This window comes from Wyeomyia smithii, chromosome 1, assembly GCF_029784165.1.
Source record: "Wyeomyia smithii strain HCP4-BCI-WySm-NY-G18 chromosome 1, ASM2978416v1, whole genome shotgun sequence".
Lineage (NCBI taxonomy): Eukaryota > Metazoa > Arthropoda > Insecta > Diptera > Culicidae > Wyeomyia > Wyeomyia smithii.
Genome location: NC_073694.1, coordinates 131,162,058 through 131,218,319, shown reverse-complemented (window position 1 = coordinate 131,218,319; position 56,262 = coordinate 131,162,058). Strand labels below are relative to the sequence as shown.

General features: G+C 38.7%; 2 protein-coding genes across 3 annotated transcripts; one reads left to right on the top strand and one right to left on the bottom strand.

Moving 5' to 3' along the window:
- Window positions 1–619: 619 nt before the first annotated feature.
- LOC129717747 (chorion peroxidase-like) lies at window positions 620–8,290 on the bottom strand. Of its 2 annotated transcripts, none has more exons than XM_055667871.1 (4): window positions 7,895–8,290; window positions 7,221–7,839; window positions 2,223–2,383; window positions 620–2,162 (listed from the first exon to the last, which is right to left on the bottom strand). In XM_055667871.1, the coding sequence occupies exons 1-4, from the start codon at window positions 8,055–8,057 to the stop codon at window positions 748–750; spliced, it is 2,358 nt and encodes a 785-aa protein (XP_055523846.1). In that variant the 5' UTR covers window positions 8,058–8,290; the 3' UTR covers window positions 620–747. The 2 variants fall into 2 exon arrangements, with proteins under 2 accessions (XP_055523846.1, XP_055523847.1); XM_055667872.1 differs by having other exon boundaries at window positions 7,221–7,641; window positions 7,704–8,025.
- Window positions 8,291–11,574: 3,284 nt separating this feature from the next.
- Window positions 11,575–41,775, top strand: LOC129731996 (chorion peroxidase-like). Its single transcript, XM_055692446.1, has 7 exons — window positions 11,575–11,762; window positions 20,465–20,825; window positions 39,592–40,344; window positions 40,425–40,676; window positions 40,730–41,030; window positions 41,093–41,407; window positions 41,466–41,775. The coding sequence occupies exons 1-6, from the start codon at window positions 11,654–11,656 to the stop codon at window positions 41,174–41,176; spliced, it is 1,860 nt and encodes a 619-aa protein (XP_055548421.1). The 5' UTR covers window positions 11,575–11,653; the 3' UTR covers window positions 41,177–41,407; window positions 41,466–41,775.
- The last annotated feature ends 14,487 nt before the right edge of the window (window positions 41,776–56,262 follow it).

Here is a 56,262-nt window from a genome sequence, read left to right as displayed (position 1 = left end):
GTACCAAGTAACAAGTACCAAGTAACGCCGATATGTTGCGTTCTGGTTATTCCATTCTAAAAAAAAGCAGGACAAAAGCGGAGATTTCAGTTCTTCTGTCTCAAGTGATTTGATGTTCTACCAAGCGTTATTGTTCCGCTAATAGAGATTCCGTTGAAAATAACTATGCTGAAAACTACACATCGTGAGTAGGCAATGGTAATAATAGTGTTATGAGACACGTTGTATCAAATAACAGCTCTGGCGCATGGAATGGAAAAATCAATTGTTCAATAATGAGCCAAAGGGTCAACAAACGTCGGCTGATTATACCTATGTTGTTCACGGAATGTTGTAATTAGTGCGAGAAATTGTGATTCACGAGTAGGTATGTTTAGTCAATCTTAAATCACTGGAAATAATTTATATGCCAGTATGACAATCACTAAACAATCTGTATCTTAAGAATCGAAGATGGAAATGTTTGAATATTTCAATTCGAATATGGAAAATACTCGATATCATATAATGTATGAAACAAAAAAATGAAGATGCCATCTAGTTTAACCATATTGTGCGAGTGAACTCATTGAATAATTCCCAAATTTCTTTTTTGTTCAAAATCAATTAACATGCCAAATAAGATAATAATTTTTATTGTATTGTTACAATCAAACACGAAGAAATAAATTACTATTACAAACAAATGAGTAAAAAACCTGGCGAAAAAATTTACTCACAAAAAAATATTAACATTCCACTTTAAAACTAATTCCGCCACGCCTCAAAGTCTAAGTTGTGATACTGATTGCACGGCACTGGTAAATTGTGTGACCCAGACTTCAAAAAGGCATGCGGAGCCTGATAAAAATCTCTACGCTTGTCAAGGTTGGCGCAAATCACACTAGCCAAAGTGATCCGCTGGAATTGTCTCAACTGATGGGAGGTGAAAGCGTCTGGTTTAATGTCTGGACTGTTGGTATAATAATAACGATCACTGTACTTGAGGCGAGCAAACTGTTCCGCAATCAAATGTGCAAACGTTTCTCCTAGCAGGCCATCTGGCAACGCAACTTCTAAAAGACCTCCGATCCAAAGGTCAATGTCATCGGGAGACTCGTAAACTTTGGCAAATTCATTGCCAATTGGACCCATTTCCTGGAAGCTTTTTATTTTTGACAAGCCAGCCCAGACGCGGTATTCATTATAGGGACGAAGGGCATAATCGCGTCCTCGCTGAATATTAAGCGAAGGTAAATCAGAACCAATAGGGGCTCGTCCTGCAAACAGTAAACCGGCCAATCCAGTGGTAACAAACTCATCCAATTGCTGTTGCGCCTGATTGCCGAGGGAAAACATGTAATCGTCGAAGCTGGTAGGATTAAGTAGTCTCGAAGGATCGTTGAATGCAGTGTGGATAGGAATGTCTTCCGCTCGAGTATTGCGGTGTTGGATATGCAGATTGCCGTCAATAGTTGAATGGCCAAAACGGAAAGCCGCTCCGCCTACCTCGGTTAATGCGGCTGGTTTTAACTTGTCATTGTATAGCTCGCTGTGACCATGAACTTCGTCCAACAATCCGTATTGTCTCGCTTTTCTTACCCCAATTATTATCGGGAGATATTCGTTGTAAACGATGTGCTGGAACTCAGCAATCACGATTTTACGTGTTTCTTGGTATAAGATTTCATCATTCCAGTGTGAATTCACTTGGCTTAGAATGTTGGCTATACGATTATGCTCTCTCAAAAATAATGTATGCACGTGAACTAGTGAAATGATTTCATTAGCTCGATCTTCTCCCGCTTCGAAGCAAACTTTTGCCCACGGTTCGCATATACCAGGATTTTGGCTGAATGGTAACATTTCTATTCCCACTGGAAAAGAGTTCCTGAGTTGTCCCTTGTGGAATGTCCGTAGAGAAGCTGCTAGTTCATCATCTGAACCATAAACTTGTGATGCGTCAATAAAGTGTGTAACCGTGTTGACCTGTTTAGCATATCCCATACGACAGTTACCTTCACTAGCTAAGGCAAGTCGAACAAAGTTTAGACAGCGTACTCCGAACTTCGAGTAAAACGGATCATGCGGGCTTACATCGATCGGCATGCAAGCGAAATGAAGCTCATCTCCCGGCAGGGTCTGCGACCCGTCAGTTGTACAACATTCAATCTCCTTATTTCCTAAAAAAAAAACATAATCTGATATTTGTTCACCCCGGGATATTTTTTTTTTGTAAATACCTATTTTAATACTGGCGCTTTTAACGAAATCATGGACTAGAAACTGGCCGAACTCCGCCAATAGGAGGTTCAAATGCGGTTCCGGTCGATCAACATCTTGTATTATGGTAGCGGAAATTGTCCTTGGACTGGCCAGTTTGTTGCCGTTAACCGAGTGTGTCCTGGAACGATTGAAATATTTATTCACCATTTCGTTGACGTAGGACTACCAGTTTTTGTAGAATGTTAATAGGAAATTTGGATCCGTTGTTGTGCTACAGTATTTAAATAAAATTATTTTGTTTATGTTGAGAAAAAATGTTATAAATAAATAAATGAAAAAAATGAATTTTCGCTGACGGTAAATTTTTTTATTGGCTTCTATCTTGATTGGATATTTTATTTTATGACCGTGTTAAGCGGTTTTTCTAAGGTCTTCAGTAAACAGTTTAGAAGCTGTTTACGAATGTAAACGATTTTGCAGAATCAAGTCTCGATTGGGAGAGATAATGGTAATGGTAATATCCAGCGTATGCGAGAGTCAAGATTTCGGGCTGCTTGAAACCGGCACGAGAGAGAAATATTAACTACACATATTGAACTCTACAGGCGCAGTCACTCATATTTGAGAAGCGCACAATTGCTCTCGTATCTACTCTACTCGAGAATACACATTTCTATCTGGTTTTATGAAAAATTTCAACACTCTGGACGTCTATTTAACATAATCGAAAAAATAATCTTGCCTTCAAAGAATTCCCGTCACTAAATGCTACTAGTTCAACCGTGCTAGTAAGTTTGATTTATTTATTATGTTTAAACACGGAACGGAGTCAACCAAACACCTGTTCTAAAAATTTATACCTGAATGATACCTGTATTAAAGTGATAAAACTTTGCCACTCCTTAACGTTGGAACTAAAACGTATGATTTCGGGTAACCTCAAGCTTATTTTGAGCGGTTGATTTGTTGTCCACCAGTGGAATGTGTTAGTAAATTAACTGATTATTACTATTGACGGCAGAAAAGGTTATAAAACGTCACTTTTCAAATTACCAAAGTAATGGTTTTTGAAGAATATTTGTTGAAATTTAGGAAAAAAAGTGTGGTCGAACAGCTATTGCAAAAACATTAAATTTGTCACATCTCAACCAAAAAATTTGTTCGCAAAATTATAAAAATCTGATTCATTGATTTTTCAACATTATTCTCATTCATCCATACGACTATAACAAATTTGTTATGACAAAAAAAAAACAATTAAAAATTACTGCTACAGTATGAGTGCTGTAAAACAAAATAGAATAGATAAACCAGTCATGGTAAATGCATCAGGGTGACGAATGGCACAATGTTAAAGTCACTAAAACTAAATAAATAAATAAATGGTAAATGCATCAGTTATGGCTATATAGCATAAAAGTTATTGTACAAGGCATGTCACAACTTCACTTTTATATAAACTACATTGGTTCAAGACAAAACTGGTACATTCTTAAGGTAATGTCATGACTGGTACACCTCCTCTAATTATGAAAACATTTATACCTACCGCATACGATTTCATAGCCAGTCATTGATGTTAAGAGCTTCCAAATTTCAAATTCAACATAAAATTAAGTTTCATCTTCCTTACAAAATATTATGATATTCTGGGATGGGTTAGTATTGAATTTCAGAAATTTCAGTCTTCGAATATAGTTCAACATTACTAATATTTTCACTCGTCGGTCGAAGAAGTAACAAGCTTTTTTAAATTTCAGATATAAAAAATCACAGGAGGGTTGTGTGCAAAGCCACGACCGCAAGGATGAAGTAGAATACTTTTACAAGAAAATGTGGCTGCTTGCGTGTCAGTCATTTTTTAATTTGTTGTTCAATTCAATATCGGATAAGATACCGATCACATCTTGGCGTTATCACGGACAGTGCGAATAAAGTATTCCTTGTGATAAAATAAACAGTGAAAAGCTGATTTAACACTCAAAACTAGACGGCTCATGTGTTGTCAAAATGAGTCAACTTTTCATTGAATGCATTTAGGGTTTTTAATCCTGGTTCGAACCATGCCAAAATTGATCCTGGTTCGAACTATTACGAAAAATCCCGAATAATCTTATTAAATTCAGTTATTTAAGATTTGAACGATTGCATAATATGCTTTCGATATCTGTCTTAACATATGATTTTTTTACATATTGAAAATTACAGCCTTAAGTTAATTTATTTACAATTAAAACAGCGTTGATTTTGGCTTTGGTTGTTCATATACGACCTGGTTCGTCGTCATTATTATATAGTATCCAAAGCAATTATATTCGAGCAAGAACAGTTTTGAAACATTTAGACATGAATATTATTCCATTCCTGTAACATTTTTTCAATTGAAAGGTTAGTAAAAATAAATTTTAAACAAAAATATGACAGTATCCTGCTTCGAACTACCGATGATCGGGGTTCGAACTAGCAAGCTTCCTTATATCACCGCTAGAGTCGCTGCGCATTTTTTATATTTCAGTCAAAGCAGTCCAAATATTTAAAAACTTTTTGGTAAATTAGTATGCTATTAGGGGTTATCCATATCCGTTCAGTATTTGTTTGAGTCTTTGAAAGAATATTGCATATTTGGAGGAGTAAAAAAACTTTTGCTCGATTCAATCAGTAGTTCGAACCAGGATCATATAAATGGGTCAAACCACAATCAGCATGGTTCGAACCTGGATCATTATTTCTCTGTCATTTAATATCGAAGAGTAAATCATTCAGGCATTGAAATACAGTTTTGAGTACTACAATATATTCGTTATAAGTGTGTTTTCATATTAGAAGTCAATCTTGATACATAACTGCCATCATTTATTAGAAACGCTGAGATCAACCCAAGTGTATCATGAAAAACGCTGAAACTAGTTCGAACCAGGATCAAACACCCTACTAGTGCCCGCTGTCGCACAGAGACTGCATTTCACTAAAGTGCCTCACTGCATCAGCTGCTATCGATGCTGAGATCCGCTGCAACTAGTGCACTATCCATTGCCGTGTCACAGCTGTGGCCGCTATCCGCCTGGTATCTACTGTACTGCTACTGCTGCTGCTAAGGGAAGACTGCTGTTGCCGCTGTCTAGAACTATTATGAGCGGCTTCGACTGAAACAGGCTTTTATATAGGGATGAAAAACCTATCGATAGTAGTAGGAAATCATCGATAACTATCGATAGCCATTTCAGTCGATATTTCCCATCCTTACTCTTATACAGACAAATAGCAAATTTGAAATGGCAAGGTCTATGATTCTGTCGACCGTGCTTGGGAAGCAATCATATTAACGACTAATCAGATCAGTCAAATTTCGCGCTTCAACAAGGATTGACCATTCTCAATAATATAATTGCTTGTCATGATTTGGACTTGATAATTTTTGAATTTTGATTATGCGAAAAATTAATTTTTATGCCGATAATGAAAGCTTTACGGATGTCGTGCTCATGACTGAAGGAAAAGATAATTCAGTACGTTCTGAGACACGAAGATGAAGCCAAATATGTATCTGTTCCAAATTTCTTGACAGTGTAAATTGATTTAACCCTCTAGTGCCCAAATTAATTTCTAAACGGACTTCGATAAAATCATTATAAACCATTATAAACACTTTTTAAGTATTTATTAAAGCTTTACGGAACTTCAACTGAAGCCCGCCAAATGGCGGCATTGGGCACTAGAGGGTTAAGAGAAAATATTAACCCTCTCTTTACCATGGTTACTCTAGAGCACCATGGGCTCAGATGCGAAAAGTCCTTCGAAATGTTTACCAATGCTACTCAAAATGCATGAATATATTCTTTAACAATATACTGATTGTTCAAGAACATATTTATGCATTTTAAGTAGGATTGGTAAATATTTCTTAAGACTTTTTGCATCCAAACCGATGGTGCTCTAGAGTAACCATGGTAGAGAGAGGGTTAACTCTTCAATTAGGTTTTTATTTCATCCTGAAAAGGACAATTTGTTGTTTAATACAATGTCTGATAAGATGCCGATCACTTCTTTGCGTTATCACTGGCAGTGCAAATAAAGTATTCCTTGGAGGAAAATAAACACTGGAAAGCTTTCCAGAACGTTCCTTTTATTGGATGCATTTGCTAGTGTGCCTGCTATCGCTCAGAGACAGCATTTCACTAAAATGCCACACTGCATCAGCTGGCCCTGCTTATATAGATGCTCAGACCAACATCAACCGCTGCGGTATCCCCGTTGCCACAGTAGTGAACGCTTCCGTTGCCATTGGTATCCGCTGCCCTGCATCACCTGGTCCTGCTATCGATGCTGAGACGCGCTCCGTTGCCATACCACAGCCGTACTGTGCCATACCACAGCTGTGGCCGTTGTCCGCTGCACTGCTACTGCTGCTGTATCCACTGCTGCTGCTAAGGGAGGAATGCTGTTGTTGCAGTCTAGAATTATAATGAGCGGCTTCGGGTGAAACAGGCCCTTATATAGGCCAAATAGCACATTTCAAATGGCAAGGTCTATGATTCTGTCGACCGTGCTTGGAAAGCAATCATACAATGACCAATCAGAGGCCGAAGTTTTCGTTTTGACTAGGCTTGACTATTTTCAATAGTACAAAAGTTTGAAAAATGAAATTACAATCATCTGCATTTGGGAAGAATCTTAGAAGATTTTCCAATCCATTGCTGCAAGAACGAAGGAAATCCATCGAATACTAGCCGATTTATTAGCATTTGAAATTGGACATATTTTTCCCTTTTTTCGGTTTTAGATTTTCATTTCACATCCCTATGTAGCCGAACTTCCTGAGAGAAGTATTCTACTTCAAAACAAACACAAATCAAATTGCTTATATTTAGTAAAAGATCAGTTCTGCAGTTTTTTTTTTTTTTTGATACTATAACAGGACTCTGCGAAGTTAAGTCGAATAAACAAGAGCGATTTTCTATGCACAAAATAGGCGTCTATCTATAAATTTAGTAAGGTACTTGTTCATACACACTCACCTTGGTGCCCAAACACCATCCTCGTAAGCTGGTGGAAGAACTTTCTTGAACGGTTGACCTGCAGCTCCCCATGACGTTCGCTCCGGGTGAAGGTTATTGCAAGTACCATCGATAGAACGGTACCGAGAACGAGGATTGCATTCAACCGCCGGAATACAACGCTTTTTATGAAGCTTGGGCATTGCTTCGAATCTATCTAGCTGACGATCCGCAAGTGACATGTTGGTCATTTCAGCAAACTGTTTGCTAATGAACACACTTTTATATATGTCATGCTGATCTCTTTCCTCGTGCGACGCATGCTGCCCCGGCTGTAGTAACTGATGGAAGGATGAATACGGCTTCTGTTGTTCACTAGCGATTTTACCGGGAACTTTCGATCCTCCAGTTTTTTCAGCATACATCTGACGACCATCATGTACTGCATTCAAAAAAACGTTTCCAAAATCTTTACGGTGGATTGAACGCTTCACTGAAACTTGCCTGAGACGATTTTCGTTAAGTAAGCAACACACGCCAGCCGTTCTAAATGCCGTTAAACATTGTCGACTGTTAACCTTTCCATTGGCTTCTATAAGACACCTTCCGGCTACAACACATTCTTCGTTTTTTCCGCAATCTGTTGAAGCCAGATTGATGAATCAAGTGAAAAATAGGCCTGATTTATTACATACCACTAAAACTTAAACTGGATTCGGATGATACTATGTCTTCGTACTCATTTGGAGGCAAATCGTGGAATACGAGTTGCGATAGTACTTTATCACTAGGTACACATTGGCATGGAATGTAACCGAGAGCAGTATAGAGGCTTACTAGTAAAAGTTTGTTGAACATGTCTATGTCCTTATAGTGCACTTTTGATGGATGATGGATGAAACACACTGGTACGATCAAAATAGTACCAACTTTGAAGCCAGCGAACTTATGATATGTACATGGGAAAACTTTGTTTTACTATCAGATGACAGGTACTCTATTTTGCATTCTAACCTATACTAGTTCTACTGTATATTAATTAAATCAAATTATCCATTGCTGTGGAGAGTCATTTTGGATCATTGACCGGATATGTTGGAACGCATCAACAGTTCCATTGTTTCAGGCAAATCAATAGTCGCTTTGTATGTATTTTATAAACGCAACGGGGGACTTTCTGTTAAATTATTGTTTTCACTCTCGAATGAAAACGTTGCCTGTAATTGTTTGTATGAAATTCAAGGGAAATTTATTCAACATTTGTTTTAACGTAACTTAAACTGAATGTCGGTGGTTGGCTTTGTAAAGTATTTTAAAATTTATATTCGTTAGTAGTGCCTTAAAACCTTTGATCTGACGTCACATAATAATTTTTTTATACTCCACCAATCAATTCAGAATTTAACACCTTATTGATCTACAAACTTAACCGAAGATTAAATGATACAACGGGCTAATTTATTTTCAGAGTCAATGTGATTCTATAATTTTTTGCGACATAATTAGATAAGGCTTAGTATCTCAATATTCTTAATGAAACGTTGTACTTTATTTTTGACTAAATATTCATAAAGACCAAAACCATTTCCGACCGAGCCCACACAATTGGGTAGGTAAAAAATGACGGATAACAAAACCTAAATTGAAGCAATTCCTATATAAAAACACTTGCTTGCTACGGTTTTTTATTTTTCGTAGCAGTTGCGATGTTGACACTAGCGTTGTGAGCAATAAAACATTGAATAGGACGTTAAAAAGCGAGAGAGAAGGTTTTGTTTAAGTCACCTTCTACCTACGCAACTATATGGGCCCGATCGGAAAGGGATAAAGACCTATTGTGTAATCTATAGTGATAATAAAGATAATGTGTCCTCCGGACCCTTCAAAAACCTAAATTAACCTTTCTCGGACAAATTCTGGTTTGCAGTCTGTTAAATCTGAATAAAATTATAATAAACTGATAATATTTTTGTGTTGGATATGGAAGCAGTGAAGCGTAAAAAACAACAGTATTTTTTCAAATACATACTCATAGATATATTGGCAAGTATTGTCATTAAATGCTATACTTGCTTTATTTTTACTTTTGTGGCTAACGGACCGTTCACCGGTCTAGGGCCGAACGAATTAGAGATGTCCAGCTTCTTCTGTCTTGGGCAGCCGTTCTCCAGTCTCCTCGTACACCAGTAGTTCATGCATCTTCTTCCACCGCGCGCATCCACCGCGTGCGAGGCCTACGGAGTCGACGGCCTCTTCCTGGTTTTCTACTGAAGATAGTTATGACGGCTCTCTCGTCAGGCATTCTGGCTACATTTCCTGCCCACTGAAGCCTGTCCCGCTTTATTACCTTCACTATATCAGCATGTTTGTATACCTGGTACAACTCGTGATTCATGGGTCTGCGCCACACTCCATCTTCCAGTTTACCGTCAAGTATCGATCGTAGAACTTTACGCTCAAAAAGTCCGAGCACTCGTCGATCAGCTTCCTTCAGCGTCCATGCTTCATGTCCGTGAAGGGCCACCGGGAGTATCAGCGTCCTATACATCGCTAGTTTTGTGCGAGTTTGCAAACTACGGGACCGGGTAATGCTTTCCGGTGCCCGGAAATTTTCGGTGAAAAAAAAAATTTATTCTATTTAGGTCATAGAACGCAGCAAGTTGTTCATTCTTCTTGATTTTCTTCGCTGCTTTTATTAAAAGTCAACCCATATGGCCTTGCTCGCCTTTTTAACCTGTAATTTATGCTTTACTTGATCACATGGTTCTTATAAGTTAGAAAGACATTGATTGTTACATTTTTTTTGCTATTTCAATTTTGCTCCTGCTATCACTTCGAAACTAGTGAACAACTGATAGACTCGCACAACTTGTTCTGAGTTTGTGCCTAATTGAATGCCATCGGCATACACGCTCAATCAGTTTGAGAATTGTAGAACGAGCCGTTTGTGTTACTAAATTACTACACTCCAAATTTTTCAATTAGAAAAAATATATTTAAAAAAATAGGAAAACAAATTGCAAAGTTTAGTTTGTACTGTGCTGATTTAGTCAAACACATTCCAACATGCATAAAAGTCTTTATGATAATTTTTTCACTAGAATAACGCTCTCGAAAAAACTGGCAACTTTTGTACTATCCCATATGATATCGGTACGGTTTGGAATCAAAATAATGGTAAAATGTTTGAATGGTACTTTTCATAAATTTCCGGTATGTGTGGTGTGTGCACTAGAATGAGTAAAACCGCAACAACAACAAATCGTTTCAAGTCGGCTGTGCTAGAGAAATAAGGTGATGACTGGTTGCTCGGTATGGTTTAAAGAATTTTTATTATTCATCTGTTTTTCAATAGTGTCCTAATCAATTACTGGTTTTGTTATAAAAACTCTGATTGATTTATGCCAAAACCTCAATAATCAATGTTGATATTTAAAATGATTGACATCAAAATTTCTCGCGAGCGGATGCAAGTAGAAATTTAGCCGTCAAGAGCAATATGATTTAAAATAACTATTAGAATCATATTGCATCTTTGGAATTATTCCCGAAAAGGATGAAATTGATCAAAAATAAACATAACTTCAAAGTAATATTTGTTTAACTGAATATAACATTTATTATAACATTTCTCCATTATGGTTGCCACCTTATATGAATATCTAGCCCGGAGATTTTCAAAGTAGTAAGGGGGGGTTATGTGCATTGACATGCTTGTTGTTTCTCTTAGAATAGATGATCTACACTATTCACTTACTAACAATTCCTAACAGCCAATCGAGTTCGGTGATTCTGGTGAGAAAGTTAAAATATTTCAATGAAATTTAGTAAATTATCAAGATTCGTCGTAAATTCGACATGCCGAAATTGTTTCGCTGAATTCCTGAATTTTCCGGCAATGGGTAGGACTTGAAAAATAAATTGTCCAAATTTATGACTTATGTAGATTCCAGAGCGAGTTGAAAAAGATTTCGCTGGCTTAGAGACATTTCACTTTCACCCGGAAATTCCTTCCAGAAATTCACGTTCACTCCGGGTGAAACCCGGAGAGGTGGCTTTCAATCAGAAGTTTTGGAATATTGTCAAGTTTCAACAAAAAAACATTTCGAAAGAAAATGACTAGTTAAAAAAAATATTAGTACTAATTTGAATTGCACTGTAATGTTAATTTTCAATTATTTAAATATTTTTTTACGATGTAAATAAATATTTAGTAATTATTCAGCAAAACTCTGGTTGTTCGAACATCGATTCGCGCTTTCTTTTTCGATGAAAATTTGACAGTTCTAGTGAGCCCTAATCATTACTAGTAACACCGATATGTTACGCTCTGGTAACTCCATTCTCCAACAAAGGCAGAACAATAGTGGATGTTTCAATTTCAACAATAGTGGATGTTTCAATTTCACAATCTCAAGTGATTTAATGTTCTACCAATCATTATTGTTCCGCTAATGGAGAACCAGTTAAAAATAACGACACCGAAAGCCGCACATCGAGAGTCGGCAATGATAATAGTAGTGTTATTATGCACGTTGTATCATAAAACAGCGCTGGCGCATGGTATGGAAAAAATCAATTGTTCAATAATAAACTTTTAACGAGGCTGTGGGTAATAGGTTAACAAACGTCGGTTGATATATGTTGTTTTCGGAATGCTGTAGTTAGTACGAGGGTTTGTGGTTAACGCGAGGTGTTCGACATCGGACCAGGTAGGGTCCCGAAAAGCGATCGGACCAAACCTTCAATGTTCGATTTTTTTTTCGGACCGAACCGGAAGGATTTTCCTACGTTCTTTTCGAGTTAAAAACCTAAATTAATCCACCTAGCGGTCAGACCCAGCCTTTCTCATTCAAACTTATATCAAATTGTTATGAAGTTTGTTATTTGTAAGCTTGAGAGATGACTCGTTCATATGACACTATTTATGTTCAAATAAGTCGTGTAATCTTTGAGATAATAGAATTTCGTTGTTTTATGAACAATTTAATACATAACGGTTGCTTAGTTCGTTTATAATCAAATGAAATGGGAACGTATAGGGCAGCCAATCTTTGAAACCACGTGTTCAATCATAATTCATCAGTTAACCCTTAACTAGCCCGTTCATCTGATAATACTATTGATCAAATCGGTTGTGTACTTTCTAAGATAATGAAGTTTCGTGATTTTCACAATTCGGTACATTACAGACAAAGTTACAGTTCGATTACAGTAAAATTCAATAGGGTGTTATGAGTCACCTAGACCTTTCGTTTGACACTAATTTCGTGAAAATCGGTTCAGCCATCTCTGAGAAAAGTGAGTGAGTTTATGTATTCTTCGGAATATGTTTCTTTTCATAGCTAGATTTCACATTTTCAAACATAACAGGCAAAGTAATAGTCCGATTGCAAAAAAATCAATAGGGTCTTATGGGGTAACTAGACCTTTCATATAACACTGATTTTGTGGAAATCGGTCCAGCCATCTCTAAGAAACATGAGTGAAATAAAACAGTCTTCAGAAGACGTTTCTTTTCATAACTTTTGAACCACATATCCAATCTATACAAAAATCAAAAGTTAAGGGTTTTTAAGATAGCCCGTTTATTCGATACCAATTTTTTTGAAATTGGTTGTGTGGTTTCTGAGATATTGATGTTTCGTGATTTTTACATTTTAAAACATAATCTCTAAACTAAAAATCCGATTGCAATGAAATTCTATAGGGTCTTATGGGGCAACTAGGCCTCTCATTTGCAATGAATTTAATGAAGATCGGTCCAGCCATCTCTGAGAAAATCGAGTGAGATTGGGAGAGCATTACACACACACACACATACATACGCACACACACACCTACAGAAAATGCTCAGCTCGTCAAACTAAGTCGATTGATATACGAGATTCGACCCTTTAGAGCACTTTTATATCTTCGGTTTTGCAAGTGATTGCTATACCTTTCTAGGAGAAAGGCAAAAAAGTAACACAGAGAAATACTTAATGTTTTTCCTTTGTTTAAAAGTAGGTTTATCTATGAAAAAAATTATTTTTTCGATAAGAATACCTTTTACAGGTCAAGTATGTTTTGTGTAAATCTAAGGAATTTAGATGGATTTCGGAGGAATTGCGTGCAGTAGAAAAAGAAGTCGAATTTAAGGATTTCGGAGATATTGCGTGCAGTAGAAAAAGAAGTCGATTTTTCAAAAACTTAATTTGAACACACAAAATCGATTTTCAATTGTCCATGAGCAATTCTATAAAAACAGCCAATTTTTGATCTTGCTGAATCTTTTCACAGATGTTCCTATGGGTTAAAGATGTTATTTTATGCTACTAGTATTTTATTTAAATTACGATAAGTTTTCGAAAGGGGTTATGTAAAAATGGTATTGATCATTACAAATATTTAAGCCGCTTTTTTAAATCTTATTTTTTATTAATCAATAAACAAAAGATAAGGTAAACATTGATGGTTGTCTAATCATGGTGAAATGATGAAAAAAAGCTAAAATTAAAAAACTGAAAATTGTTTTTAGAGCTTTTTTGATAAGAATGATGTCTTCGGCAAAGAATTAGACAGTAATTTTGTTCTTACAGAAAAAATATACACGATTACAAAAAAAAAACATAAAAATGTTATTATAAACTAAATATCTCAAAAAGCCTTTCATTTTTGCCTTTCTCCTAGAAAGGTATAGCAATCACTGGAAAAACCAAAGGTATAAAAGTGGTCCCAATGGCCGAATGTCATATACCACTCGACCCCTTTCGACGAACTGAGCATTTTCTGTATGTATGTATGTATGTATGTATGTATGTGTGTGTGTGTGTGTGTGTATGTATGTGCAACTTTTTTTTCTCACTCACTTTTCCCAGAGAAGGCTGGACCGATTTTCATAAAATTATTTGTAAATGAAAGGTCTAGTTGCGCCATAGGTTGCTATTGAATTTCATTGTAATCGGATTTTTAGTTTAGAGGTTATGTATCAAAATGTAAAAATCACGAAACATCAATATCTCAGAAACCACACAACCGCTTTCAATAAAACTGGTTTCAAATGATTGGGCTGTCTCTAGAACCCTTAACTTTCGAATTTCGTAATGATTGAACATATGGTTCAAAAGTTATGTAAAGAAAAGTTATCCTGATGTTGTTTAAACTCACTCATTTTTCTCAGAGATGGCTGAACCGATTTTCACAAAATTAGTGTCAAATGAAAGGTCTAGTTGCCACATAAGTTGCTATTAAATTTCATTGCAATCGGATTGTAACTTTGTCCGTTGTTCATGAAAATGTGAAATCACATAATGAAAGTAAACATATTGACTTCCTCCTAACGATCACTGGCTAAATAAAAGGTAGAAAAGTGATCCAAATGGCCGAATGTCATATACTACTCGACTCAGTTAGACGAATCGAGCATTTTCTGCATATAAGCATGTATAGGTGTATATGTTTGTGTGTGGGTGTGTACGTGTGTATGTGCACCTTTTTTCGCACTCACTATTCTCAGAGATGGTCTGACCGAACAGATTTCAATGAAATTAATTGCAAATGAAAGGTCTAGTTGCCCTATAAGACCCTATTGAATTTTATTGTAATCTGATTATTACTTTGCCTGTTATGTTTAAAAATGTGAAATCCAGCTATGAAAAGAAACATATTCCAAGACAACTTACTTGGACTCACTCATATTTCTCAGAGATGGTTGACCCGATTTCAACAGAATAAGTATCAAATAAAAGGTCTACCTACCTCATAACACCCTATTGAATTTTGCAGTAATCGGACTGTAACTTCGTCTGTAATGTATCGAAATGTGAAAATCACGAAACTTCATTATCTTAGAAACTACACAACCGATTTGAACAATATTGATATCAGATGAACGGGCTAGTTAAGGGTTAACTGATGAATTATGATTGAACACGTGGTTTCAAAGCTTGGCTGCCCCATACGTTACCTTTTCATTTGATTGTAATCAAACTTAAGCGTTATGTTTTAATTTGTAAAACAACGAAAGTCTATTATCTCAAGTATTACACGACTTATTTGAACATAACTAGTGTCATACAAATGAGTCATCTCTCAAACTTACAAATAACAAACTTCATAACAATATGATATGCTGTTTAAAAGTTTTAGAAAGAAATAAAAGTTCAAAGACTATTCAACACTTTACCTGCTTCGATCAATATATATGGCCTCAACATGATTTAAATGTGGTATCGTATTATCTGAACGTTCCCGGCATCGCTCGTGATTAAATTGTTAGAAATTAAGAGTCAATGCTTTTATTTCGCTATTTCTTAAGTACTAAAATTACGTCAAATTTCATATTTTATACTTTAATTACAACATCAATATTTTAGAACCCAAAGAGTGGATAAACATTTATTGGATTTAAGCATTCATGTAAATCTATTTTTACAAATAATAAGTTTGAATGAGAAAGGCTGAGTCTGACCGCTAGGTGGATTAATTTAGGTTTTTTAACATAACGTTTATTTGACAAGGCACAATATAAAAAATGTTTAACGAAGCCAGAAAATTCTTATTTCTAGGGGAAAAACTTGCATTTGTCGTATGCGTAATGCACTGGCAGCTTAGCAAATAATGTATAAGTTATGATCCCGGATTATTCGGTATGTTTATGAATTAAAAAAAAAGCTACATGTTGGTGAGCTGAAGGCCCAAACTGAACTGATTTATTATGTGATTCGAAAATGATCGACAACAAAGGTCATTAACGCGCATTCTGTCAATACTGCAGTTTCGGTACCATTGCATCGATGAGCAAAGTGAACAGAATGCTATGCGTCCATGTAATTGAATTTTATTTATTTGCGTTCTTAACTTATATTCCTATTTATATTATACCTGGTCTTTACCACATTATTATACCATTCACATGAATCAAAAATGCCTTCACCTTAGAGAACATGCAAATCATTTCATCGAGTTGATTGTTGCCCATCCCTGTCTTATGTATTAATTTATTTTTTGTCAATGGATGGTACCGCGTGTATATTTCTTCATACTACGTTGAATGTCTAATTACACTGGCGTATAACACAGTGCAACAATTTTTTTGCCTTGGCTTCTATGTATGATTGTTTGATCAAGTTTGATGCAAAAATAAATTTCCCGGAGTTTGAACATATTTCAATTTAAGGGGCTACAATGGCGCCATTTTGGATTTTTGAGAAACCGGTAACTTTTGTGGTTTTTTCGACGCCATTTTGTTTTGAGGCCAAATATCAAAATTCTAAGTTTGTCCACATATTAGCATCTTCCACATCAAAACGGTGATTCTACGAAACCGGTTTTGGCATAGTTTTAGTATATTTCACAAAGCAAAATAATATCGATTATTTCTGAGTATTAATGGTAATTCGCTAATATCATAAAGTGGTAGTCAAATTATAACTTATTTTGAGTGAAAAAGTCTCAGAAATCGAATGGTAGGTGTCTGATCAACGTAAAATGTCAGCAAAATGTCAATTTTGCCCCAATTCCCCTACAATACAAAAATAGGTTTATCTGCTGACATTTTACGTAGATCAGACACCTATCATTCGATTTCTGAGACTTTTTTATAATATAGATATAATTTTTTTATACAGAGATATAATTTGACTACCACTTTAAGATATTGGCGAATTACCATTAATGCTCAGAAATAGTCGAAATTATTGCATATATCAAGATGGCTTGACAACGTAATTTTTTTTAATTCTTTTATCACCAATATTTAGTGGTTAATTTGTGAGTTCGAAATCCAATTTGTGGTAATTTGTGGTTAAGTGGTTTCCGAGAAATTTTCAAAAAACTGAGTCAAGCCATCTTGAAACATGATTTTTCTTTAAATGAATCGGACAACGATGATATATACATCAATCGAAAGCTCTCAATTTGTGGTTCACGAAAATGTAATTTTTAACGTCATAATTACTAGTGTTTGTACAGAAATTTGTGTTTTATCGTTCACGTAGTTCTACGTTTTGATTATTTGTTGATGACGCTGCTGTCCGCTAGTGGCGTTGGCTGTTTGCGATGTTTGTCACTGCTATACTGAGCGTGCGTTTGGGGAATATGGTAAATATCGAGATTCGGGGAACTTAGCCAACACACTTGCTCTACTACAGGTAGCCCAACAGGCGCAGAAAGGATATGTGTAAATTTGTTGACAAAAAGGATACCGGTAACGAAAATGTACTTTCAAAGGAAAGCAATCCAAATTCGACGGATTATTTTTCGAGCGCACAGAGAAGTAACTCGAGTGGAAACCTGGCCGCTACTGTTTAGTAATATGTTGGAAAATATTTGAGTGAGAAGTGGAAGTGGCTGGTTCGAGTATTGTATCAAAGAGTAACTCTAATAATCACGCACACAACTTGATGTTTACATTTACATAGCCTATGTGGCTTCATTAATGTTATTAAACAAATGAAGATACGCTCGTATAATTTACGCCTGAGAGGCCGTTGCGTCAAAGAAGTTTCCTGCATTTGGATCCTCGGAATCGACTTTCTGGTTGTCATGATCCAATTCGTGTTATTTGCCACCGTTTAAATGAGGTATACGACCTGTGACTTCGACTTGCCAATCAATGTGTTTCGTCAACGACTCCTAGGTGCTTTCCGCAGACTGTGACGGTAAAGTTTTAATTTTAATTTTAGTTCATTAAGACTTATCTTTGTCAGATGAATGTAATTGTTTAATAATAATAATGATAATAATAATAATATTAATAATAATAATAATAATAATAATAATAATAATAATAATAATAATAATAATAATAATAATAATAATAATAATAATAATAATAATAATAATAATAATAATAATAATAATAATAATAATAATAATTATAATAATAATAATAATAATAATAATAATAATAATAATAATAATAACAATAATAATAATAATAAAAACAATAATAATAATAATAATTTGTGTTCGCAAAACGGGCAGCGAAACAAATCGAAGAATTTGCAAAAAAAATGATGAAAATTCTTCATTTTGAATTTTCAATTTGTTGCTCACAGATTATATAATGCCTCGTGGAACCTACGTAGGTTGGAAAAAGGCTTTTGGACGGAGTGTTATTTACCTGGATTATTGATTCTGCGCATCAAGTTAATTTTAAGTTAACTTAAATTAGTTGAAGTTCATTCACTTAACTAATCTCATTTAATCTTTGTTGAACTGAAACTCTGTTTTAAGCATGAGGTAGGTATTCGTCAAAATATACCATGAACAACATTTTTCAAACGGGTCGCAAATGTCAATCCGGACGTTACCGGATGAGATATTTGCGAGGATGTGATGCTATGAACTTCCATTCCCCCGATGATTACATGATCGGATTCCGCGAGATTTGATAACTCTTTCAATATTGAAAACGCTCGAAAATACGTCAAAATCACTAATTTCGAAAACTTCTTAAGAGTGGCTATAATTTTTAATATCGGAATTTTTTTCAACCGGTTTATTAGCATTGAACATAAAGAATTCATTTGGTGCATGATATTGATCAATTGTCATTTTTTTGACGCCTGGCACAACTTGGTTCGATTCCCAAAACATGCTTGTAAATTTGTTAATGTTTACAGCTCTCCCAGCATATGATAATACCGTTTAACGTTGATAGAGTGATGGTATATTGTGAAGCATTTATTTAAGCTGCAGAAAAAAATATAGCGGCACCAAAAAGCGACATACATTTTTTTTCTTATTTTGGCCAGATTTTTGTTCTAGGTACTCCTCTGTGCGACGGTGCCACTAGTAGCTTGACAGACACGCGGACAGCAGAAATCTACTTCATTACTTTGCTCATAAGTTAGCACATATACATGAAAAAATAACAGAAGAGCAACATTAAGTTGGATCCCGACATTTGTTTGAATATTTCTGGAACATTTCTCCGAATCTAGGTGATGAAAAAGTGATAATTATTTTTTGCCATTCCTACTGGTTCTGAAAAATGATCCGTCGAATTTGGATTGCTTTCCTTTGAAAGTACATTTTCATTACCGGTATTCTTTTTGACAACAAATTTACACATATCCATTATGCGCCTGTTAAGCTACCTGTAATGCAAGTGTGTTGGCTTAGTTACTAAGAATCACGATATTTAGCATATTCCCCAAACGCACTCTCAGTATAGCAGTGACAAACACCGCAAACAGCCAACGCCACTAGCGGACAGCAGCGTCATCAACAAATAAACAAAACGTAGAACTACGTGAACAATAAAACACAAATTTCTGTACAAACACGTTAAAAATTATGACGTTAAAAATTACATTTTCGTGAACCACAAATTAAGAGCTTTCGATTGATGTATATATCATCGTTGTCCGATTCATTTAAAGAAAAATCATGTTTCAAGATGGCTTGACTCAGTTTTTTGAAAATTTCTCGGAAACCACTTAACCACAAATTACCACAAATTGGATTTCGAACTCACAAATTAACCACTAAATATTGGTGATAAAAGAATTAAAAAAAATTACTTTGTCAAGCCATCTTGATATATGCGAAATTATTATGCTTTGTGAAATATACTAAAACTATGCCAAACCCGGTTTCGTAGAATCACCGTTTTGAGCTCAGTTTTTGTCCGATTTAAGATTTGTTTTTTTTTTTCAAAAGATGGGTAAAAAGATGCTAATATGTGGACAAACTCATAGAATTTTAATATTTGGCCTCAAAACAAAATGGTGTCGAAAAAACCACAAAAATTACCGGTTTCTCAAAAATTCAAAATGGCGCCATTGTTGCCCCATAAGTTGAAATATGTTCAAACTCGGGAAATTTAGTTTTGCATAAAAATACACAAAAAAATCATACATAGAAGCCAAGACAGAAAAAAAGTCAATTTTTGTTGCACTGATAATCACAATAGGGGTCTTCACATCGAGCTCGTATACGAATACCGAGCCGTAAACTGCGTATCTTCCGTTACTCGTCAATGGAGGGGAGTATTTTTAAGGCTGGGTATTTGTTTACGAGCTCGACATGAATCCCCCTAATGAGTTATGAATAATTAAGGCAATAACAGCACCAATTCATTAACGTGTAGCGTTTATAAACAGCTTATAATCGCAATTGAGTCACATGTCGATATGGCTTGACTTGGGAAATGTATGGAATTGAAAATCAATATCTGATTGATTTCCGATTGTAGACAGAAGCTTAAAGCGGAGTAACTACCTATATTATATCAGAGATGATAAATTATGTTTTCCCTTTCTTTCGTGACACAGACTTGCAATGTCCAAACGGAAGTGCATGTGTACATCCGCAGAGATGTATATTGTTGATGGAGCAGGCTGCTTTGAAGTCGATCTTCCCGGAAAAGCACATCCATCAAGCTAAACCCTGCACGGTGAGTGTAACGCTCGAAGATGGTATTTGCTGCCAGACAGGCGGCGACATTGAGAGCAGCAACGATGTCGTATTTGATGAAACATCGCCATCTGGCTTACCACCCCGACGGCGAGTGACGGCTGACGATAGTACGGACAAGGATTCCTTGCCTTTTTCTTTCAGCGCCAACTACGATGCCATCAATCACAGCCCCAGAATACACAAGAGAGCAATGTCGGATTACGAGCAGTTATTGAGGTAATTAAATTGTCGGTTTATGTTGTGTGTGTGTAATCGATCGATAAATATATATGCACTATATTTATTCGAGATAAATTTATTTTACGACTCAATTTATAAATCGGCGTTTGATCGTAGAAATTTGCGGTCGTCGGATTCGGGGCTATATTTTAGTTACCTAGAAATAGGTAGGCTAATCCAATCTAGATATAAATAAATACATATTCTAGAAAATGCACATACATTAAGACTAAAATGATTTTTGGACACATGGGAGTAGTTTATCTGATCTTCTGGATACTTAGGGGCTGTCCACGGTAGGGAGGGGGGGGTAATGATCATGTCCACGTGGACGATATTTTTCTAGAGAAAAGGGAAAATCTGTGAAAAAATGGCCTGCAATGAAAAATCTACAGCTGTTTCAATTTAGGAGTCGTTTTCTGCTGTATTTGTGATAAATTTGGCTTCTGAGATAAATTTTTAATCATTTTGTTTCGTTAGCAGAGGTATTTAGGACACATTCAACTAAACTCAATTTGGAAAAAGTTTTGTCGTTAATTTTATCCATCTAGCAATGCACTTTTCGCTAAATTCAGAACGCTTTTCCTTTTCTTTCAGAACGCTTTTATTCTCCAACCATTTAACTGAATTTAAATCATTTTCTTTTTTACCTCTTTCTCTCCATAGAATTTATATAAATAATTTGAATCAAATTAAGATCATTTTCTTAGTTTTTGTTTTGACGTTGACTAACGTCTATATCGAAGTTAGGCCCCTGAATTTGAAAATCTAGTAATTCAACCAGGGAAAACCAGAGAAAAGTGGTCAGGTTTTGAGCGCTTATTTTGCAGTCATCTATAATCAGGTTTTCGAGGTTTTGGCATCAATCGATCAGAAATTCTTTTACGGTTAAATTTATGTAACAAAAACAAACTTTTGTTTGAGATACACTATTGAAAAATTGGTAATTAATATCGATTGTCTAAATCATACCGCGCAGCCAATCACTACCTCTCTTCCCAAGCACAGTCGACACTAACGGATACAATCGATCTGACTTTGTTGTTATTGTTGTTGTCACTTTCTGTTTCCGATGTTTATGCTGCTGCTAGCGGAAAAACCTTGCAAATATGCATCTTTTTGTTGGTGTTAATTTTACGACAGCGGCCGGCGCCCCATCATTATGATTCCAAAACCGCACCAGTGACATGCGGACGCTAGGTGATAGCAGCTGAAAGGAGGAAATACAAAATAGTACCGGTCATCTCGTGCCGGTTTCACCCGTAATGCTGGTGGCTTTAGTAGTAAATGGCTACTGCTAAACACTTAAATGGCTGGAATTCTGGACGGACTAACCAGGAAACTATAATCGGCAAATGGCACCTTTTGGTGCCTCTAAATTTTGTTACAGAAGCGGCAAATTGAATTTTCTGTTTTACCAAATGATGCTGCTAGCGGAAAAAACCTTGCAAAAATGCATGTTTGTGTTGGTGTTAATATTACGACAGCGGCCGGCGCAGCTTTCAAGAAACATTTGTCTCTACCATTCCATCATCTATGTAGCCCCTCCCTTTTTCTAATTATCTGACGAAGCCTTGGTATAAAACGTATCGTTCGAACATTTCACCCCATCAGTTTCATTATTAAACCGTACCGGGTACATACGGACGCTCGGTGTTAGCAGCTAAAAGGAGGAAAAACAAAATAGTACCGGTCATCTCGTGCCGGTTTGACCCGTGATGCTGGTGGCTACTGCAAAATACTAAAATGGCTGGAATTCTGGACGGAAACCAGTAAACAAGAAATCGGCAACTGGCACCTTTTGGTGCCTAGCAGTTTTATAATAGAAGCGGTTAGTTGAATTTTATGTTTTACAATTGCTGTTGCTAGCGGAAAAAACCTTGCAAAAATGCATGTTTATGTTGATGTTAATTTCACGACAGCGCTAGGTGTTAGCAGCTGAAAGGAGGAAAGACAAAATAGTACCGGTCATCTCGTGCCGGTTTCACCCGTTATGCTGGTGGCTTTTAGTAGATTAACCAGAAAACAACAATATAATCGGCAACTGGCACCTTTTGGTGCCTCGAAATTTTGTTACAGAAGCGGCAAATTGAATTTTCTGTTCTACCAAATGCTGCTGCTAGCGGAAAAAACCTTGCAAAAATGCATGTTTGTGTTGGTGTTAATATTACGACAGCGGCCGGCGCAGCTTTCAAGAAACATTTGTCTCTACCATTCCATCATCTATGTAGCCCCTCCCTTTTTCTAATTATCTGACGAAGCCTTGGTATAAAACGTATCGTTCGAACATTTCACCCCATCAGTTTCATTATTAAACCGTACCGGGTACATACGGACGCTCGGTGTTAGCAGCTAGAAGGAGGAAAAACAAAATAGTACCGGTCATCTCGTGCCGGTTTGACTCGTGATGCTGGTGGCTACTGCAAAATACTAAAATGGCTGGAATTCTGGACGGAAACCAGTAAACAAGAAATCGGCAACTGGCACCTTTTGGTGCCTCCCAGTTTTATAATAGAAGCGGTTAGTTGAATTTTATGTTTTACAATTGCTGTTGCTAGCGGAAAAAACCTTGCAAAAATGCATGTTTATGTTGATGTTAATTTCACGACAGCGCTAGGTGTTAGCAGCTGAAAGGAGGAAAGACAAAATAGTACCGGTCATCTTGTGCCGGTTTCACCCGTTATGCTGGTGGCTGTTAGTAATAAATGGCTACTGAAAATACTAAAATGGCTGGAATTCTGGACGAGAATAATCGGAAACTGGTACCTTTTGGAGCCTCGAAATTTTGTTACAGAAGTTTTGTAAAAGAAGCGTTGCAATTCCCTCTACTATTTGCTTCAATGGAATATTTTTTTTTTAAGAATACGGTAGTCAACGTCATGCGGTCGTGTCTTGAATACCACTCTCCTACTTTTTTTTGTTTGTTTTTGCCTTTCTCCTTGAAAGGTATAGCAATCTCTTGCAAAACCGAAAGTATAAAAGTGCTCCAAAAGGCCGAATGGCATATATCACTAAACTCAGCTTGACGAGCTGAGCATTTTCTGTATGTGTGTGTGTGTGTGTGTGTGTGTGTATGTGCAGATTTTTATTCTCACTCACTTTTCTCAGAGATGGCTGGACCGATTTTCATGAAATCAATTGCAAATGAAAGGTCTGGTTGTCCCATAAGACCCTATTAAATTTCATTGCAATCGGATTTTTAGTTTAGAGGTTATGTATAAAAATGTGAAAATCACGAAACATAATTATCTCAAAAACTACACAACCGATTTGAACAAAATTGATTTCAAATGAACGGGCTACCTTAAAAACCTTTAACTTTTGAATTTTATGAAGATTGAACTTGTGGTTCAAAAGTTATGAAAAGAAATGTGTTCTGAAGACTGTTTAATCTCACTCATGTTTCTCAGAGATGGCTGGACCGATTTTCATAAAATCAGTGTCAAATGGAAGGTCTAGTTGCCCCATAAGACCCTATTGATTTGTTTTGCAATCGGACTATTACTTTGCCTGTTATGTTTAAAAATGTGAAATCAGGCTATGAAAAGGAACATATTCCGAAGACTACTTGGACTCACTCACTTTTCTCAGAGATGGCTGACCCGATTTCCACAAAATAAGTGGCAAATGAAATGTATAGTTGCCCCATAACACCCTATTGAATTTCACTGTAAGCGGACTGTAACTTCGTTTGTAATGTATCGAAATGTGAAAATCACGAAACTTCATTATCTCAGAAAGTACACAACCGATTTGAACAATATTGATATAAAATGAACGAGCTAGTTAAGGGGTAACTGATGAATTATGATTGAACACATGGTTTAAAAGTTTGGCTGCCCTATACGTTCCCATTTCATTTGATTATAATCGAACTTAAGCAACCGTTATGTATTGAATTGTTACAAGAACAACGGAAGTCTATTATCTCAAAGATTACATGACTTATTTGAACATAACTAGTGTCATACAAACGAGTAATCTCTCAAACTTACAAATAACAAACTTCATAACAATTTTATATGTGGCCTAAAAGTTATGGAAAGAAAAGAAATTCTATTTGAAACTATACCTGCTTTGATCGATATATGTGATCTCGACATAATTTAAATGTGGTATCGTACTATTTGAACGTTCCATTTGCGATGTGTTAAAAGTCTGCAAATGCACGACGAATCGGCCATAGGATAAGATCAAAGTCAAATAACAAATCGTTTGAAATGATTGGGTTTATCGAAATGACAATCTCCTCGACTTTTGGCTTCTGTACATCGCCTTAAGTCTGAATATATTCATATTGGGTGGTATTCGGTCATTTTTAGCAGATTTTCTGGCTGTTTCCCAAGAACCGGAAGTCGCCAACCTAGAATCTAAAATGGGATGTGTGGTCGATTTCAGCTGCTGTGTATCATTCTAGATCCGGAGATACTCATGTCAGACGGAAATCGGCCATTTTTGGCTGTTTTCCAGAAACTGGAAGTTGCCATCCTACAATTCATAGTGGTGTTCTTGCAACATTCGGGCTCCGGAGATACTCATATTGGGTGGTATTCGGTCACTTTGGGCTGTTTTTTCAGAAACCAAAAGTCGGCATTTTGAACTTTAAAATTGCCTGTGAAATCAATTTCTGTCATCTGGGCGTAATTCTGGTTCCGAAAACATTCATTTTGAATGGTATTTGGTCATTTCCGGCTGTTTGCCAGACACCGGAAGTCACCATCTTAAAATTCAAGGTTGTGTCTGTGATCAATTTTTAGCTTCTGTGCATCTTTCTGGTTCCGGAGATACTCATATTTAACGGGAATCGTCCATTTTAGGCAGATTTCCAGAAACCGAAAGTTGCCATCTTACAATCCATAATGTTGTCTGAGGTCGATTATGGAACATTTTTTTTTTTTTCATCTATAGTTTATTTGACACGGCACAAATACAATTCAATGTTTAACGGCGCCAATTATATCTGGTAGCTTACTTTCTAAAGTATCTTAATAACTAAAAGCAAATTTTTTATCCTCGCTGCCGACTACGAGCTGAAACTAAATCTAACTTAAAGCTAGAATATTTTGCATTAAAAGCACAGGTTTGCTGTTTGATGGTTTTCATTGCCATAGGTAAGCAGCATATTAAATTTGTTCCGCTGCTGGGCCAAGATATTACGGACTGGCATATTGGGTTGTTTCCATCGGGCCTTGAGAGTATCGTGCGGGTCTGATTGCTGTTTCCGGATCCGGGGTCTTAACGTGTTCTTGTCGTTTGGTTGGATGTAGGCGGAAGGGGATTAGGACTAAACTGGGGCGTGGATGGATTTCAGGAAAAGGTATATAAGGGACATGTAGGATAGGTCACGGCTCGCCAAGACATCACGAACAGGAACAGCCGGCTGCCTACCTTCGGCCTGCAGGGAAGCTATTAATCTAGACCTGGCGTCACGGTGTACAGGGCATGACCAAACAACGTGCTCTATGTCGTGATAACCTTCACCACAGGCACAGATACCACTCTCCCCGAGCCCAACACGACGGAGATGCGCGTCAAATCTATAGTGATTGGACATAAGCCGGGACATCACGCAAATGAAATCCCGACCTACATCCAACCCCTTGAACCACGGGTTCGTCGATACCTTGGGGATTATGGAATGTAACCACCTTCCCAGTTCCCCCTTGGTCCAAGAATTTTGCCAACTGATGATCGTATTCTGACGTACAAATGAGAAAAATTCATTAAAGGCAATTGGTCTTTCATAAATTCCACCGTTTGTTGCGCCCACCTTAGCCAAAGAGTCCGCTTTCTCATTGCCCGGTATCGAGCAGTGAGAAGGGACCCACGCTGAGGTAATCTGATACGATTTTTCGGATAAAGCACTCAGATGTTCCCGTATTTTCCCCAGGAAATACGGAGAGTGCTTAACATCTTTCATCGATCGGAGAGCCTCAATGGAACTGAGACTGTCCGTAAAGATGAAATAATGGTCCGTGGGCATTTTTTCGATAATCCCTAGGGTGTACTGAATTGCAGCTAATTCTGCGACGTAAACAGAAGCAGGATTATCGAGCTTATGGGAGACGGTTAAATTGTTATTGAAGATACCGAAGCCAGTGGACCCATCAAGAAGTGATCCGTCAGTGTAGAACATATTGTCGCAGTTGATGTTTCGATATTTATTGGAAAAAATTTTAGGGATCTGCTGCACGCGTAAATGATCCGGGATTCCACGAGTTTCTTCTATCATGGATGTATCGAAAAACACAGTAGAATCAGAAGTATTTGATAAGTCGACACGATTTGGAATATTCGAAGAAGGGTTAATATTTTGGGACATGTGATTGAAATACAATGTCATAAAACGGGTTTGAGAATTAAGTTCGATTAACCTTTCAAAATTTTCAATCACGGGACGGTTCAAGACCTCACATTTGATTAGAATACGAGAAGACAGGCTCCAGAAGCGGGTTTTCAATGGTGGTACTCCAGCTAAGATCTCCAAACTCATCGTATGGGTCGATTGCATGCAACCCAAGGCGATACGCAAACAACGATATTGTATTCGCTCTAGTTTGATCAAATGTGTGTTTGCTGCGGAGCGGAAGCAGAAACACCCGTACTCAATGACAGATAATATCGTTGTTTGGTAAAGCCTTATAAGGTCTCCTGGGTGGGCTCCCCACCATTGTCCGATTATTGTACGAAGAAAATTCACTCTTTGTTGACATTTTTTCATCAGATACCTCACGTGACAACCCCAGGTGCTTTTAGAGTCGAACCAGACACCAAGATATTTGTGTACCAAAACCTGAGAAATCGTTTTACCCATTAATTGTGTTTGAAGCTGAGCAGGTTCATGCTTCCTAGAAAAAACTACTATCTCAGTCTTCTCCGGAGAGAATTCGATACCTAGCTGTAAAGCCCAAGCAGACAAATTGTCCAAGGTATCTTGCAATGGTCCTTGCAAATCGGCAGCTTTGGCTCCTGTAACAGAGATTACACTGTCGTCTGCAAGTTGTCTTATCGTGCATGAATTTGCCAGACATTCGTCGATGTCATTTACATAAAAGTTGTAAAGAAGGGGGCTTAAACATGAGCCCTGGGGAAGACCCATGTAGCTAATGCGAAAAGTTGCCAAATCGCCGTGCTTAAAATGCATGTGCTTTTCGGACAACAAATTGTGCGAAAAATTGTTCAAAATTGGAGAAAATCCTTGTCGGTGAAGTTTACCCGAAAGAATGTCAATAGAAACGGAATCAAAAGCCCCCTTAATGTCCAAGAACGCAGACGCCATTTGTTCTTTGCGAGCATACGCCAGCTGAATATCTGTTGAAAGCAACGCAAGACAATCATTCGTCCCTTTGGCACGGTGGAAGCCAAATTGAGTATCTGATAGTAGACCATTTGATTCGACCCAATGGTCTAAACGACGGAGTATCATTTTTTCCATCAATTTCCGGATACAGGATAGCATTGCAATCGGCCTATAAGAGTTGTGATCAGAAGCTGGTTTCCCTGGTTTTTGGATGGCGATCACCTTCACTTGCCTCCAATCCTGCGGTACAATGTTTTGCTCCAGGAACTTATTGAACAAGTTCAACAAGCGCCTCTTGGCATTGCCGGGAAGATTCTTCAACAAGTTGAATTTGATTCTATCTAACCCAGGCGCGTTATTGTTACAGGACAGGAGGGCAACTGAAAATTCTGCCATCGTAAAAGGTGATTCTATCGCGTCGTGGCCCGGAGACGCATCGCGAACAATGTTTTGCTCAGGAACAGAGTCCGGACACACTTTCCTGGCAAAATCAAATATCCACCGACTTGAAGACTCCTCGCTTTCGTTGACCGTTACGCGATTCCGCATTCTTCGGGCTGTGTTCCAAAGAGTGCTCATCGATGTCTCCCTCGACGTCTCGTTCACGAACCGACGCCAATATCCGCGTTTCTTTGCTTTAGCCAAACTTTTAAGCTTGGTATTAAGCTCCGAATACCGTAAAAAAATACCGTCGCCAGGTATACCTCCCTTCTGGTAGGCCTTAAACGCGTCGGATCTTTGCGTGTAGACATCGGAGCACTCTTGGTCCCACCACGGAGTGGGAGGCCGTTCTTTGATCGTTACGCCGGGATATTTCTTCGTTTGGGCTTGCAACGCGGCGTCGAGAATCAAGCCCGCGAGGAGGTTGTATTCTTCAAGTGGTGGATGATGTTGAATCGACTCGACCGCTTTTGAAATCAATTCCTCGTATAACTTCCAATCGACATTCCGTGTGAGGTCATACGGAATGTCAATTGGTCGCATGCGAGTCGACCCGTTATTAATTGAAATAAGAATAGGCAAATGGTCGCTACCGTGAGGATCAAGGATTACCTTCCATGTGCAATCCAACCGTAGCGACGTCGAACATAAGGATAGATCCAAAGCGCTTGGGCGCGCTGGAGGTTTCGGGATACGTGTCATTTCACCGTTGTTCAAAATAGTCATGTCGAAGTCATCGCAAAGGTTATAGATTAAAGAGGAGCGGTTATCATTGTATGGGGAACCCCAAGCCACGCCATGAGAGTTGAAGTCTCCCAAAATCAAACGTGGCGAGGGAAGACGTTCTATTAAATCAAAGAGCAGCCGTTGCCCAACCTGTGCTCTGGGAGGAATATATATTGAGGCAATACAAAGCTCTTTACCTTGTATTGTCATTTGACATGCGACAACTTCGATGCCTGGAATCGAGGGGAGGTTAATACGATAGAAAGAATAGCACTTTTTAATCCCTAAAAGTACTCCTCCATATGGGGTGTCTTGATCAAGGCGAATAATATTAAAATCATGGAAGTTGAGATCAATATTTGAAGTAAGCCAAGTTTCACAAAGGGAAAATGCATCGCATTTGTTTTTATTTATCAAAACTTTAAACGAATCAATTTTTGGTAAAATACTTCTACAATTCCACTGTAAGACAGAGATAGAATCCTTCATATACGCAGTTGAATTAGGCATCGAAGGATACAATCGCTGCAAGCAGGGGCCATTGGGCAGTCAACTGCTTCAAAAATGATCTAACTGTTGGGAGGAATGCTGTAAGAAAAATTTTAATTGGATCGGGTATATTGAAATTTTCAAAAATCCAGTCCACAATGTCAGAAAATTTCACTAATCCAGAGTTTGTTTCATCAACTGGATGTGCAAAAGGAACACCTGGGGTTTTAGATGTTCCTGGCAGTGCTGGGAACTCCTTCTGAGACTTTAAATTTGCAAGCCCAGGAGGAGTTTGCTTCGGTTTTTCCGCGGCACTGTTTGGTTTGTTCGTACTTTTCATTACACTTTGGGAAATCTTAGGACCTTTACGGGGAAGTTTAGGAGAAGAAACATTTTTCCTCTTCCTAGACTCCCCAGGATTGGCATAAGATGTTCCCGCTGATGAATCGTCAGAATCGGTTTCATCGGCGGGCAACAGATCAGAGGGGTTCGATGTTATGGTAGAAGTGGTCACGGTCTTCTTCAGCATCTCAGCGTAAGAACGCTTTGAACGCTCCTTAAGTGACCGCTTGATTTTATCTCTGCGCTGCATGTACACCGGGCATGTGGAGAGCTCATGCTGGTTTTCCCCACAGTGAATACATTTTTCAGCATTAACACTGCAAGAATCTTCCGCATGAGTCTCCCCACACTTGCTACATCGTGCCTTATTGCAGCAGTAGGCGGCTGTGTGGCCTAACTGCTTGCAATTGGTGCAATTCATAACACGGGGTACATACAATCGCACAGGCAGACGAACCCGGTCGATCGAGACGTGGCTAGGGAGTGCAGATCCGGCAAACGTAACGCGAAACGAATCTGACGGAGTGTAAACTTTTTTACCGCCGACGAGAGACATGGACCGCAATTGCTTACAATCCAAAATCTTCGCCTGTGTTTCGGTATTTTTGAAGCAACCGGTTGCGCTTTTTAGGATACACTCGACAGACAGACTCGAATCGGTTATGACACCGTCGATCTCCACGTCTCGTGCGGGTATGTAAACGCGATACTCGCGTGTGAAGAGCTCAGAGCAAGCGATAGCATTGGCCTGTGCCAGATCACTGACCACGACACGGAGCTTGTTAGGTCGGACCTTGGAAATTTCGGTCACGGCCTTGTACCCCTTCGTCAGGTCTTTAGAAATTTGCAGTATGTTTAATCGCTTTGAATTCACTCCTGCCTTTGGACGAAAATAAACAGTATAGCTGCCCTGTTGAGATCCGTCCGGGTAAAGCCTGGGGCGAGGGGGGACTGGAGAATGAACAGGGGAGGGGGTAACAGAAGGGTCAGGGTCAGGGGGGTTCGGGGATGGTGACACGGGAGGCGAGGGATCTATATCCATCGCGCTAAATGTAGCGCACTAGCGCACTAGCGCCGACAAGAACACGCACCTCTTTACTTCTTCCTTCCAGCAGTGGTTGTCCGATCGTTCGAAGCTGCACCCAAAGCAGCCAGCAGCACCAGTACAGCACCAATACAGCCACCAGCAGTGAGCCGGGTGTGAGATCACTCAGCACAGCGACACGGACTCGACTGTCAACTGATGGCCTTGAATAATACACTCTTTTGTTTGGCTATTCGTACACACGGACCGGATTGTAATAGAACGACCGCTTTGCACGTCCGTTTCTGTCGAGTGTTCGACGCGGAATGATGGAACATATTTGTTACCACTAAAAACATTCACCTGTCAATATGGTTCCATTTAGTTGGTTAGCTCTCGAGATGTGCAGAAATTTGTGTTGCATTTGTATGGCATCCCTCCTTTCCAAAAGAAGGAGGGGTGTCAAAACATTATGGACATAGTTTTTACCCCTTAAAACATCTACATGCCAAATTCGGTTTCATTTGCTTGGTTTGTTCTTGAGTTGTGCAGAAATTTATGTTTCATTTGTATGGGACCCCTCTCTTCCAGAAAAGGGAGGGATCTCAGACTATCATGGGAACCTTTATCGGCACCAAAAACCCCTAGATACAAATTTTCACGCCGATCGGTTCGGTAATTTTCGAGCCTATATGGGTCAGACAGACAGACAGACCGGATTGCATTTTTATATGTATAGATTACGACATCAATATTTTTTAAGAGTGAATATACATTTATTGGATTGAAGCGTTCATGTAAATCTATTTTTACAAATAAAAGTTTGAATGAGAAAGGCTGGGTCTGACCGCTAGGTGGATTAATTTAGGTTTTTTTTTGCATTTCAGGAGCGTTTCTAAGCGTTTTAAGATAGTTCGGAATACATAATTTGCTTTATCCGTTTTGTAAAGGCTTTTTTAATATAATTTTAGACCATATTTTTATTCTGTTTCTTCTTTATCGCGAAACATTTTACAGCCCTTCTTGGTTAATTTATGATCATATTTTATTTTAATCTCTTTTGTCTTATTAAAGCGTCATAAACCATTATTTCAATTATTGGAAGTTTCTAGATATCAGTGACGTTTTTTGATCATTTTGAACTACATTCAGTAATCATCTTTTCTATTTGAAAGAAGTGTTTTCAGATGTTTCAAGCTACATCTGGTTAATAGTTGCTCTTTTAAGTTATTAGATTCTAAAGTGAGATAATCTTTTAGCTGTTTTTCTTGCTTTAGAGGCGTTTCTCTGCTCATTCGAACAGTTTTTCATTTAAATTGATAATATGTATGAATATAATATGCATATGCATTTTTCGTGTTCCTTATGGGTCCTACAACAACGGTGTAAATTTTCAGATCGTTCGGTGAAACTATATATTTGCGCCCGATTTTTAAAGTTTCCACACGATTTTATATGGGAAAATTCACTTTTTCAAAACTTATTCTCTAGAGATGTCTAGCTGGCCCCTAAAAATATATCGATACATGATATTTGTGGAAAATTTTCCTGGAAAAAACTCTTCTGAAAACCGTAAGGCGCTACGATGCTGAATAAGTTTGCTAAAGCAGCATGCTGTAACAGTGTTGCTGGTAAAATTCAATGGTGAGCCGTTCGTCAGACATCCAATCAGTTTGGGGTGAATAACTTTTTCAACAAGCATCGCAGCGCCTTACGATCTTCGGAAGAGTTTTTTCTAGGAAAATTTCCTACAAATATCATGCATCGATATATTTTTAAGAGTCAACCAGACATCTTTAGAGAATAAGTTTTGAAAAAGTGGATTTTCCCATATAAAATCGTATAGAATCTTTAAAAATCGGGCGCAAATATATAGTTTCACCGATCGATCTGCAAGTTTACACAGTTATTGTAGGACCCATAAAGAACACGAAAAGTGCATGGGAGCATACATTTATTTCTTGTCCCACCCTAATGAGCAGCCTTTTTCTTCTCGTAACGGTCGCTATCCTGTTGAAATGTTTTGAAACGTTCCGCATCGTTGTTGCCAGATTGAATATATTTAGAAACTCTGGGTTTCTGCTCTTCGTTTTCTCACAAAAAACTTCTTTGCATTTCATTTAAGAAAAAAAAAAAACTTAATCTCTTAAAAAATTATCACCGACCGCATGATACAAAAGCTTACGAATGAGCCATGAATACGCTTGCATAGAGTTACATCATCTTTTTTGGACAATAAACATTAATAACAGCTAAGGTATGAGTTTCCAGCAACACTGAGTTACAATCAGAAAGCAACCTTGTATTTTTTACGTAGCGCATTGGTAAGGCTGAATTAGTGCCAATGAAATGCTATCTTTTGATGCCTATGGTGCAATTTTACAAAAAACGGACAACAAATTCGATCGATCATTTTTATTTGCCTGAAACTTTACATAGATGTTTCTATGAGAAAAAGATACCATTTTGTGCGAGTGAACCGACTAGAAATGCTTTATTGCCTTTTGCTCATGATCGTTGTAGAGCAGAAGAAAGGGATTTGATCAGAGCTGCCAGATTTTATTTTGGAAAGTCTGTATGCACCCGTAAAAAAATCTGTATTTTTCTGTATTTTGTTCGGTTGCCTACAAGTACTCGCCTGAAAGCGTGAAAGAAAAGCAATTTTTCGGTTATTTAAATGCCAGACGCTCAGCAGAAGTCGAACAGAAGTGATAATAGAGCAAAAGAAGAGCGTTGATTGTCGGCAAAAGAAGAGCGTTGGTTTTTTTTTCTTCACAAATCATTTATTTGACACGGCACAAATAAAAGAGCGTTGGTTGTCTTCAACGCAAATACTATATACAGGGTGACAAAAAAGTCCGGTCACACAGGAAAATCTCAATATTTCAAAGAATAAGAAGAAAATCTGAATGTGGCTTTCATAGCTTTATTCAGTAACTTATAAAGATACTTCACAGACGATATCTCGGAATTACACCATCTTTCTCTGATCGAACCAGCTTCAGACGTCTCGGAAAGCAAGCAGCGCGCACGTGCTCCATCGGCATCTCGTCCCAGATTTTCGTGATAACTCACCTGAATTGCTCCAAATTTGTTATTTTATAGTCGTTCAGCTTCGACATCATGTATCCCCACACGAAATAATCCAGTGGATTCAGATCCGGAGACGACGGAGGCCATTCATTCTTCGAAATGAAATCGGTCAGGTTTTCCCCACACCACGCCTGAACAACCTTTGCGGTGTGGGATGGGGCGCCATCTTGCTGGGAGCAGTAGTAATCGTCTTCAAACAATAGTTCAGCTTGAGGCAGAACATTTTTATTCAAAACCGTGTCTACGAAACTCTGCCACTTTGAGCAGCAAAGTTAACCCTTTCAATTGACATATAGATGGCACCAGAGAGATGCAACGTGTAGGCTACAGGCAACCCCAAAAAAGTGTGACCGGACTTTTTTATCACCGTGTATATATATTTACCCGCAAATATTCCACGTTACTGTGAATAAGGCAATTTACGAGGCAGTTGCGATCAGCTGATTTCTCATTTTTTACTTTTGACAGCCTCAGGTATGTTCGAGATCACAACTTGGATGCAATCCGGATCAAAAAGAGTAAAAAACAAACGCTGTCCAATCAGTTGCTCTAGTATTGCAAGTAGCAATCCAAATAACAATAGAAAATTACTTTTGATTTTTTTTCTCCGACATTAAAAGATTTCGTGTTCGGTTGTGTTTTGGTTTGGCAACTTGAAACAACAACAAAAACTAACGTACAAGCAGTGCAACGTCACTCGTTGATTGGCATAGTGTCTTTGGCATCATTGTGGATAGTAATTTTGTTTTTCCAGAAATATATACACTGAAATTTATTTTTTTTTTCAAAAACTTATAACTTTTTTTTTAGTTCTCCAAGATCGGACATTCTTCATTGTTTAGGTAATCTCTTGTAGTTTTCATTTAAAAAAAATCAGATTTCCAAAGAATGAGCTTTTTTAGATAATCATTTTCAATTTTTCTTCTAATTTTTTTCAAAAAAAAAATATTTTTTTTTTCAGTAAGATAAAATTATTATCTACAACTTTGCTGAAGACGTCACACCGATTACACACACTGTTTTGATGTTGAAAATATTTGTAATTTTAAATACCTTCCCATAATAGCATTTTTAAACGGCTTCTCAAAAATGAGTCGTGTTTTAAAAAATTGAACCAATAGCACAAATTGGCATCTTCTGCTCATAAAATCGTTTGTATAAAGTTTCAGCCAAATCAAGAATAAAAATTTAAAAAAATAGAACTGCAACTGCTGCAACGGCTCTATGGTCGCTTGGGTAATCAAAAAAGAAGCACTATGAAAATCTTAATATGAATTCTGTCTCTTGTAAGTACATCAGCCTACACTTTTTCTCCATTGCACAAGATCCGAATGAAAAAGAGTGTGGTGAGCACGTGTGACAACGTGAAAGCCTCGACTGGTTAACCGTGAAGACATTCAGAGGAATAGCCTGGCATCCCTGAACTCGACTGCAAATGTTGCCATATGCTCCTTTATTGGAAAAAAAATAACAGCTACACCAGCTACACACATTAAACACTACAGTGAAAATGTTTGTTATTTAGTGCACGGAACGGTGTGGCATTTCAAAAATTTGAAAACGGTTATGGGCATTTGCCTGTTGCCTGACATTGGTCTAGCTGTTGTTATTCAGTTCTTAGCATCTACTTGAATGCGACAGATACACAAACACATTCATAGGGCCGTATTACATACGCTTCGACGAGCAACACGTCTCATTTGAAATAACAATACTCTCTGAGTATCTCTAATTTGAAATACATGGTCGAGTCAAGTCGACTCGTCTTCTGTAATAGGGCCCATAATTTTGTTTTCACCATGATCGTTTGAAGAAAACAACCCTTTTTTAGCTTTAGGGCAGAAAATTAGTCAGCGTCACCAATAACAAATTCATGGAATTCCGATTCCTAACGGTGGGGGCATAGTTCCACTAATTTGTAAACCACTAATTAGCGTCGCTACCTTTCGTTCGATGCATTAGCGAAATCGTTTAATTTGGAATAGGTTAGTTAATTTATTTGTTCGCTAAAAAAATTGTCCTCTTATTTTTTGTCTGTATTTTTGAGGTTTTCAGCCTGCGGCCGGTTCGCTTCATAACTTTGTCCTCAATATTTATCAACAATTCGATAAATATGCGTGAAGTAACTAAATTGGATTCTTCTATATTTATAAATACACTAAATTCTGTTTTTACGCGATTTTATTTTACACGATTGTTTTTACGCGATTTTCTCGAAATTACGCGATTTTCTTGAAATTACGCGATATGTGACATGGGAAATATTGTTTATGAGCCAAGATGTCACACACACACAAACATACACACACATACACATACATACACACACACTTACCTCATATCGAAAGATTTTGTAATGACACGATCTTTTTTTTACGCGATTTGCTCCAAATTACGCGATTTTTTTACGCGATTTGTTCAAAATTACGCGATTTTTTTACGCGATTATTTTTTTGCGCGCACGCATCAATCGCGTAAAAGAACTTGGCGGTATAATTGCTTAAAACAATTATATTAGTCTTCCATAAAATAAAGTATCAAAATGTCTACGATTCGCTAATCGCATCATCTAATCATGCGAAATTGGTGTCATGTGACTGAACATAAAACATAGCTTTGTTTAGTTTAAAGGCTGTTCAATTACTTAAGGCCCAAGCACAATTGATACGTTGCGGCTACGTTTGCGGAAATTTGACTGTTAGCCCATACATTCTTTGGCAAATTAACGTTAACGCAACGCAAACGTATCCATTACATTTCGGCCTTTACTGCTTACTGCTGCTTAATTTTAAAACAGAAACTGTCAAATGTAGCGTTCTCTCATCGTTCCAAATTTGCATTGGTTTAAAATGAGGGCAGGATGTTTCGGTGACTTTCTATTCTCTAGTTTCTGCATTATTATTCTCCTAGTGAAAGAGGTACGAGTTTTGCTTCGAGATGGACTACATTTCAGACGGAGAATTTTTGTACTTCCTTAAAACATAATCCGTAACCCTTCAAACTTTGTAACTTCGTGCGATGATGGCATGATTGGCAGGGTTTCATTGTTTTCTAGTGGGACAATCAAGCCAAAAGAAACCACCGTCTTTCATAATTGAAACAGCTTTTAATTACATCCTGAACAATCTGTGGTAGATTTTGTTATTTCATGGAAAACTTACCGTGGTGTGACTTTTGCTGTGCGTAAAAGTCCTCTCCAGACCCCTCGAATCATGGCCTTCGCTGTGCCTAATAGATGTCACCACTCCACTTGTACCATGGCTACAGCTCGCTAGCCCTGCTGTTTGTAAAATGCTAGCCCTCATCGTCTCTCACTGCGCACCTCACCGTCACGTTCCGAATGAATTAGTTTCAAGTACCATCTTCACCTGGCTCTCGTCTGATATCCTCACGACATGCCTATAGCAATCTCTAAACTCTAGCGGCGCAAACGATGGATGGCTCCCGCAGCAGCTTGTGGTTCTTTCCCTTCTATACGTCCTGTCATAAAAGGCGCTCCACCGAAAATGGTACACATCACTTTCCATTCGAAACACCCTAGAGCGCTTTGGTTCTCTCTACGAGCGTAGTCCAGGTCTTCGAGACCACCGGTCTTACTAGTGTTAACTCTATGCGACAATGAATTCTACTTGATTGGAGCGGCCTCGGAAGTCCAACGTAAGCGTAATTCACCGTTGCATTGTTCTACTAGTATCGTTACAAACACAAACTCGTCAACCACTTCAGTTTCATCACCACCAATCTGAACTCGGGGTAGGAGGTTGACGCTACCTTCTCTTAAACCTCTTCTTCTCATGGATTTCAGCTTCAAAGCATTTGGGATCTATCAAAACCGTTTTATTTCGGTTTTTAGTCTGACGTACGGATCAGTCATCTTCAAGAAAAGCTTGAGCCCTCTTAATATTTAAAGAGACGCGAAAGTGTCCCCTTTTGACTACTTAGTTTGTCAGGGAATTGATGGATAAGCTGCCATAACTGATCTCGACCGACCGGTTGTGTCGTATACCGATTTGGAATTGTTAGGTGAATGCGATTTCGCGGATTGTTGTGTGATGCGATTTCGCGGAAGCTGCGAATTCCGCAAAATTTACAGGAATCTGCGAAAATAATAGATAGCAGCAACATTTTATGTTAATCATTTGCTTTTGTCAGCCTGGATTGAAATTACTTCGAACGGTTCGGCTGCTAGAACCATTTCAAGCGTATGTTTTGTCGATTGATGACCTGCATGATGGGATTTCAGAGTGTGCAGTCGTAAAATTGAAATTAAAAGATGGGGGCGTACAAGCAAGCATTTTTAGCAATACCCGACAGTGTGAAGCCACTAGCATTTCGATATACGAATCACGCACGTTCTCTAAAACATTCCTGGTTCGCAATCAAATATTGATCGATTGCCGGAAACTCGGTAGATGTGGAGTACAGCCGACTCCTGAATATGACTGAGTTCAATTTGACACAACATGTACTCAGGTCAGAGGTGTAAAATTCAGCCCTTCTGCATGAAAGTGTAAAATAGCCACCATGAAAGTCAGTGCTTTTATCTACCATAACAAGAAAGTAATGCGCTTTCACGCAATGTTCATTCTCTCTTCCTTCGTTTTTATCAATCGTAAAAAAAATGAAAACCAAGTCATCCGTCACGCGCAGTGAAAACTTGTTCGTTTGATATCCACTGTTTCAAATTTTCGGTTTGTGTACAGTTGCATTATGCGACTAGTGATGGATGAGAAAAATACTGCCTCAAAAGAAAATTTTAGCGTTTCATTATGATAACGACAGCAAGCGTCACGATGAGAACGTCATTTTCGCTATACCAAAGGAACGGTGAATATCATATCATTCGGTTGAATTTTCAGAAGATTTTATTGCGTGACAGTAAACGATGTACGTGAATTATTTCACCGGAGTATGACAGCTCGTTTCAAGGATGAAATTCTAGTGTGTTTGAAAGGGCGCTGCGTTCGTTAGAAGTGAAAATTGAAAAATATTGTCTGTAGTTTTCACAGAATTCCGGTAGTAACAATGATTTTTATCAGCCCTGCTCTAGGTCAACAATGCAAAGAAACCATAAATCGTACGGTTAAATTACCGAATATTCTGGAGCCACCTTGGCTATTAACAACAACAAGGTGCTCATCTATTCCGAACACCAACCTACCAGGATAGAAGTTTAAGCTCTGTAGTCTTCTGCCCGTCGCACCAGCATCCGTTGCTATGCTAAATAAATACTAATTTTACACATAAGTGAATTTATTAATTTAATGGCTATCTGACATTAATTTCTTATTCACATTTATTTCAGGTAGATTGGTATATTCTAAAAAACTAATGTTTTTCCATTTCAGGATAAACGGAACCAATCATGAAATATACACACATTTTGATGTACGTAACAAACGTTGTATTGTTGGCCCAAGGTGTAGAGATGAGCCCCCTCGTTATCGTCGATTTGACGGGCGCTGTAATAACATTGGTCCAGGTCGGAGTCTCTGGGGCTCAGCAGGATATCCTATGGAAAGAGTACTGCCACCTGCTTACGGTGATCGAGTGGCGTCACCACGCACTTTGAGTCGTTCCGGCATGTTACTGCCAAGTGCCCGGAAAATTTCAGCTCATCTTTTTGATGACGTGCATGTTCCAGACATGCAACTCAATGTACTCATGATGCAATTTGGACTGTTTATTGTGCACGATATCACCAAAAATAAGCCAGCAGCTGAAAAAGTAGATTGCTGTATCCATGGTGGACAACACACGTCATTCCAATCGCATCCAGCTTGTTTTCCTATTAATGTCTCTATAAATGATCCTTTCTATTCTCGCTTCGGTGTAAGATGCATGGAATTTTTAAGAACAGCAACTGTACCAAAAAGTCATTGTCAAGCTGGACACGCTAGACAAATTTCAGCAGTAACACATTTCATTGACGGATCCGGAATCTATGGCAGTTCTGAGGCTGAATCACATAGCTTAAGATCACATGTGGGGGGTCGGCTGAAGTCATTGGTACATCATCAATTCAAAAATGAGTTACCACCTTTAGAACCAGCCACAAGTGCCTGTAGAACTAGTGCAGATATGGGCTCGGAGATGACAGGGTAAATCAGATTATAACTTTGGTTGCACTTCATACACTCTTTCTAAGGGAACACAATCGAATTGCCGGGCTCTTACATAGGTTAAACCCTCACTGGAATGATGAGACACTTTTCCAAGAAACACGGCGCATCATTGGAGCTGAACTGCAACATATTGTATTCAACGAATATCTTCCCAAGGTGATAGGCCCACATTTTATAAAGAAATATAAGCTAAATGTATCGAAAGGACATAGCAGTGTATATAATTCAGAGATCAATCCTTCAATAACCAGCGAGTTTTCATCGGCTGCCTTCCGATTTGGCCACTCCACAGTTCCTAGTCGGCTCGAGTATGCGTTCCTGATAGATTTACGTAATGAATACAATCAACCATATCTTTTAGGCTTCCAAGGAGTGTGGTGGATACACATAAGACTTTCTTTGATCCATCACCTATGAGAAATCCTGAGTTCCTCGATCATTTGTTCCAGGGAATCCTCTCACAACCGATGCAGAAAGTAGATGGCAAATTTTCACACAGCATAACATGGTTTCTAAACTCAAGAGAAGGACATCGCTTTGGAAAAGATCTTGTATCTATCAACATACAGCGCGGAAGGGATCATGCTGTCCAACCGTACAACCAGTATTTGCGTTTGAGTGGTAAACCGATGAAAAGAAACTTTAAGGAGTTTGATTCCAACGTGAATTTAAACAGAACTTTAATCATCCCCTTGTATTTATATTTGATTATTCATTTCAACAGAGTGGATCAAAGCTGCATCACTTATATGACTCACCTGATGACGTAGACCTGTACGTTGGCGGAATTTTGGAGCATCCCATTTAAGGAGGAATTGTTGGTGAAACATTTGCTGAAATTATCAGCAATCAGTTTTCACGACTCAAACGAGGAGACCGCTACTTTTACAATAACGGAAAACAGACAAATCCGGGACATTTTACAAAGTTGCAGTTAGATGAGCTTCAAAAAGTTACGCTGGCTGTATGCCAGCGCAAATATGAACGACCAAAACAACTTCGGCGTTCCAATCGATGCCTTCACTTTACCCAATCCCAAGTAGTAAACGCAATATGAATATACTGGAATGCTTAAATTTAACTTCGTTTATTTTCAGTAACCCGCTTCTACCTTGCAAAGACGATAAAATTCATAAGATTGATCTCAAGTGGTGGAAAGATTAGGATTTGATATAAAATGTTTGGTGATAGATGTGTGTTGTTACAAAGCAGAACCCAGAAGCAGAGCCGGATTTATGGGGGGGCCCTGGGGGCCCGGGCCCCGGGCCCCCACATTTTTAGGGCCCCCACAAATCGACAAAAAGATTTTTTCTCTTTAAAAAAGAGATTTAATCAAAAGTTCGATTTACAGTAAGAAAATTCGAACAGACCATTACAATCTGACACTTTCCTTAAGTGTTATTTTTTCGCGAGCGCCAATATCGCAACTACATCCACAAGAGTTCACCTTGGATTCTCTTGGAATGACACACATTAACACACCATTTGAATCGAACCAGCGCGCATTAAACGCCTAGAGTTAAAGTTTGGCCGACTGTCATTAAAAGCGCCAATCGAAGTGTCAAAACTCGTTCCAATCGAACATCAGCAATGTTAAAACTATGATGAAAAAACTGTTGACTGTTTGATTGGAACTTTTCAATGACAGTCGGCCAAACTTTAACTCTAGGGCTTTAGCGCGCATGGGTGGTAAAGCAGATAAAGAAAATAACCCTCAAGTTTTTTAATGCATTGCTTTTGCTCACTGGTCCGAATCAGGGATACCAGATGTGCTTTGCAAAATGCAGATTTTCTGAGCTCGTGTGCAAATTTAATTGACCTGCAGATATGTGTAGTTTTTTCCTAGTTTCCATTATTGTCAGAGTCGTCTTATATTTGTGCAGTCTTTCTCAAATTGTGTGCAAATTTTTGCCTGTGGATCGCATTTTTTTCAAATTGCGGTAGTTTTTTTTCAGGTATCACGAAAAAAGTTTGAAGATGAAACATATTAAAAATAGGTTGCGTGCGACTGTGAAGAATGAAAGGCAGTCAAACTTAGCATTATTAAGTTTCGAGTACGAGTATACTGAAGAAGTTATGTTGATTATTTAATTAATAAGTTTTCTGCAAAAAAACTCGTAAAGCATAGTTTCCAAGCGAAGTGAAAAATTTGACAAGTAAAAAGCTTAAATTTTCGCTCGCGAAATCTGTCGTGAAAACCCGTTTGTGGAACACGCAGGTATTTCACCAGTCTGCAATTTACAGTTTAAGTGAAGCGAAACTCACGAGTTTACACTCCGAGCGAAGTGAAAATTGGCTGCAACTGACAGAATATAAACGCACGCAAGTTTTTGCTTGCTGCTACTTTTTTCACTAGCGTTTGCATGCGTGAAAAAAGTGAACACAAGAAAAAGATGAGATCCACAACCTTTCGCGATCGCACAACGATTTCGCTTGATCGAATTTGTCTACAGTTCCTAGCGAAGTGAAATTTTTGCAGGTTGCATTTTTCACGAGCGTAAAAAAATGATCATTTTGTATGAGATTTTCACTTCGCTTGGAACTCTAAATAGGACTTAAGAAAAAATTCTAACAAATTTTTGGTAATTTTTCAATAGCAAATAAATGCTTTTAACTCGTACGATAAAAAACAGTTTTGTTTAATTTTGGGGCCCCCACTATAACTGGGCCCCGGGCCCCCACAATCGTAAATCCGGCCTGCCCAGAAGGATTCAACCAAACCAAGTCAACAATGCATTTCGCCTTGTTGTAAATAAAACTCATAGGTGATATTTGTTATGTTTCATGTAGAACACACAACACCTGTTGTTACTAAAATTGTAACACTTGTATCTTGTTAGAATAAAATTTTTTTGTTCGTTTTATAACTAATATGTATTATGAATTACTACAATATTTGAATGTTTGCTCTTCTTTTTCTTCTTAGATATGTCTACTGCGATCGATACAATATGGAAATATTTATTTTTGTTTGTTACTCATTTTATAATCTACCAGACATGGCTACTGTTTTCTGAAGCCGCCGCCGATGATGATGGCGCTAGTGTTGAAAATATGGTCTTAAGTTCCGTTCGTTGTGCCGTATGTGTCACTGCACGGATTTTTTGTGTGCTTCTAACTATATCGAATGTCCGGGACGTAATGAAACATGTTTGAACGTGACCATTTATGTCCTGCATAAAATTCGTAAAATGTTCAAAACAAAACAAACGTTCTTCGCTTTTTGCATTTCTACACACAATCCACTTCAAATGTCTGCAAAACTCCTCGTGGATACCGTTGTAAGTTCCAAGATGGCGATTTGATATACATACTAAAATCACAGACTAACAGACGTAACACTGGAACCTAGCTCCATCGCCACAAAAAACGTTCATTTCAAATTTTCAATCGAATAACAGTCATCGCGCGAAACCGTCGTCTGGGGCGCTGTCATGCAATCTCATACATATTTTGTAGTTCCCCATTTGACACATGCAGTAACGCTGGCGCTGATGCCGAAATACATGACGCAGCGCGAACACGACAGCAGCTGGTGTTAGTGTTACTAACGTAAAGTACTGGAATCATCCGAACGATGATTTTATTGAAAATCTGTTCGAAGTGTTATGTCTGTTAGTCTGTGGTGCTAGGTTCCAGTGTTACGTCTGTTAGTCTGTGATTTTAGTATGTATATCAAATCGCCATCTTGGAACTTACAACGGTATCCACGAGGAGTTTTGCAGACATTTGAAGTGGATTTTAAAACATCTGGAGTTAATTATCGGCTTCTGAGTATCATTCTGATGCCAGGAATAGTCATATTGGATGATATTTGGTCAATTTATGCTGTTTTCCAGAAATCAGAAGTCGCCATTATGGCATCTGGCGCGAATTTCTGGCCATTGGGCATTGTTTCGATTTCGGAAATATGTACCTCTATTCTAAGGTATTTGGTCCTGTTAGGCTGTATTCGAAAAACCGCAGGTTGCCAATTGTGGATTCAAAATGGCATCTGGGAAACATACTATAGGCTTGTCGTTATTCCTCAGAGGATCATTAACGTGTAGGAGAATATCTTCCACTGAAAAAATAACCGCTTTTACACTGGTGAGCTAAACGACGCACACTTATGAAGAGAGCAGCGTGTGTATTCTTGCAAAAAATCATCGCGGTGGAATTTGAAATATTTCTCAGAGAGATACAACAAAACAACTTAAATTTAATTGCCGCGTTTTAATTGTAACAGAAGAAGTGTGGGGCAAAAAATTACTTCACGCAGCACTCATGCTGGGCAAGAAGTGAGCGGTGATTATTCACTCTGCTTTTTCCACATATCGAGGAGAATAACAAACCTGCATATCAGTATTTAGTATCTAGTAGTTTGGCCATTCTGCAGTCAAATATACCTTAGAAACGAAGGAAACAACATCAATAAGATCAACTGCATTACGGAATTCTATACAGTCAGGTTTTTTTCATGCGGGGGATACGTACCTCGTAAAAAACCGCGTGAATTCGAAAATCCATGTAAAAAACCGCGCCAGTTCAAAAATCCGCGTAAAAAACCGCGTTAATTCAAAAATCCGCATAAAAAACACGTTAATTTAAAAATCCGCGCAAAGTAGTCCAGCAATAAGGGCTGTAGAAAAAACCCGAGACGCTCTAGAACCAGTATTTAAAATTGTCCTCCTATACGGTCATTCCGTATCTTCCGGAGGGCGGAGGGTATTTTTTTGACTAAGTCTTTTACTAGATAAGTTTCTGGTTCCAAACCCACGTTAATTCGGAAAATCGCGATTTTTTTTTTAATTAGCGCGGTATCGCGTAAAAAAAACCGCGTTAATTAAAAATCCGCGTTAAAAAACCGCGTTAATTAAAAAATCCGCGTAAAAAACCGCGTTAATTCAAAAATCCGCGTATAAAAAACCGCGCGAGAAAACCTGACAGTATTTATATTTAAGATGTTTGAAACAGTTACGTAGTTTGAAACAGTTACGTAGTTTGAAACAGTTACGTAGTTTGTTGCCTCTAAATGAAGAAAAGTGCAGCAGAGTAATTGCTTGCCAGATTTGTCACTTTTACGTTGGCTTATGAGAAAATTAGAGTGCTTTTAAGTTGGGTGACAGCTCAACTAGCGAACAACCAACTAACGAAACCACGACTAACGAACATTTAACGAGCGAATTACCCCTGTACAAGGCTGTTGAATTTGAGATCGTTATGTTTCGAGTACGATTGACTAAAGAAATTGATCATATATAGGGGACCAACTTTAAGCTGCTTATGGAGCCTCCAGTGTTTTGAGACGAAATACAGTGATGTTCACTAGTTGGGCTGTCACCCAACTAAAAAGCACTCTAATTTCAGAATTCAACGTCATTCAAATGCATTTCAGGGGTCCGAAAAGTGAAAAAAATATTACTAAAATAAAATTATATTATTATATCTGGCATAATCAATCGCGTAATTTGAAAAGTACATGTTATAAATTTACAACATTTTGTGTGTAATTTAGAGGTTTACTGTTCGGTTGTTTGTTATTTTATTTCTTCAACGCCTTCACCGGAAATATCCAGCGTAGCGATCCTCCATTTTTTGGGCAAGTAGCAGAGTAATGTGCTTGCGCTATATCATTTTGCTTCTCATTGGAATTTTTGTATGAAAAAGTATTGACCAAATACATAAAATATTTACTACAGCAGCAAGACAGATGAGCAAAGTTCATTTTCTTTGACATAGTTTTACCGCAATGAAATTAGGGAATTTTCCGAAGCAGGAAGAAAACAAACAATCGGCGCTCCCCTCTGAAAAATTTGCCCAGTTGTCAGCTCATTCAACTAACGAACACGATTCGCTAGTTAGGTGGCAGTTGTGTTCCAACCAACGAATTTCGGCTGTACTCGAAATGTGCAAGGTTAAATACAAACATGCCTAATCAATTTGTTTACTACCTTTCTCTCTGTCAACACTTGTTCTCAGGTTGTAAGACTGATTTAGAAAACTTTAACAGTAATCAATTAGCCCTAACGACTCTGTTGATATTGGTTTGGTTTTTACTTGCGAAAGTGAAGGAGGGTAATATTTTTGCTTTTGTTTTCACACATAAATTGACAATTGCATATGAGAGTTCTCGTAGGTGCGAACAGTCTTAAAAATCTCTTTTACTTGTGGTAGGGCCAATTAAAGTTACCAATCGAAGTTTCCACTATTTCAATCACCCCAAACCTATTTTAAAAGCATCTTCAGCGGAGGTCCAAATCGTTGTTTTGTTTTATTTTTTGACACAAACTCTTATTGGGTTGTTTAGCTATACCACTTTTATATATCAGTTTAAAGAGCTGCATTTTCTAAGCAAAACGTGATTTTAAAAAATTCTCTATTGTCCTTCGGTTTCTAAATCACTAACTTAAAATGCTCGAGATCTGCTCGAAATCGCTTTAATAACAGTTAGCTCATGTACCAACCACAGACAAACAGACGTGCCTCTTCGAAGAAAAACCCTGAAAAATATTCGTCCTTATTCGAAACGTTACACTAACTTACACTGTTTATTATACACAGACTACGCAGCCAACTGTTTGATGTACAGGACCATTGCGGGGCTTGCGCTACGATCCTACTGACACTAACAGTCTCTCCCGAGCCGGGACTCGAACCTACGACGACTAACTTGTTAGGCCAGCATGGTACCTCGAGACCAACTGGAAGGCTGAGGATGATACGAAATTTAAAAAAACACGTTTTGCTCAGGAAAATATACTCTTCTAGCCAACACATAAACATCAGAAATCCGTTAATAACTGAACAACCCAGTTCACTGCTGCAGCGATGTTGTCAATTTTGTTGTATACTACCAAAAACATCATATCAAGAAGACTGGGAACTCTGCCTGCGATTGAGCGACAGTTTTGGCAGTGCAGTCTGTAGAGTAAAAGTGGAACTGACGTATGCTAGTGTGTGTGCTGGCGATGCGAGCGCAAGCCGAACGCACAGACAGGACCACCACATACGCACACTCTGTCTTCGCAGCGGTGTAATTACCAGCACTTTCATAGCAAACTTCCACCTTCAATAGAAGGAGTGCGCTGTTTGATTTGACGCTTGTCATTTATATGGGGTCGATCCAGAGATGCCAGTCTTCTTGATATGATGTTTTTGATACTACACACTTAAAATTTATTGCCGGGTCTCGGTAATTTTTGCCGAGAACGACACCACTGAGTACTCCCTAAAAAAAATGACAGCTGTCATATTTTTTCGTAAATCTCGGTTCAACCTAACCGAGATTTCGGCATAAATATTACCGAGCTATCACTACCAAGATTGCGGATATTTTGTGCCGAAATTTCAGTTAGGTGAACCAAGATTTACGTAGAAATGTGACAGCTGTCATTATTTTTTTTACCGAGCACTCAGTGGGGCCGTTCTCGGCAAACATTACCGAGACCCGGCAATAAATTTTAAGTGTGTATATCTAAACTGAAAGTTTTTGAAACTGGTATACGTTTTAATCTATGTTCGTCATTTTTTGGAACAGGAAAAAGATCGTTCTTAAACCCTTTGCACACTGTTCGAAAATCATAATTTGTGGATAAATTGCAGTGGTGGGCACCGTTCCGCAAGTAAGCTAATCTCTAATTAGCGACGCTAATGTTCAGTTAGCGGTTGAGCGATTTTGCTAATTTTTGAGCCGGTTAGCGGACTGTTAGCATCGCTAAAATTTTGGCCTTCGAAACGATTATCGCTAATTCACTAATTTTATAGAGAAGCGAAAAAAACTATTTTCAAAAACTGTGAGTCACTGACGGCGTACATAATTGCTTCAAATGATGTACATATCTTACTGCAAAAGTTACTTTTGGAACATATGTTTCATTTGAACAACGTTCAATTGTCTTGATTGTCCAGAGTTCCTCTCTTTACAACACAAGTGCAAGTGAGTAGTTTCACTCTAGACTCTAGCACTATAGTTCCAGTTTAATCTAGATCACCTTGAGCATTCTGGAGTACAAGCTCAAGGTGATCTAGATTAAATTTTTGGAACGCCAAAAATGTCTGAATATTGAAATGCTACGGCAACTTCGGATCTACTTTTTCAATTCAGATAATATTGAGTTTTTGAAACCAATCCCAAAAATAAGGCGGGGGCCTAGCCTGGGTTCGAATCCCAATGCCGACATAGGTGTCAATGGTTGCGGCACAGTCAAACAGACGTGCCACTCAATGACGATTTCATCGACCAGAAAAATAACGATCATTTTAAAATTTTGCGTATTGGGCAATAATGCCGCTAGTGTCGCTACAAGTGAGCGTGCGCATTCATTATCAAATACAAAAACCGTCAGTAATGCCGCTGGTGTTGATTGAGGCAAGCGCGCACACCCATTAGCAAAGACAAAAACCTCTTTATGAAAATGAAATAGGTGGCAATAAGCTCACATGGTGGCGCATGAGTGTAACGTTTCGGATAAGGACGAACATTTTTCAGGATTGTCTGTTTGTCTGTGGTTATGGGGTGGCTTGATCCACTCACAACCAACCCAACTGGTCTAGATTCAATTCTAGCCGATAACTAGAGATTTTCTGAGGCGAAGAAATCTCTGGGATCACGCATTCCATCGCAAGAGAAAGTAAAGCCGTTGGCGTCGGTCCGTTAATTAACGGGTCGTATATTAGGGTCCCGGGTGGAGTCGCATCACCGGGCTCGGTGATTAGGATAATAACAGTGGTGAAACTAGACCAACGAAAAATAAGCGAGAATAAAAAAAATCCCAAAAATATTCTTTTTACATAAAAGCAGAATCACTTTTGTTGCCCCTTATTTTCACAAAATCTCCAAGTATGACTGTTATGGAAATTTTAAACCTCTTTTTGTTAATAGCACTCAAAAGTAATTATTTTCGTTTGTTTTTATGAGCAACGGACATATTTATGATAATCTACGTGTTAATAAGTTAGCGATTAGCGAAAGTTCCGCTCATATGGGTTTAGCGTTTAGCGATTGTCGAGCTAAATTTTCCAGTTAGCGGATTAGCGATTAGCGTCCCTATATTATCAGTTAGCGGTGCCCAGCACTGGATAATACACTAACGACATCTGTCTTGTGAAGTTGCACGGCATAAATATTGCCGTATCGATATTTTATCGATATTAGTGCTTGGTTTATCACACGGGAATTCGGTTTGTTCGCGTTGAAAGAGATTTCGAAGGCCGTTCGCACCTACGTGAACTCTCGTATGTAATTGTCAAAATGTGCATGATGACAAAAGCAAAAAACATTCCGCGTCGAACACTCGACAGAAACGGACGTGCAAAGTGGTCGTTCTATTACAATCCTGTCCGTGTGTACGAATAGCCAAACAAAAGAGTGTATTATTCAAGGCCATCAGTTGACAGTCGAGTCCGTGTCGCTGTGCTGAGTGATCTCACACCCGGCTCACTGCTGGTGGCTGTATTGGTGCTGCTGTACTGGTGCTACTGGCTGCTTTGGGTGCAGCTTCGAACGATCGGACAACCACTGCTGGAAGGAAGAAGTAAAGAGGTACGTGTTCTTGTCGGCGCTAGTTCGCTAGTGCGCTACATTTAGCGCGATGGATATAGATCCCTCGCCTCCCGTGCCACCATCCCCGAACCCCCCTGACTCTGACCCTTCTGTTACCCCCTCCCCTGTTCATTCTCCAGTCCCCCCTCGCCCCAGGCTTTACCCGGACGGATCTCAACAGGGCAGCTATCCTGTTTATTTTCGTCCAAAGGCAGGAGTGAATTCTAAGCGATTAAACATACTGCAAATTTCAAAAGACCTGACGAAGGGGTACAAGGCCGTGACCGAAATTTCCAAGGTCCGACCTAACAAGCTCCGTGTCGTGGTCAGTGATCTGGCACAGGCCAATGCTATCGCTTGCTCTGAGCTCTTCACACGCGAGACGTGGAGATCGACGGTGTCATAACCGATTCGAGTCTGTCTGTCGAGTGTATCCTAAAAAGCGCAACCGGTTGCTTCAAAAATACCGAAACACAGGCGAAGATTTTGGATTGTAAGCAATTGCGGTCCATGTCTCTCGTCGGCGGTAAAAAAGTTTACACTCCGTCAGATTCGTTTCGCGTTACGTTTGCCGGATCTGCACTCCCTAGCCACGTCTCGATCGACCGGGTTCGTCTGCCTGTGCGATTGTATGTACCCCGTGTTATGAATTGCACCAATTGCAAGCAGTTAGGCCACACAGCCGCCTACTGCTGCAATAAGGCACGATGTAGCAAGTGTGGGGAGACTCATGCGGAAGATTCTTGCAGTGTTAATGCTGAAAAATGTATTCACTGTGGGGAAAACCAGCATGATCTCTCCACATGCCCGGTGTACATGCAGCGCAGAGATAAAATCAAGCGGTCACTTAAGGAGCGTTCAAAGCGTTCTTACGCTGAGATGCTGAAGAAGACCGTGACCACTTCTACCACAACATCGAACCCCTTTGATCTGTTGCCCTCCGATGAAACCGATTCTGACGATTCATCAGCGGGAACATCTTATGCCAATCCTGGGGAGTCTAGGAAGAGGAAAAATGTTTCTTCTCCTAAACTTCCCCGTAAAGGTCCTAAGATTTCCCAAAGTGTAATGAAATGTACGAACAAACCAAACAGTGCTGCGGAAAAACCGAAGCAAACTCCTCCTGGGCTTGCAAATTTAAAGTCCCAGAAGGAGTTCCCAGCACTGCCAGGAACATCTAAAACCCCAGTTGTTCCTTTTGCACATCCAGTTGATGAAACAAACTCTGGATTAGTGAAATTTTCTGACATTGTGGACTGGATTTTTGAAAATTTCAATATACCCGATCCAATTAAAATTTTTCTTACAGCATTCCTCCCAACAGTTAGATCATTTTTGAAGCAGTTGACTGCCCAATGGCCCCTGCTTGCAGCGATTGTATCCTTCGATGCCTAATTCAACTGCGTATATGAAGGATTCTATCTCTGTCTTACAGTGGAATTGTAGAAGTATTTTACCAAAAATTGATTCGTTTAAAGTTTTGATAAATAAAAACAAATGCGATGCATTTTCCCTTTGTGAAACTTGGCTTACTTCAAATATTGATCTCAACTTCCATGATTTTAATATTATTCGCCTTGATCGAGACACCCCATATGGAGGAGTACTTTTAGGGATTAAAAAGTGCTATTCTTTCTATCGTATTAACCTCCCCTCGATTCCAGGCATCGAAGTTGTCGCATGTCAAATGACAATACAAGGTAAAGAGCTTTGTATTGCCTCAATATATATTCCTCCCAGAGCACAGGTTGGGCAACGGCTGCTCTTTGATTTAATAGAACTTCTTCCCTCGCCACGTTTGATTTTGGGAGACTTCAACTCTCATGGTGTGGCTTGGGGTTCCCCATACAATGATAACCGCTCCTCTTTAATCTATAACCTTTGCGATGACTTCGACATGACTATTTTAAACAACGGTGAAATGACACGTATCCCGAAACCTCCAGCGCGCCCAAGCGCTTTGGATCTATCCTTATGTTCGACGTCGCTACGGTTGGATTGCACATGGAAGGTAATCCTTGATCCTCACGGTAGCGACCATTTGCCTATTCTTATTTCAATTAATAACGGGTCGACTCGCATGCGACCAATTGACATTCCGTATGACCTCACACGGAATGTCGATTGGAAGTTATACGAGGAAATGATTTCAAAAGCGGTCGAGTCGATTCAAAATCATCCACCACTTGAAGAATACAACCTCCTCGCGGGCTTGATTCTCGACGCCGCGTTGCAAGCCCAAACGAAGAAATATCCCGGCATAACGATCAAAGAACGGCCTCCCACTCCGTGGTGGGACCAAGAGTGCTCCGATGTCTACACGCAAAGATCCGACGCGTTTAAGGCCTACCAGAAGGGTACCTGGCGACTATTTACGGTATTCGGAGCTTAATACCAAGCTTAAAAGTTTGGCTAAAGCAAAGAAACGCGGATATTGGCGTCGGTTCGTGAACGAGACGTCGAGGGAGACATCGATGAGCACTCTTTGGAACACAGCCCGAAGAATGCGGAATCGCGTAACGGTCAACGAAAGCGAGGAGTCTTCAAGTCGGTGGATATTTGATTTTGCCAGGAAAGTGTGTCCGGACTCTGTTCCTGAGCAAAACATTGTTCGCGATGCGTCTCCGGGCCACGACGCGATAGAATCACCTTTTACGATGGCAGAATTTTCAGTTGCCCTCCTGTCCTGTAACAATAACGCGCCTGGGTTAGATAGAATCAAATTCAACTTGTTGAAGAATCTACCCGGCAATGCCAAGAGGCGCTTGTTGAACTTGTTCAATAAGTTCCTGGAGCAAAACATTGTACCGCAGGATTGGAGGCAAGTGAAGGTGATCGCCATCCAAAAACCAGGGAAACCAGCTTCTGATCACAACTCTTATAGGCCGATTGCAATGCTATCCTGAATCCGGAAATTGATGGAGAAAATGATACTCCGTCGTTTAGACCATTGGGTCGAATCAAATGGCCTACTATCGGATACTCAATTTGGCTTCCGCCGTGCCAAAGGGACGAATGATTGTCTTGCGTTGCTTTCAACAGATATTCAGCTGGCGTATGCTCGCAAAGAACAAATGGCGTCTGCGTTCTTGGACATTAAGGGGGCTTTTGATTCCGTTTCTATTGACATTCTTTCGGGTAAACTTCACCGACAAGGATTTTCTCCAATTTTGAACAATTTTTTGCACAATTTGTTGTTCGAAAAGCACATGCATTTTACGCAAGGCGATTTGGCAACTTTTCGCATTAGCTACATGGGTCTTCCCCAGGGCTCATGTTTAAGCCCCCTTCTTTACAACTTTTATGTAAATGACATCGACGAATGTCTGGCAAATTCATGCACGATAAGACAACTTGCAGACGACAGTGTAATCTCTGTTACAGGAGCCAAAGCTGCCGATTTGCAAGGACCATTGCAAGATACCTTGGACAATTTGTCTGCTTGGGCTTTACAGCTAGGTATCGAATTCTCTCCGGAGAAGACTGAGATAGTAGTTTTTTCTAGGAAGCATGAACCTGCTCAGCTCCAAACACATAAATGGGTAAAACGATTTCTCAGGTTTTGGTACACAAATATCTTGGTGTCTGGTTCGACTCTAAAAGCACCTGGGGTTGTCACGTGAGGTATCTGATGAAAAAATGTCAACAAAGAGTGAATTTTCTTCGTACAATAACCGGACAATGGTGGGGAGCCCACCCAGGAGACCTTATAAGGCTTTACCAAACAACGATACTGTCTGTTATTGAGTACGGGTGTTTCTGCTTCCGCTCCGCAGCAAACACACATTTGATCAAACTGGAGCGAATACAATATCGTTGTTTGCGTATCGCCTTGGGTTGCATGCAGTCGACCCATACGATGAGTTTGGAGATCTTAGCTGGAGTACTACCATTGAAAAACCGCTTCTGGAGCCTGTCTTCTCGTATTCTAATCAAATGTGAGGTCTTGAACCGTCCCGTGATTGAAAATTTTGAAAGGCTAATCGAACTTAATTCTCAAACCCGTTTTATGACATTGTATTTCAATCACATGTCCCAAAATATTAACCCTTCTTCGAATATTCCAAATCGTGTCGACTTATGAAATACTTCTGATTCTACTGTGTTTTTCGATACATCCATGATAGAAGAAACTCGTGGAATCCCGGATCATTTACGCGTGCAGCAGATCCCTAAAATTTTTTCCAATAAATATCGAAACATCAACTGCGACAATATGTACTACACTGATGGATCACTTCTTGATGGGTCCACTGGCTTCGGTATCTTCAATAACAATTTAACCGTCTCCCATAAGCTCGATAATCCTGCTTCTGTTTACGTCGCAGAATTAGCTGCAATTCAGTACACCCTAGGGATTATCGAAAAAATGCCCACGGACCATTATTTCATCTTTACGGACAGTCTCAGTTCCATTGAGGCTCTCCGATCGATGAAAGATGTTAAGCACTCTCCGTATTTCCTGGGGAAAATACGGGAACATCTGAGTGTTTTATCCGAAAAATCTACTCAGATTACCTTAGCATGGGTCCCTTCTCACTGCTCGATACCGGGTAATGAGAAAGCGGACTCTTTGGCTAAGGTGGGCGCAACAAACGGTGATATTTATGTAAGACCAATTGCCTTTAATGAATTTTTCGCATTTGTACGTCAGAATACGATCATCAGTTGGCAAAATTCTTGGACCAAGGGGGAACTGGGAAGGTGGTTACATTCCATAATCCCCAAGGTATCGACGAACCCGTGGTTCAAGGGGTTGGATGTAGGTCGGGATTTCATTTGCGTGATGTCCCGGCTTATGTCCAACCACTATAGATTTGACGCGCATCTCCGTCGTGTTGGGCTCGGGGAGAGTGGTATCTGTGCCTGTGGTGAAGGTTATCACGACATAGAGCACGTTGTTTGGTCATGCCCTGTACACCGTGACGCCAGGTCTAGATTAATAGCTTCCCTGCAGGCCGAAGGTAGGCAGCCGGCTGTTCCTGTTCGTGATGTCTTGGCGAGCCGTGACCTATCCTACATGTCCCTTATATACGTTTTCCTGAAATCCATCCACGCCCCAGTTTAGTCCTATCCCCTTCCGCCTACATCCAACCAAACGACAAGAACACGTTAAGACCCCGGGTCCGGAAACAGCAATCAGACCCGCACGATACTCTCAAGGCCCGATGGAAACAACCCAATATGCCAGTCCGTAATATCTTGGCCCAGCAGCGGAACAAATTTAATATGCTGCTTACCTATGGCAATGAAAACCATCAAACAACAAATCAGTGCTTTTAATGCAAAATATTCTAGCTTTAAGTTAGATTTAGTTTCAGCTCGTAGTCGGCAGCGAGGATAAAAAATTTGCTTTTAGTTATTAAGATTCTTTAGAAAGTAAGCTACCAGATATAATTGGCGCCGTTAAACATTGAATTGTATTTGTGCCGGGTCAAATAAACTATAGATGAAGAAAAAAAAAAAGCAAAAATATTTCCTTCTTTTTTTTTCGTACGCAGAAACCAAACAAATATCAGCAACACCGTCAACGCCAATGGCATCGCTGTCAGCTACCATACATTTGACGCGTTACCAACATCACTGGCACTGGCACCCGAAAAATGGGTAGTTTACCCTTATCTTATGTTGATTCGGGCAAACCGGCTAAATGTTGACTGCAATTATTAATAGCATATCAGACAGTTTTGAGCAATTTCTTAAGGTTTTCACATGGTATGTAATATTCTAAGTGATATTTAGTACATTAATTGTGTCCCAAAGCAATGTGAAGCAAACTGTGACAGCAGAGAAAGTAGTTTTGGGACAAACGGTACAGAAATAGATGTTCGTAACGCTTGAAGGCTACCATACCATTCCCTTGGTTTATCATGGATGCGAGCGCCACATAGCGGAAGTATTACCACTTAGAGGCCGTTCAATAATTACGTAAGAAAATAGAGGGGGAGGGGGGTTGTGCAATTTTCTTACGCTGTCTTACAGGCGAGAGAGGGGGGTGAATTGATTATCTTACGTAAAATAAACATTGTTAATGCAGCTGTTGAAATAACCATGTTCATGAAACTATGGACGATAAAATCCATTAAAACAAAATTACGGAAAACTATAATAAATTTTATATATATATATATATATATATATATATATATATATATATATATATATATATATATGTATATATATATATATATATATATATATATATATATATATATATATATATATATATATATATATATATATATATATATATATATATATATATATATATATATATATATATATATATAGTAAGATCTTACTAGGGGAGTGGGGGTATCAAAAAATCTTACGATGTCTTGCAATGGGGGGAGGAGGGGGGGTTTAAAAAG

Excerpts from the sequence above, each read along its gene's own strand:
- LOC129717747 (XM_055667871.1), bottom strand. The coding sequence starts at position 8,057 with ATGTTCAACAAACTTTTACTAGTAAGCCTCTATACTGCTCTCGGTTAC. Across the intron at positions 7,840-7,894 it reads ATCCAGTTTAAGTTTTAGTG|ATTGCGGAAAAAACGAAGAA; the intron begins GTATGTAATAAA and ends TGGCTTCAACAG. Across the intron at positions 2,384-7,220 it reads GATGGTGTTTGGGCACCAAG|GACACACTCGGTTAACGGCA; the intron begins GTGAGTGTGTAT and ends CAATCGTTCCAG.
- LOC129731996 (XM_055692446.1), top strand. The coding sequence starts at position 11,654 with ATGGAGAACCAGTTAAAAATAACGACACCGAAAGCCGCACATCGAGAG. Across the intron at positions 40,345-40,424 it reads ATGGGCTCGGAGATGACAGG|GTTAAACCCTCACTGGAATG; the intron begins GTAAATCAGATT and ends GCTCTTACATAG. Across the intron at positions 41,031-41,092 it reads TTAAGGAGTTTGATTCCAAC|AGTGGATCAAAGCTGCATCA; the intron begins GTGAATTTAAAC and ends TCATTTCAACAG.